Below are 72,089 nucleotides of genomic sequence, written 5' to 3'. Positions count from 1 at the left end.
AAAATATAATATTTAAATGAATAATAACGATTTTTTAGTTATTAGGTAGTAGAGATAAAAAAAAAAAAAATCTAAGAGTTTTGAAACTTTTGCCAATATCATATATATTATTTAAAGATATTAATTTTACGGTATATATTATGAACGGTTGAGACTCGTTTGCGCACATACGAATAGATTTTATAAATTTGCGACAACTCGTTTGCATACAAAATTGTGAAAAATAGAAACTTATTTGTAGGTACAGTTTTGGGTGTATTGGATATTTTAAAGTATAATAATTATTTTCAATCATGGTTTCTCATCAGTTGTCACTTAACAGTAATAATACGTTATAATAATCGCGATTAATGTGCTCGCCAAGTGCATAAGTTGTGTGGGACAAGCTTTAATCTTTATTGCTTTATTTATAATCTAAAAGTTTAAACATTAATGAAAATTCAAGCCGATACTGATTTAAAAACTAATTCAATAAACAAAATAAATAAAATACCCATAGAAACGAAAAAAACAAAATTATGTGAAAAAATATACTCTAATTATAAATCTAAAAAAATTACATTTTAACAAATTTAATGCAAACGCCAACTAATATATAATAAATATGTACTATTTAAACTTATTATTTAATATGTATTATTTTAAGGAATTAATTGTAAAAAAATTACTGTAAATATAATTAAAATTATTTATTTTTTTAATCAAGAAAATTGTAAACAATGATGGTTTATTGACCATTAGGAAGCTATGCTAAATAAAAATCTCATACAGCATTTTTAAACTCACCAGTCTATGATACCAGAATATGATTACATGGTAAGTTTTAAGCTTTATAAAGAGTCAAAGAAAATGTTGTAAAGTATAATAATTTTCCACCATCACTAATGACCAATGTTGTTAATTTAATGTATTTACATGTTTTATTTTTATTTTTTAGTATATATTTTGCCTGTTTTTAGTGCAAAAACACATGCATAGATTTAACACTTTTTAGTGCATTAAATGCACAGTCCTGCTAATGATACATTCGAAAATTTTAGAATAAATTTATTTATTTGAATACTGTCTTGGGTGTATTTGTATATTTAAAAATTTAATACTTATATATAAATACTTTTCAACATTTAAAAGAATTATTCGTCACATTTCAAATTGTTTTTTGGTAATCATTATATTATTTAATTTATAATTAAATCAGATTATTCAAAATTTATTTGAATATGTATTTATTTTATACTCCATTAACAACCGTTTACTGTTTAATTAATATTTAAATATTTCAGAATCAAAATATTATAACATATTACTTTTCATTTTAATATTTCAGTATAACATAAAAAGGGTGGTACAAAATTTTAATCATAGGTACTTAAATGTAACATTATAATTTTTTAATAGTTATTAATCACAACATTTATTTTCATACCTACTTGCACAATTAAAAAATATTAAAAAAACTATTTTATATGTCTTTAAGTACATGCCAAGTATTTGTATTTGTTTTAAATACTTTTTCTTAATAATTATAAAAATAGACATTAAAAAAGTATAGCTTACAAGGGCTTTAAGGTGGTCTAAGGCATTTGTTTATAAAAAAAAACCTATGTACTTATTATATTGTATTATTACAAAGAAAATGAAATAATTGTTCTAATATTTAAAATGATTGCTATGACATGTAACGTGGTAAAAATGTTATTAAATTAATTCGAATGATAATTAGGTATGTGAATAAAGAGTTCAATCAAAATTTAAAACTTAATACTTAATCCTACATACTTATATACTTATATAACATATTAAAAATTGTATTATTTTCATTGTTTAATAAATTTTACGTAAGAAATGCTAATCTTACACTTTTTTAGAAATTAATAGTATAATATTATAATTTACAAGTATCTACTAAGAATGCGTAGAACTAAAAAAATAGCGTAGGCATCTACATAGGCTTAATATATTATTCTTTTGCTGATATTTTAAATTTTGAAATACATTGTAAATGATCAATTAAATATTTAACAATAATTATATAGTAAATATTATTGTACAGCTGCACGCAGGGATAATATTATTAGCCTTCTGCCTTATAATGCTTTATGTATAAAGACATAAAAATAATAATAAATAAACGTTAGGTACCCATTACCCATAATATTTCACATTTGTATAGTAAATTGTTTACGAATACTTTTATAATAACAAGAAATTTAAAATATAGACGTTTTGATTATCTCATTACGATTTCTTAATGTTTTTAAAACACATAAAATATTTTTCACAACTCAATAAATTATTTATAATAATATCAAGACTTTAATTAGGCATGTAAAAGTATTGTCATGCCGAAATAGATATTTTAATATTGAAATTTGAAACAATTAGTATTTTTTTTTTTATTACAATTATTCAAAAACATAACTTGCTCTAACTTGATCAATTTTTATTTAATTTTAAAACATTTTTTTTTTTTTGACTGTTTTAAAAAATATGTTTAACAAAATGGCTATTTTAAAAATTTAAAAATTTTTAAATGCATAAAAAAAATTGAATTTTATGCCATTCAATTAGAATTTCTATACTTAGTACTGTAAAAAAACCGCGTTTAAATATATTGATTTTCCGTAGAGATATTAAGGTGATACGGGACTTTTGGGACATACTATATATTATGTACATTATATAAAGTAACATCATTCTTATATAATTTAATGCACCATGGTTGCATAATACGAGTGTACACCATGTTCTACAAACAAAATATATATTTAAAAAAAATTGTACGATGCGATTTTATGTTTTTTTTTTTTAAACGTTTAGGAGTTAAAACGTTACACAGACATTTGTAGTCTTCGTCTTACAAGAGCATAACATAGCAAATTAATGTTCAGAAGATTAGGTTTAACTACGTTAGTTTAAAAATTAGAGTGAATTGACCTATAATATATCTTGATAGAAAGAACATTATCTGTGTTGGTGTGTATTAGGTTTTTTCGATAGTTCATTTTTTTAGCAAGTTTGCGTATGTAAAATATAGTAAATCAAAAATTTTCATAACTTACTTGAAAAATTGAAGCATCATAAAAACCCACATACAAATACGGAAAATGTTTTTACCATCAAGTTTTATTATAGATAGGTACCAATAATAATTATACCTATATTATTCACCCTAATTTTTAAACTAATGAAGCTAAACCTCTAATTACTTCTGAAATTCTGAGTGTAAATTTGCTTTATTATATACTTGTAAGACTTAGATAACAAATTCCTGTGTAGCGTTCTCTTAAAACGTTTTAAACACATTCCAATCTTGATTGTTAAAAATACATTATAGTAAAGTAATCAAAATACCATTCCCAAAAAATTAAGATACTCATTAAAATAATTAATGATTGATTTAATCTAACCTATATAATTTATAGTATTTAAAAATTAATAAACCGTAAAGTCTGTAAATTATGGTTTTAAAAACATATCAAAAAAATCAAACAGTGAAATTTAAAACACAAATATCATCGATGCAATGTTTTGAAAATATTACATTATTCTAAATTTTGTGATTTAGTTTTATTTACTTATAGTTTAAAAATAATAATAATTTTTAAATTATTATTATTAGTATAACTTAGTAATCACATTTCATAGTTCATAGTATGTACATTTTGTATTGAATTGTCACTTTGTCAGATTAGGTCATATGAATTACCGAGTTCATTAATTTATAAAATTTAAAATAAATCAAACTTTTTGTGAATAATAACTGAAAAAATTGAATTAAAATATTCGTTAAGACCAGTGTCGGTCTGGCATATAAAAGGCCTCAGCCGCAATTTTTTTCTTCATTTACCTATTATAAATAAGGTTGTTAATATGTTAGTGATTAGTGTTATCCTCTTTCCATCTCGCCAGCTGAAATGTTAAAAAAAAAATTTAATAACAAATAACTATAATTGTATGATTGCAGTGAATACCTTATAGGCGACAGCCACAGCGGACCGTTTGAAGCATACCGTTAAACACCAAGTTTTAATACTAACTGTTAACCTTCCCCTTTCATCAATTATAATGATATAATATACAAAATAGTCAACATGTACATATAGTATCTATATATATTATAGTGTAGTTCTTTTATCTTACTTGAAATAAGTTACTTCTTCATTTAGATACAGCGACAGTGTTAATAATTAAATAGAATATTGATCAAACTTATTGTGTAGCCTTTTGGGGTCCCACACATGGATATTGTAGTATTTGTACTCGTTATGATTTGCTTGACGATTTTGTTACACCTATGGCAAACTCTGTTGTACAAAAGATTTAATGCGCGTTCAAATCATCTCATTTTACCTATAATTGTTCTGCATAACACACGTCTACACAATGACAAAATAGATATTATTATATCGCACTTAAATAGTAGAGACATGATTGTAGTGTTTGTACACTCAAGTTCTATAACTTATACATTTCGTTGTCAGTGCTGCACGCAACTAGGCCAATTGTCACTTTTAATGAAAGTGCGAAGGGCTCTATTAACTTTTATTAAAAAAATTTTATGTTATTGTTACGAATAAAAATTTGTGTGGTTGATATTTATTGCAGAACTTATTATCTAAATCTAATACGGAAATAAGATATTTTTAGTTAGGAGTTATAGGCTGTAGTCTGTAGGCCCCAGTGATCATAAATTTAACGTTTTTTCAACTATACCTCGTTGGGGAGGGGAGTCCTAGCCACTGCTTATAAATGAAAAAAAGCTCAGGGCCTCGGCCGTGTTCGCAGCCCTGCGGCCATGGTCAGGTCGACACTGGTCAAGACGCAAAAAATAATTTATATGCGCAAATTAATATTTTCAATTTTCCCTAATGGTGCACTAAAATTCACCCGAATAAAATATAGATTATCTTTAAAAATATCAATTAAAATGCTCTTCTCCTTTTTATCATTACATACATTACCAATACCATTTCACCCAACTCTAAAAATTTATCAATCAAATATTCTTAAAATTTTAATATGTTCCTCATCATTAATTAATTTTCATTACCTAAATATTATTATATTTTAATAAATGGTCACATATTCAATATAAAAAAGTGTGATTTAAAATCGTAAAATTATTTTTAGAATTATATTTATTTAAAATTTAAAAATGACCAGTTAAAGGAGCGTAGTTAACACGAGATGACCCATGTTTTATTTGCGAATGTATTTTATTAAGGTGATACAACCATTATTAAAAAGGAATAAGGCACGCTATATTAAACTAATGCGTTTCAAAATAATCCCATTTAAAGAATAACATAAGTAGTTTTTACTGGAAAGAATTTTCTATTGTCCGATTAAAACCTTTGTACGACTAATAAGAATTCATGTTTATTATACCGATACTTAAATATTGATATGTATGCGTATTTGTTCAGGGCAAATGGATAACAGTATGTGTATTACCATTTATTGCTATTCAGTTTTGTAAAGTACTTGAATAAAAGTATTTAAAAACTTTCTTAAAGTATATGTATTAAAAATCAAATACTAGTTTTCAAATACTTTTTCTTATTGTTGTATACATTTTTTATTTTAATTCAACCATGTTTTATATGAAAAAAAAAGTTCAAAATATATAATAGTCTTGTATATTATAATATATAATAATATCATACTCGTATTAAACTTAAACGTTATGTGAAATGTTTATTTTTATAATTTTTAATTTGTTATAGTTTCATAATCATATTTTTATTTTTAAAAGAGAAGACCTGCAGCGATTATATTTTTAAAGGTTATGTGACCATAAACTAATTTTAATAATTTTTTATTTTATTTGAGTATATTTTTTCTCTAAAATATTTTACAACAAATATTGCATAATTATTAGTTTTATTAATTTAAAAAAATGGTTTATTACCTATGAAAATATATGTTTATGTTTTTTTCATACTTTTATGAAAATACTTAAATAATTGTAAAGAATGATTTATATAAAATACTTCATTTTACTACATTACGGATTTACAGATCTATTTTTTTATGCATACGAGAATTTAATGTATCTATTCAAGTATTTGCTTATGTTTAGTTAGTAGTTCTCCTCTAAATTAACTTCAGTCACAATTTAACTTCAAAAAACTTACATTTACTTATAAACTAAGGTCTATAACTTTAAATTTATCAATGTCAATTTTCCATTTTTAATAATTATTTAAATTAAATAAAAACGATAAAGTATATAAATATAAGCAAATTCAATATGAATTTATTATGTACGAGGTTAATAAAAAAAGTAAGAAGCATTATTGGGTCATAAGTCAAAAAGTATATAATAATAATTATTATAACAATAAAATATATGTGACATATATAACTAATTTTCAAATATTAGAAATTCGTACGATTAACTAGTGAATCGAATTGGAGATGAAAAATAACAATTTCTCAGGGCTCAGTGGCACAACCAGGATTTATTTAAGAGGGGAAGTCCAAAAAATTTTTTTTACCTACTGTTTTTCTGTTTTTTTTTCTTAAATACATTTTATTGCTTATAATAAACAAAATTATATTATTTAATAAATATTTATTTTTTACATTTTTAAATTTATATTTACAATGCACGTCAATTAATTATTATTATTATTCCAATTAAATTATGGTTATTCATTGTCACTAGAAATTAAGTAGTCATAATGTTGATTTTATTTATACAACGAATTCTACGTGTTATTAACAAAATACCAAATCTAATAATCAATCTAATCAATATAATTTTATTAAAAATTCAGGGTAACTTTAAAAAATAAAAATAAACACTATGACATAAGTCAAGGGGGGAATCCGGAAACAAAGTCCACTCTCCTGGGTTCACCATTGTTAGGACTTATATTAATATATGAATAATTAAAAAAATAATTACTACACATTTAAACATTCCGTCTAACATTTTGTATTACCCAACGCACGCTATCATACTTTGCAGCATGTACTGCACATATCCTTCAAATAATAGCGTAATATTTTAAGTTTTAACTTAACAAGCAATGTACATGTAAATTCGTGGGCGTCTCCGGGGAGAGGATAAGACGAGCATTTTACTTACCTAGAATTCTAAATTTGTTACCTAATTGTAATAATTTAATATAAAAATGACGAAATATAATGATGACTATAAATAAAGTGTATGAAAAAATCTTTATTTATTTTTAAATTAATTTTACCCCCTCCCCTACCTGTAAAAATGTCTGGGAACGCTCATATCTATATTCAATTAGTTTGTGATGGGTGCTACCTGTAATCAAATACATACCCTGTACCCTGTGTGGACATGTCTATAATATTAGTCCATAATGATTAATGATATACTAAATGTGATTATTATTTGTTATGTACAATTAATGAACTAAAATATGGTTGTTGGGCTACAATTTTAGATTTTAAGCGGATCGATGAATGTATTGTTTTTATGGTGTGTTTTCTTTCATTTTTACTTAAGAAAAATACTTTGATTACAACTTTGATACTTTTTTAGGTAAGAAATTGATTCTAGTTGGCACCTACTTCAGGAGATAGAAATTCAAGAATTTCCAGTAAGTTTTTTTATAATTGAGAAAAAAAAATACAGAACAGCAATTTTTACGCAAAACTAGTTTACGACAAATTCGATTTTCTCATAGGTAATTAAAATTGAATTACTATAAACACTTTAATTTTTCACGTAATGTTTATGATAGCATTTTTAAGGCATTGTTTCAAAATAGTTAAATTCTTTCTGATCTATTTATAGATATGTGTAATTTTCTATTTTTTTTTTTTTACTAAAAGTTGATAAAAAAAAATTTGTTTTCTTAAAAAACTTGAAAATTTAATACAGGGTTCTTTATAAATTGTGGTTATAATTATATAAAAATACTAAAAATATATTCGGAGAATTATTGTTTTTAAGCATTTACAGTAGACATTTTGAATGAATTGGTCATTATCATGAAAATTAAAAAATATTTTGTAGTTTAAAGTTTATAAAATTTTCATTTTTTATAGCTTAGAATTAAAAATAAAATAGAAGATTTTTTACAAATTTTCAGTAAAAATTTAAAAATTAAAACGTTAATACACATTTTTATATTATATTTTTATGAAATATAACTAAATGATAAAAAACTATTAGTACCACTAAAAACGTTTTAGCATTTAATATTTAATCAGTTACGGGCATTTTAAAAATACGTGTTATGTCATAATTTCACCGCCACTGACTACACTGTACGTGCGTTCGCGTGAATATTACTCTCGCTGTTTAAATGCTTATAATTTAGCTTAATATACTAAATTCATTGATTTACTGTAATAATAATTTAAAGCTTTAGAATTAAATTTTAATTTAATATTATTTTACAGTAGAGTTATTAAACGGTTCATCGAATAATAACCTTTTTTTTTATATTATTATATTCATTTATTTCAACACATACGTACGCTATTCGTGTTCAATACTTAATTTATGTTATTATTTATTATGTTTGTTTATATTTATGTATAAAATAAAATATGTTTAAAATTATTTTTAAATGAATGATATTAATATATATCATAATGCTTTATTACTTACATCAGTTTGCTTGTCAGTCGTCTTTTAACAATAGTACGCATACAACTTATATATTTTTATTATATAGTAGCCAATAGGTAATACTAGTGTTCTGTTAATGATTCCAAACTTATTTATGACAGTAATGTGGCGTTACAACCATATAGTTTTGAGCCAACAATAAATGATGTTGACAGTAATTTTAATCTTATGTTTTTCGTCAACGAATTTTGAAATACAATTGTGTGCGTATAGAAAACAGATCTTTAAAATCAATAAACGAATGGTGTTTATGTGAGAAGTTCATAAATTTAAGTATTGACTGTAAGTGTGTTTATTGTTTTGAATTTGAAAATTTTCAAAAATTTTGTCCAAATAAAAATGCATTACATTAAATAAATCATATATTTATATTGAATAAAGAAATTTTAAATATTACTCGACAGAAAATGGTTGTTTAAACTAAAAACCGAAAGAAACATAATATTTTACTTAATATGCTGAATAACAAAACATGGAAATTCGTCTGTTATATGTCACAGGATTAATAATATAGTGGAAATCAGTTCTAAAATAGTCCAAAATCGTACAAATAAATGTTCATGTTTAATTTTTAATTGAACCATTTCAAAAATAAATTGTAAAATACACGCAATGAAAAATACAATTGTTAACTTTCAATTGTTACAAAAGTATAAATAGATAAATTGAATAACAGCAGAGTTATATAAGGGTTTAAATAGCAAGAGTATAGTTTATACACGTAAAAGCGTATAGAGTATTTGGCAACGATAAAATTATGACGTACACGTATTTTTTAAATAACCGCCACAAGCTAAATAGTAGTAATAAATATTTTTGAATAGAATCTCTGTTTTTATTTTACTTGATACTATATTTTATGATGGACTTATTTTTTGAGTGTTATGGTCGTTTAAAAACTTATTTTCCTCAAAAATGTTCTTCTGCGTTTACAATATTTTGTTTTGTGGAAGGCGGTATACATTTATATTTTATCAAAATATATTAAGTTCAAGTAATAAAAAGATTTTATATTCTTTATTCGATAAATATGGTTTGTTACAGAATGATAATTAATTATTAATGCTAATTTATGATTTTGAATTTTTGTAAAATAAAAAAGAGACTGCGAGCTAACGACAAATTGTTGTCACAGTATTGACTAGGATTCTTCACCATGTGTTACATGAACCTCCTTCTTTCTTAGCCTCACTGAAAAATAAGTATAGTTTAGTAATTTTAAAAACGTCGGAACGTGGGTAGCATAAATATAGCGTATACAATGTACCTATTGTACATATCAATTGGACGACAAAAAGCGACAAAAAAAAATAAATAAATAAATAAATAAAAAAAAAATACAAAATAAAGAATATATTACTGGTTTTTGACAGATTTAGAACAACCCTAAAACCGTATATTTTAATTTAGACAATATGATTATCACGACAGACAAAATGCCGTACATGCAGGTACAAGACGCATTACAATTTGTGACAAAGCTACGCTTATACATTATATAATATTATTATAATGACGTTCCGTATTGTTATGTATTGTACAAATAAGTATCTATACGCTCCCAGATAACGTGTTACATTGTCATCATCAATGCGTTTTGGAAACGAGAAAACAGTCGTCGTCGTGGACGGCGGACCGGGGGTAGTTGCGATAGAAATAAATTTACCCTTCGCACCCCAAAAAGACCTTCACCACGCTAAGGGTCAGAACACGGTCACAATGTAATGCCGCGTGTGGTCCAATGGTCCAATGGTCGAGTGGGGCGCTACGAGCGCGTCCGAGAAGAGTGCCTGAGTGTATAAACATGCGACGGTGTCGAACAGGTTACGCACGCTCACCGCACTGTGAATCCTGATACGTCCACAAAACGTCTTACTGTGCCGTCGTCTGGACACCGATGAAATACCCGTACGAGACCAATCGAAGTATTTTTGTTACGTGGATTTTCAAATAGCGATCGACGACAACGGTAGTGATTGTATATTCACCGGTAATGTATTTTCATTATTATTAATAATCGCTTTGGTGGATAATGTACCAATATTTATTACTATTTTACAATTTCGTATTTTTTGTGTTTTCACCAATGTAGTGATCTGCACTCGCGCATGTTAACTTTGTTAAAAACTGATTATACTATAACAGAAATGTTGAGTAGTATTCACAAATAGGTATAACGTTCGTGGACTAGATGGAACGTTCTAACGAACCATCTTTTTAATTTCATTTCCTCATCACAATTACAATTATGAAATATTTATTCAATATCTAATATAAAAACCACTAACGTCGTCAAAAGAATAAACCGTTTATCTCCACATTGCAAACGTTTATTTTTAATCGATTTTTAGTTGAATTTGTTAAATAAAAATAAATATCGTTCAGATGTTTAGGGTCGAAGCTTTATTTGAATCCATTTATAAATAAATTTTTAAAAATTGTAAAAATGCTTAAGATGATGTATAATACGATATCTAAATATTTTTTCAATTATCTTGGTAGACCCTTCCGCTTCTAATAGATTGTGAATATGTAATGAATTATGATTAAGCAATAATTTTTTTTATACTTTTATCTTTGATCATTTGAATAAAATATATACACACACATACATCACATATATTTTTATTTAAATAATATACATATTATATTAGCAGTGAAGTGTGGCCTTATGTAGTTATAGTGATGGCCAAAGTTTTTATCTTCAACAAGTTCTTATGTATGATGATTTATAAATTAACGGGCAACTATAATTTATGTAGTTGGAAGTCACCATTAGTCGATTTCTTTCGATGTATCGACAAACAAAGATGATAATTTTATTATAAAAAAGGTAAAACGAGAAAGACACTATCCCATACATTTTTAACAAAAATCGGAGAATATAAAGTTAACACGAATAGTGGTATTCAGATTTGTTGAGGTATAAATTAAAAAATGCCGTGTTATTGCTCAAAACAAAGTCTTAAAACTATAACGATTAAATTTACTCGCTTTTGTGTCCGTCAAATTATTTGCATTATTTTAATAGGCACCTATTTAAATGAATTTAAAATGTATACAATTTTAATCTTAAATAACAAAAAGCGTTTTAATATTGCTATTCCCAGCTGGAACTCGATAACATGGTTACCGCACTCTCACTTGTATACAATCCTTAATAATTTAGTCTTATATTTTCATACAGATCTCACAACGTGAATTCCTTACTTTTGAAATTGCACCTGTCTAATCGATAGCCTTCGAAAGAAGCACATTCTTTTCTGTAGTATATAAAATTATATTCTTAATATATCACAAATTAATGCGTTTTTATACATTTATATACTAAACAATTTATTATTAATACAAGCTATATAATATTTTAAAATAAATATGATATTAAAAAGTTTACTATTTTATAAATACTATCATACTTTTACACATGTACATAAATGTACAATATACATAATTTACTATAATAACATATTTATAATATATAGGTATATCCACTAGTATTATTTATAAATTATATTTTTATTTCCTTAATTAAACTAATGCGATTTAGATAGTTTCATTAAAATTACAATATATGTAAAGTAATAAGAAAAACTAAATTCACGTGAAATATAAACAAATATCGAGCCTAAAATTAAATATAACCAATATTATTGTCTATTTTTTACAACGCACATATTGTATACATTCTATAAAACTATCTTGTACTATACTAGAACACGTTAAAATAAATTATTTTTCTACTACTAATTATTTTAAAACGTATAATAATTATTCGACATACATGATTTACATAGTTTTAACATTTAGACACGTGTAAATTTAAGATATACCTATGCAAAAATAATTTTATACTGTAAAATGCATCATAAAAAAAAAATTGAACATTTGAAACTTTAAAACCAAATAAAGGATATATAAGTTTTAAAAATAATATTATTCGTATTATAATTAGATGCATAAGCGATTAATTGTAGTTCTTTTATTGTCATTTGTTATCTGGAAACCACAGTCATGTTTATCGTCATTTTTTAAAAGTTTTAAAGTTGCCTTAAAATTTCATATACACAACTCCATAAAAATTGCCGTAATTCAATCCCCTTAAATAATATTATTTATTATAAGATTTCATAACCGACTATATTTGAATTCAACAAATATTATGCTATACCTACAAGTACTATACAATTGGTACGTGTAAACGAGGTTCATAGTGTCAACTAAATTATAATGTATAAGTATAATAGCGGTATACTTAATACAATTGTATATAGTAATCGAAGACACCCAATTGCGAAGTATTTTCGTTATTACCTATTAGAAGACTACTTGCTATTCTAACAAAACTAATTAAATGACCAACTTAAATTATAAAATAAAAATTTTAAATTCACAGAGAAAAGATTTTTCTTTAGAAAAGTTTGTAAATGGAACTATATACTAATAACTATTAATTAATAATAAAAAAAAACTTATTACTATAATATTATAGTTTAACAGTGTTCTCATACTTTAACAGAAATTGATTGAACTTTCAAGACCTTAAAGTTTGCAGGTCAATAACCATATTTAATATACCAATATATGTGTTTTTCTCTGTTAATTAGTATGTTTTAACGATAAATAAAGACTTAAGATAATATTGAAATTTTAAATATAAATATATTAGGCCAATTCTTATTAATTAATGAATAATATAGATTATTTTTTTTTTTAGTTTAATAAAATTATGTTCTATTGTGTACGTGTGTATAGATAAGAATTTGACAGGTCATACATTCATGTTTATATACCATCTCTGTTATCTCGATTCTTGCTATTCGAAGAAAACTGTTTTTATTATGTTAAAATAAAAACTTAAATGCTTAAATAAAATACAAGATTTTTATGTATGTTATCAATTTTTTTGTTCAACGTTCAAATAGCGTATATCAATACTCAAATTTGAGTGATTATTTTGTCAGGTGCGATCAAATTATTTACTCGATTTGTGTACTTTATCACTTTTATATAAACACATTCTAATAATTATGTACATAAGATTCAATACATTCCTCAGATTTATTTTTTGAGAAATGTTTCATATTTTATTATTAATAAATAATAAATCAGTAATAGATGTAGTGACCGAAATTCCAATTTGATTATCAATTTAAATAACTTTAAATCGTACTGTACAAAGAAAATCACTTGGAAACTTAAGGACAGATATTCTATTATATTTAAAAATTCTTAATTTGTATTACTTAATGACAGAAAATGGAAATGAAAATATAATTATGACCATCAGGTTTATGATTAAAATATTAAATAAAGTAAAATAAATTACTTACTAAGGAAAAACTAGTTAATACGAGCTAGAAGAAACATTGCCTATTCTAAGCCTGGAAAAAATGTGTAGAAAAGTTTAAATATAGAATGTATATTGTAGTATACATATATTAGGTCCTTATCGTTTAGATAAGTATTGACCAGACACTCACTGGAATTTGTTTAAAACCACAAACAAATATAATTATATAAAGTTTCGCAATTATAGATCTAGGAGGCGCACCTCAAGAAGATAAAAAAATCAAAAAAGTGCTTTTTAAATTTTATATTATTCGTCTTTTGAAATAAATAGCTCATATATATTATAATATATTCTAAAAAAAAACCATGATTATTATGTATCTTATATTATATATCTGGTATTTACTCTAATAAATTATATCAATATTACGTAAAATTAAAAAATATCATTTTATTTTGTCGATTTGTATCATTATTGCTTATAAAATAGGCGACTTTAGACAATCCAGCGGCCGTTTGACGTCCCAGCGAGAGGAGAAGGGGCTCCAAATTATGCCACTGCAAATATAGATGAAAAATATATATTATCTTATAGTTTGGTAATAGTAAGAGTAACCTATGTTGTTTAATAATTTTAATATTAAAGTTAACAACGTAAGTTAGGTTTTATATTGGTCCTGCTGAACGCAATTTATTATATATCGCACGGTTTATTAGACCAATACAACATATCTGATATACTTTAGAGGATAAGACGTACAGCAATTTAAAATTTTAATTTTACCGTTGATGTAGTTTAATGGAATTATGATATTACAAAAAAATGATTTTTAAATTTTGAAAAGAAATACTTTTCAAACATAATTTTTGATGAACAAAAAACAAATTTTTTTCAAGACACCTTATTTAATTTTTCCTAAATAATTTCTATACTTAAACAACTTTTAATTTTATAATTAATTTTTTTTTTTTTATATACATATTAGTATACTATATTTACATACCTAAATAAAATGAAAAGTATAAATTAAATTGGAGTATGATAAGCACTGAACAAATTGTCGAAGTATCACATAATTGTGTTGTATCAGATATAAAATTCAAATGTTTTAAATTGTAAATTAATAATATTTATTATCTATTTCTATTAATTCTGAGTTGCTAATTGTTTCATAACAAATTAAAACTCAATTTAATTATCATAGATGTGTTTTATGATGAGTTGTATTTTTATTCATTCAATTATTTAATGCGTATGTTACGACTTACGAGTATATATCCTCGTGTAGGTATATGAAAATACATAGTACGATTATTATATTACAAATTTAAAATTGTTTACAAATATGAAATAATACATAAAGCTCTTATGTAATTATTATTTTTCAAAAATATAAATTAGAAAAAAAGGATCTGCATTGACATAATACATTTATCACTTAATGTGTCCTTAATATATTAAATGTTTTCAAAACAATTTAAAATACACATCAAACATTTTTTTAAATCTACATTGGTGCAAATTTAAAATTTAACTGTACAATATTAAATATGTTTTCTTAAATTATTAATATGTCGTTTTTTGATATTTTTGCTCAGAATATCCAATATCTATACGTACAAGTATAAAAAAATGGAAGCTTTAAAAGGCGCAGCAGTTGAATATACATCAGACGGCGAGATATCTGAACAAATGTCAGGCACAGTTACACATTCATTACGTAAATTAGGAAAACGAAAAGTAAACGTGAGTATTTATCTATATTATCCATAATTATTAATCATTATATGAATTTTGAATTACCATGATCATTACTACAATAGTTTTTACTTTTTATTATGCCTGTATACCTCGGCTAGGAGTTAAATTCTGGGTAGAAGAATTATATATTTATGTTGCTAAATGAGTGTATCAATGGATTTCAACAAGGTTAGTTAACGGAATAGTATTTATGATGTGCATTATATCCAATATCAACGATACGAGTTCGAGTAAAACATGTATTTCTAAAGCATAAAACTAATATGAGTATAATGCTGAAATCAACATACCAAAATTTTTCGAGTAAAAATAATTTCCCATTATAAATATAACACACAACACCACTTCCATAAATTACCATTCTTACCATAAATTATCATGTGATTAGTATTAATTTATAATCACTATTATAACAATATTAAGTATAGTAAAAATAACATTAAGTACTGTAGTACCTACAATAAGTTTTAATTGTATAATAAGCAATACAACCAATTATTATTTCCGTGTTTAACGACAATTTCAACAATAGATATATCAACTCAAAATCAAGGAAATGTCATATATTTAAAAGATAATACAATTAGTTATTATTTATTTATACTAAACTATATTTTATTTGTCTAACTTATATTCATTTTAAACGGCTTAAACGCCAGTAGTTTTTACATTAGTTAATAAAAGTAACTATTTATAAGAAAATGTTTAGTATGTACGCTAATGCATTTTACCAATTAGCATTAATTTAATATACCAATAAGAAATAAAGCTAGCGGAAGAATTTTTTTTTAATTTAAAAAATGAAGCACTAAAACAATTTTTTAGGTTTAATTATTACACAATTTATAATTTTTATTTCTAAAACTCGAAAATTCAGGGTATAATAATATATTATGTTGATTGCACTGAATGTTGGCATATTCATAATTATTGTATCAACATGGCAAGAGTGCAATACTCCATATTCAAGTTATATATTATATTTGAATTGTTTTAAATGCTCAATAGTATGTTATTATTTTGATTTTAATCAGGAATACATTTAGCAATCAAAATTCCAATTTACTCGTTAGTACAACTAACTTTAAATCGTATTATAAGACGAAAATCACTTGGAGACTTAAGAGTTAAGAGCAGATATTAAATGATAGTGATTAATATTCCGGATTTTTATTATTTAATAATACAAAAGATAATACAATTATGGCATATAAGTTTATGTTCATTTAAAAGTTGACAAATTGTTTCTCAAGGAAAAAACTTGTTTAAACTAGACAATAAAAATTATTGCCAGTCCTAAGCCTAAAAAAATATTAAAAAAAGTTTTAAGCATTTAAAAAATATTGCATCTAAATTATAGCATATTATATACCTTAATTCAATGTGTAGGTAGATCAAAGTTAATTGACTGCAAATGGCACGAAAAAGGTCCTGACTGCAAATATACCACAACCTGTTATACGAGTAAACAACGATGGTCGTTTTCCGGTTCACTACCGTTCAATTTTGCCGCTTGGTTTATTTCTAACATTATTTTTTTAATTATTATAATGTTATTTTACGATTATTTTTGTTATTATTGTTATTAGGTTATAGATTATTGGATACATTGATATAATATAATATCACGATGTGCGGTGTATCAAAATATATTACTTACATCTTAGAACAAATGCAATTATTTATGATTTTAAATAACAATAATATTTATTATTTATTTATTATTATTTTTATAGTTATAATATTGTTTTATGTGAAGTACAACGCAATCAATTTTGACAATAGTAATACTTGATATCGCACTGCTAATTAAATATTTTCAAATTTAAATTTATGAAACTGATTTATTAAGTTAAAATGTAATATTGTAACATTGAAATGTAATTTTATTTTGAATTACTTGTATTACTGATTTAGTGATAGGTACTTAATTATACATGCAAATTTTATATTACATTTTGTTACCTGATAACTGTTTAGTGTAATTAAATAATATAATTAGTTTATTAAAAATAAAAAAATAATTAAATGAAATGAGGCAGTAAACATTGAAAGAATGATGAAATAGGAACTAAATTTGACGATGTAATTACATATAAAATACATAATATATGTATATATTACAAATCGTAACTACCAACATTAAATATTTTTGAAGAACATAATAAAAAAAAATAGTGAAAAAGCAAGTCAGTTACAAAAGTATAGTAATGATTAAAATTAGAATTATTTAAAATATCATTAGAAGACATTGAAAAATGTTCGTGTTCCGTCATTTGGTAAGCTTTGACATTTAAACTATACATATAGGCTATTGTTTTTATTAATAATAATTGAATTTTGTATTCATTCACCATTAAGATTTAATAATAAATTTGTTGGTTCTCAAAATTTTGGAAAAATTAATTCCGTCGGAGTTTATAAAAAACATATTTTTTTGGTAAATTTATCATAATGAGTTTGGGAGATTGATTTTAAAATATTGTAATGTACTAATGTGTTTGAGAGACTTTTTACAATTTCCTGTGATGCAATGATTAATATATTATTTTTCGATTTCCCCTACCATTTTTACAAACTAAAGGCTATTTATGAGTTCTACGGTATAATTAATAATGATAATAATTAGTAACTACAAAGCTAATACTCGTATACTATCCAATATAGTTGTAAATCATAATTATATTAGGTATATTTTTATATGCACTATTTATGTGATTTTGTATATTATATAAATTTCTTCAATTAAAATTAAAAATTAAATTAAATAGTTAAATAATAAGCTTAAAAACTTCAAAAACAAAATTCAAGCAGAATTAGGAACTTATTCGGCTCACGAGTAGACTCAATGTGCGAGATATTGTTAGGATAAAAACCCTATAGCTAATATTTTAAGACATTTTTGTATATCCTCCTTCAATAAAAAATTCTTGAGAAAACCGTTCATTGATAGGCTATTTTATTTAAATACGTATACTAATAAGTAATGAATCATGTTTGCGTTGTCATGTCAAAAACGTTTTAAAAAAAATGTACTTTGTTATCTTTAGTTTTTACAGTTATTTACATGTGTAATAGTTGTGTCCAAACTCCAAACACCGTGTGTGGCTGAATTAGATTTAAACAAGGAAATACAAATAATAATTTTTTTTTTTTTATTTAATATTGATTGTTACTTTGATATTTGTATGGTGAAGAATTTATTTAATTTGATTTAACAGATTTTGATAATGGGTCAGGGCAGTTCTGGGAAAACTAGCATGCGGTCCATAATTTTTGACAATTATGATCCCATAGATACCAAAAGATTATGCGCAACAAGTAATATTATTATTGATTAATATTTCAATCGATTTTTAAACATTAAAAATTAAAAATTTTTTAGATGAAGTTGAAACAACACACGTTCCATTTCTCGGACATATGCTGTTCAACATTAAAGATTGTGGCGGGTAAGATTTTTTGCAAACAATATAACCAGTTAAATGTAGTTCTATATTTTAAATTATGTATAGATGATTCTCTGTACGTTTATTTAAATGTGAATAATTAAAAATATTCACAAAAATAACACTGAATTCATTAGAATTGTGTATTGTAACGTTGTGCTGGTAACACTTAACAAATATAACTATAATCGTGTTGTAAAACTGTATACTCGTATTTTATATCGAATAGTGGTTGTCACGACAAAAGATATTGAATTCGTGGAAAATGTATCTACCCATAAACTATAGTTAATAATATAATATAATATAACGATGTTAATATAACAATAAAAATTGGTTTTTGGGGTGTGTAACAAAAAACTACCGAGAATGCGTCGTAGACAACGGAGTTCTCGAATGTGTTCCCAGAATGACCTTTATTTAATGCTTTGAGTGTATCTGAAATAAGTACAATAAGATATTATCGGAATGTGTCCCCAAGAAAAAAGGTCATATTTTCAACGTAGCTCTAAGCATTGGGTTTTTTTAATTTTAGGTGATTGTACCTATTACCTACTAATTTTTTTATATTGCTTTATTAAATTAGAAATTTTTTTTTTAACTTTCTTAATGTGTTGGTTTAACACATAATCTAACAGACTTTTTTTGAAAATTAATTACCTGAATTGTCTATAAAGAAACTATTTTACTTGCACTTTTAGACTGTAAATGAATCGTAGGTAGTTGCGTTTAGTTATATCGATGCTGAATAATAAGATACGGTTTCCCCAATATGTCGCAGTCATTATTTTTAGAATTTAGATTACATTTGTAAAATTATAGTTTTAAATTTTAAATATTTTGGTTAATAATCTTACTTTTATCTTAAAATTACTTAGCTGCCTAGTTTATCTTAATTATACACAGCTGCAGACCGAATACGCAATCGAGCTATTAAATATATTTTTTCAATAAGATTATGGACACACTTCCATTATAAAAAAAAAAAAATAATAAAGAAAGGGATATCTTCGGCATATCTCTGTAAGCAAAACAGACCGATAGGTTGGTGACGCGGTCCGAGCCAGCCGATCCATATCGTTGCATGTCATGCATGTGGGTCTTAACATTCATAATTGTTAATCGGTTATGATGATATTTATTGTAAATCGTAAAACCGACTGAATGGGCAGAGAGTATAATACGTATAATAATAAACGCGCGCCTGGTTATCGATATAAATGTGCACCGCTATTATATTGACCGAAACACGTGTGTAATTATGTGTGTATGTGTGTACTGTGTGGAGGTGCGAGGTTAAGTAACTTGATCACTGGTGATCAGAATTGCCGGAAGTTACGTGAATGAAAAATGTGTTTTTGTTTAATGTGTAGAATATGTAGGTGTTGCGCTAAAAAACTGTATAGTCAATGATAACATTATTTGCTATTAGAGTAAATATTATAGGTAGTGGATAAAATGTATGACAATAAATAATTTGCTATTTGGACCAATAATACAGTAACAAATTAGACTGCTATTAGAGCTGAACGAATAATATATCGTAATGAAACTAATGGTTGAAGCTATTGGATAATGAGATATAAAAATTGGTAGCTATTCGAGCATTAACAAAATAATAAATAAAATTTGACTATGAGCTTATAATTTTACACTATGTGGAGACCCACTAAGACACGATATAAAAATTATTAACTGCAGTAGATTATACTCATAATTCCTGCAATTTCTTATTTTTCTGACTATTATAGTGTTTTGTATTTATCAATTTTTTTTTGGTTTTCAATTATATTTTTCTGTCCCCAACAGCGACATGGCTTATGAATTCGTGAAAAAAATATATATAAATATCGAAAATCATCGTCTCATAAATACCGTCCTATAAAATGTCCCAAGTTCAGATTTTTGATATTGAAAATATTCATTCTAAATTAATTAATATTATATAACATTATTATACTTGCATATTATGGTGTGACGGACGTTTTCGTCGTGACCGATATAATTTATATTGTTAATATTTTATTTTTATTCAAATAACATATTGCTATGTATTGTATTACTAAGAACTTAATGGACTCGAGCGCGATAAGGTTTATCGTTTCACACTCAACTCATCTGACATCTTATCTTCTATTTTCGATGAAGTGACGGACAATAACACCTGTTTGTAATTACGATTCCTCTCCATTCCAAACCACGGTGCATACGACATCGAATCGATAGCTAATCTAATACGTATTCGAAGTATTGGCCAATTAGAATACTTTCTAATTATTATTATATTTATTTTATTATTATTTTAACTATCATCTGTCATTTTTTCCGCCATCTACGGACAAGCAAGCCCGGATCAAGAGCTTCAGGGGCCCAGGGGCCAATACATGGTTGTGGGCTCCCGTCAATAAAAACAATTCTTTAAAATTATAAAATTATACAATAAAACAAATTTAAACATTTTTATTTAAGTATGATAACTAAAGAGCAGATTTTTAGGTTCTTAAAAGCTTAAAATATGATGCTAACATGTTCTAAAAAAACCCTAAAATATTCTCTAAATATTCCTTAAACTTGTAAATATGCAGATAATATGATTTATTTTTTTTCCAAAATAATTCAATTAAAACAATAAATAACTTATGTACCATTCCTTTTTGGTAACATATAAAATATCTAACTATAAAAAATACAAAACAGTTCATAGGTTTATGAATACAATGAAATATATTATATAAAAACAAAATAGTTTAATAAAAACAATACATAACTTGTATGGTCTTTAGTAACAGCTAAGTTATTTAACTATAAAATATAAATCAGTTCATACTTAGTTACCTTTATAAATATAATGAAATATTAATAAAAAAACAAATAAAATTAATAAAAACAAAATTAGTTCATACTTAGTTACCTACTAAACTATATCACCATCAGTCGTAAATACTGTATCATTTGTTTTATTATACGACTCAATCCACTGTTTATGTAAATATTTTAAACTTTTGTTAATTTTCGGTATTTAAAAAAAATAAAAATGAATATTACAAATTTAACTAAATTGTCACACATTAAAGTTAAAATAATAAACAATATAAAAGTAAAAATAGATTTATTATTAGAAATCATTCTTATCACGTTATTATAAGATCGTAAGTACAATCATGAATTAAGAGTAACAGAATGATCATCATTACCAATTTGATTACAAACAAGTAGATAATTGGATGATTTTTAATTTTTATCATTCTTACATAAAATAATTTTTTTTCCTAGACAAAATTGTTGCTGGAAAATATCACAAATCAATAAATTAATAATGTATAATATGATTTTTTATGAACAATAATAGAATATTATATTCTAAAATATGAAAAATAGGCTAAATATTCTCTTAAGTCCAAAATATGCTTTAATATGCTAAATAAATTTTTTTCTACGAACTCTGTGATGGATAAGTCGTTCACATTTTTCACTCTCATAAAGCTGCATATAACCAATAAAAATATGTAAAAACCTAAAAATCCGCTCTCTAATGATAACGATTGATGAGGATAAAAATATTAAAAAAATATTATATTTTTATTAAAATATATATTTACACATAAAATTAAGTTTTGTTTATGTAAATAGGTTTAGTCGGAAGGTATCTAAATTATGAGTATCCATGACCGAGACAGTCACATAAACAAATTTTCCAAATTCTATTTTTAAAAACAGTAATATCAAAATATATGCCTATTCCCAACAAACACAAGCATGGCTATGACGCTATGTTTCCACACTTACCATACTATTGGTGGTAAACACGGTCGACAGACCCATCGACTGTTAGCTCAAACAAAAAAAAAATAAAAATATTTTTGTAGGTACTATAAAAAGTACAAATTATCACTTAATGTAATTTTAAACCGAGAAAACTATGGGCCCTTAACACACGTGGGCCCCGGAGACTTGGCCCCTCCTGTCCCCCCTTAATCCGGGCTTGCGGACAAGCCAATGACATATCTTCATTTCTTGCCGTGTGTTCAACCGTCAACATGCACCTTGGACAAAAACGAACTCGTGCCTGTTGTTGGTAATGTATACATTACAAAATAATTAATTATCGACCGCCATTTTGGCCAGTATTCTCATATTTTCTTATTTAAATATATTTTGGATTCAGGATTGATTACATTGTTTTTGTGATACGATTTATTTAAAACGAATTATCCTACGAAAGCTTATTGCTATTCGTAATTCTACAACCGCGTGTGGTGACATTATAGGTATTACTAACAACAGTAGCAACTAGTTCAATCATGAAGATAAAAACCGAAATTGTAATCAACATATTTACACCTCTAGCCAGAGGCGAAGTGGCTCAATACTTCTTACCGGGCAAACAAGTATTTTCATGCCATTTTTTTCAAATTTAATTTCTTACCTATTCTTATCTTATCGGTAGATGTGTAATAACCATTTTTTTGATTTAAAGAAGTATAAAACTATTTATTTGACCAACATATTAGTAGAAGCTTTTACAAATTTATTATCATACACATTTTACATTTTTTTTAGCTTCAATTAATCTTATAATAATTGTACACAGGTATTATTTTATATTTACACAAATTTATCACTATAGCAATTATTTAAATATATTTTGTAAAACACTTAAGCTTATTGTTTTAGGAAATTTGATGAATAATATTATATAATAACATATTTTTTTAGATTTATTACGTGTTATCCCAAATTATACAAACATAGTCTGTGATATTTAGTAGTAATTACTAAATAAAAATGCATGCCTATGACGTTATTCACAATCGTAGTCATATATTTTGTTAATTACAATATAATATTATAACACGCTTGGATAGCTATTTATAGATTGGGTTTCAAAAATAGTATTTTTTTAAATAATTTTTCAAAAGATTTAACCAAATCTAAAAAATTTTATTTTTAATTTAAAATAAAAAAATAAAAAATTTAAAATGTTTAATAAATAGCTAAAAATTAATATAAATATTTTGAAAATTGTAAGAAGTATAAAAAACCATAATTTACGTAACAATAGAATATTTAAACGATTAATATTTTTTCAACCATAACAAAACCTATAACATGGTAATCATTTTTAAGAAATCGTTATTTTTTAAGGATAATTTTTTAAGAAGGTATCTTAAGTGGATACTGCTCTGATGTATATTATATAATTAGATTTTAGTTATTTAGTAATGGGTCACTTGTATAGGTATGTTCGATTTGAATTCAACGATATGTTCTTAATTATTGTATATGAAAAACGATTGAGAACAGAGAATCTATCAGAATGTCAACCTTTATCACTACGTTTATTTCAAATGGTATATTTTTTAATATAGCTATTAATTCAATTAATTTACTTTAAGTATTACAGAAGGTTTTCAAAATGTTTCTCGAAAATATTACATTTATTATGTTATTTGCTTTTAATTATTATAATAATATGTATTTACGAGTATTAATTTTTACCATTATACATCAGCTTATATAGTTATATAATATAACTTAAAATATAATAAAATCTTTCTGTAAATACTGTAAAACAATAAAAATAGGTTCATGGTATAAACAGCTATAATACTGCTTAAAATAAATCAAATATCATTGCTTATTTGCATATAGTAAAATTCATAGTAATTTAATGCTTGTAATAGTTTCAAGTTCCCACGATTAATGTTTTTGATTTGTAACAAAATAATTAACATCAACAATCAATATTCATCGTTAATGTACGTAATTTCGTAAAAAATTTGAATCACAACTATGTTTAAAAAATAATTGTGTTTGTATATTTTTAAGATTTTTTTAGTTCCAGAATGAAATACCAAGATATGGTAATATTTTATTAAATTTCATACCTTAGCTTAACTATAAAAATTAAAGATTTTATAAATGTTATAGGTAAGTACTACAAAATATTTGTAGTCTGTAAATTTTCATAACCTTCGACGAATTTTATAAAAACTTTAACTCCAAATAAATATACAATAAATTGTACCAGTGTATTTTTAACTTTTCTAACAGATTTAAGATTAACTTACAAGTATGTAGAATCTTAAATTAAACTTTCAAGAATTTTGAAACATTCAAAGAAAAAAACTAAAATAAATTGAAATTTTCTCATGCTTATATATATTTCAAAAAAATCAATATATTATAAAAATTAAACCACGTATAGAAAAGGATAACATAAATATTTGATGAAAATTTCAAGTATCTATATGGTTATTCGTTTTTGAATTACAACGAAAAATAAAAATCGTATGAATAATTTTATATTGGTGATTATTTAATGACACAAAAATTTGAATTTCATATGGCCATAAAAAATTCATTCGACTTTATAGGAGAATTATTTTTTTTAATATTGATTTCAAAATGTACAAAGAATCTTGCGTAAAATTTTCAAATTTTAGATATAAAAACAAAAATTATATTATGAATTTCTTACTATAAATTTTCGATATTTTTAATTGAGAAATAAATAACTTACGTATTAGAGACCTTGTATTGAATTTTTAAACATTTAAATCCATTGGTAAATTTTTTATTGGTATTTATAAAAAAATAATAATAATATTCGAAAATTTACATTACCCATAAATAGTTTAAAAAAATAGTCAAATTACATTATGTATTTAAAATGATTACATAACCATTTGATCATATTATAACCAAATTGTGCCTATATAAGTTAAACTTTGATTTAAATTTTAAGTTTTTCAACAGAGCAAAAACTTTTTTACAATAAATAATTATAGCGAAAATCTAATTTAAAATATTAAATTCATACAGGCTACAAATAACTCAAAAAGAATCGAAATATTTAGATAATTATTATATTTGTATAAAATATGCTAATATAAACAGTTGGCTAAATTTCAAGATTTTTTGGTAATTTGTTTTTGAATTATATACCAAAAAAAAACAAAATTAATTTTGTTAAAAACTGTATTTACGTAAAGATTCCTATTTTCCTTTAATTTTTTGTTTGTTTTCCTGATTGTTTTGAAAAATACTGATAATATTTAATTTTAACTTTTCTAAATTACGAACTAGATTCAATTTGCTATTCGCTTTTTTCGATTGCTTATCGTGTATACTGTATACATCAAAAAACATACCATTATAAAAATAATACATTCAGAATCTAAAAATATTAATATATCACAGTATGATACAACATTAAATGGTACTTATCACTATTTATATAATTATTATAATATATATTACATCAAGTAATCAAGTATACAATATTATAAAATAATTAGTTTTGCATTTTTGCAAAAACAATATTGCTAATCCTGAGTATAATAAGTAAGGACTAATGAGTACCTATGTCACATTAACTACTGTCTACTAATAAATTACCTTTAATTTTAATTAATTAAATGTTTTTTTTTTTTATATATTGTACTTACCAATAATATTTATATTACAGACATGAAAAGTTTGTTAACAGCTATTTTGGTCATAAACGAAAGCATCTATTTCAAAACGTTGATGTTTTTGTTTACTTGTTTGAAGTTAAAAATCAAGACGAGGAATTTGCAAAAGATCTGAAGCACTATCAATCACTTTTAAGTGCTATTCGCAAAGGTTCTCCTTTTGCCAACGTGTTTTGTCTAATGCATAAAATGGATTTGGTAGAACCTGACAAGAGGGAAAAGGTATTTTATACTTGTATTATATTCAAGTTGGTTTGAATTTAAAAAATGTTTGCTAAACAATTTATTACAACAATATTTATTTATCTAATAGTTGTTCAAAGATCGTGAAAATGAACTAATTAACATTTCTAAGCCTGTAAATATTACTTGCTATATGTCATCAATCTGGGATGAATCATTATACGGGGTAATAAATATACATTTAAAATGTATACAACAGTTAATAACGTTTTATTATGCTTTAGGCTTGGTCTTCAATTGTATACAGGCTAATATCAAATGTTCAGGTATTGGAAAATACATTGAAATCATTTGGTGAGGAAATGGAATGCGACGAGGTAATACTATTTGAGCGGACTACTTTGCTCGCAATAGCTAAATATATACGTGTACCTCATCATGACGTAAACAGAACTCAAAAGGTTTCAAAAATTATAAAATCCTTCAAGGCAAAATTGGAGTTAGTATCTTATTTTATCAAACACTTGTAATACAATTTTTATAATAATTTGATGTTACGTTATTTTGATAATTAATTACCTACTCATCTGTCCGTTTTTCAATACCTACTTCGTTTTGCCAATAAATAAAAAAAAATGCATAATATTTTATAATAAAATAAGCTTTTTATTAATGCTGAATCAGCGTATTTATATACCTGATATTAAGTTCATAAATGAGTGTAAATACGTAGTTATATTAAAATCTATATTTTTGCAGCCGGAACAGAATATCACATAATGAGTTTGAAATTCGACATTCGAGGTTAACAATAATTATACATAAATTAACAATTGATACTTTTTTAATGGTTGTGACAAGCAATGCAAGTAAGTCTATAAACTAATACAATAACACTTGTAATAATATATTCACTATTTTAATAGATCATTTAATTTTATGTTTAGTTACAGATTTGATTCGGTTTAACATCAAAAACTTAAAAACACATTTTTCGAAATTATTGCAAGACAGCTGCCAACTGCCAGAAACTAGAAATTTTTGATGATTTATTCTCACTATTTAAAAATTTTTTAACATGATGCGATTTTTGGATGAAAAAATTGGAAAATATTTTGGAAAAACATTGAACTTGGTTATTGAAAAACATCAATTTTGTTTAATAATTTTTTTTAATGTTTATAAACATTTTTTAATTTTTTATTTAATTTGTTCCTTAATATTTAATGTTCCTAGTTTATTTAATGTTAAATATTTTTATTATATTCTCAAAATATCTAGAATATTATACCTAAATATTTAATAGTTTTATAATAATCATATAAAATGTTCTGAAATATTTAATGAAAACCTGTTTTGTTAAATATTATAAACTTAGAAGACTTTAATTATGTTATTTTATTTAATAAATGGCGTATTAAAATATTTTTAATAATTTAATAACAAAGTAAGTTAAGTTTAAAAAAATCATGTATTCCTAAGCAAAAAGTGTGTATGTGCTTATACTGCACGTTTCCTTGGTAAACGACAATACTGATACTCTATTGACTCATTTGACTCCTAAATTAATATTATGCGTATACGTTTTGAAGTACTTAATAGTATCATGGAGTTCTACCGCGAGTTTTATTGGATTATTGGATTAATTTATTAATTCATTTTGATAATGTAATAGGAAAAACAAGACGATTCAGAAAATGTTATTTTGCTTAAAACTACTAAAATGTTGCTTACTCTGCCCTCTGCCTTCTTGGCTTAGTAGGAGTAGTATGGTGTAGTACATTAATCCGTTGGTTGATAGGATCCATCAATTATTATTATTGTGATACATACAACATATTTTTATACTTTTAGATTTTATGCATGAATTAAGTTTATAAAATGTACTGTTATTTTCTTTCTTTCCATCAAATTAACCTTGTTATCATACATATATTCAAAAATTGTAATGGGCTTAAGCCCATTACAATTAACAGTAAACAAATAAGCAAACATCAGAAAATGATGTAACATTGGCATAATTTTATTCTTAGTGAATTAAATATTACACAAGTCATACAATTCAAGTATACAATTTTAATCGCTTTTAAAAAAAATAATTTGAATTATTAATTTAGAAACATAAAATGGTCGACAAGTATTTAATTAAAAATTGTAAAAAAAAAAAAAAACAATAAATAACATAATATATTGAAAAGAAAAACTAAAATCTTGTTATTTTATATATATTTGTAAACGATGATATTTATATTGAAATTTTTTGTATTTAATGTTGTATTTGTCAATAATTATTGTATTGGCAAGAAAATGATATTTATATGTTTTCAATAATTACATAATTCAATACATGAGTTGTTTATAAATGGAATTTACAAAAAACAAACAATACATACAAATAAAAAGAAACTAAAAAATTATGTTAATAGTAAGATTCATATTTGACAAATTTGAGTAGGTATATAATTATGTAAAAATAAAATTGTCTAATTTGTCTAAAAATTCCTATCCTTAAACCATGGATAAGGTTATGATATTAAATGATCAATGATAGTTGGATTCAACCAAGTATCTGATATAGGAATTCCATTGTATTTATAATTCTTAAAACCAGTTATATGATGTTTTCCTAAATACCAATCAACAACACTATTTGTGAATGTATTATTAAATGTTTGCAATGTTTGTACACTTGTCTGATTGTCAAAATCAACAAATACTTCAAAATTTAAACAGTCTTTGTTGCAACATGTTTCATATTTCTTCGCGTTGATCTCATCACGTGGTTGATCAAATCTCAAGACTACTTGCTTACCCCGGAAACTACGAAACTGCTCCTTGGGCACACACCAATTAGTAGCCATTTTTCCACCTTTCTTTACTTTGAACATCACATATAAGTTTGTTTCAACCATTATATTTGATGTTAATATATCATTGAACTTGTCATTATTCAAAATATTCCTGAAACATATGGATAAATATTAAAGACACATTTAGATAGTAAATAATAACAGATCCAAGGAAATCTTTAATTTTTAAATTAATATAAAATAACAAAACTAGGTAACAATAACAACAATTATATACAGATATCAGAGTTTTTATGATGTTTTATTGTTAAATTATTCATATTTAAATATTAGGGAACAAATTTTAATGCAATAAAAAGCAAAAATATATTAATTTATTTTTATTTATATGTGTAAAAAAAATATAAATAGAACTTATTAAAAAAGGATGTATTTATTATTTATCTATTTTTTGAAATATTATAAAACTACATATTCTTTGATTTAAAAATTTTAAGTGATAGTGATTTGGTCGTAACATGTTTTTGTACTAATTAAAAATTAAATGTTCCATATCAACTATTGTGATGGAAACATACTTTTCGATGAAACCCTTTCCCTAATAACAATTGTTCATATCAAGCCAGGATTAAGATTATAGGATAAGATAATCATATATTTTACACAAAAAAATATGGAACAAATACAATTTTAAATTTAGAGAACACTAAACAATACCTACAAATGTTAATAATTTTTACATTTGTGTAGATATTTTGGAATTAGCTGTCAATTGGTTAAAAAAGTGTGACGGTCACGTGAGTTTAGAATTTTACTGTGCTGTACAAAAAGTATCATGCTTATTGCTAAGAATTGTTTATAGGCTCTAGATACTCATTATGTATCAACTTACTTTTGTTTATAAACTTATAGTTTTATAGGTAGATAGATATTAACTTCGGGTTTAATAATTCAATATAAAACTAAAAAAATATTGTTTTGTTTATTTAATTGCACGTACAGCTGTAATTTTTTTCTTTTATGCAATGAATAATATGAAGATAGCAGAAATACAACTGGACTATTTTCTAAAAAATGGAATAAAGAGTCTGTTTGAAATTTGTTGAGACAAGAGGCTAATAATATGACAATCATGGATTGGTATGGCACGGTGATTGGTCTCAGTCACTAATGTGTTCTGAAGTCAAGCATCGGTTGGTGTCACTAGCTCTCAAATGGGTGACCACTCGAGTTCCTAGTGACAAATTCATGGCGTACACACACACACATAAGTGATCCAACTCTACTAATCAAACCTTACACAAAAAATTTACTGTTCCTATCTACAGCTAATGGCCTGTTGCCGAGCTTAAATAAGATCAATAAAAAACAAATATGACACTCATAAATGAGATAATATTTTTTTAAATTAAATATATAGTCATCCTTCTTCTTGGGGTTTGTGGGCCTATACTTGGTTTTGGGCTTCAATCAATGGTAAAAAAAAATACAGTCCTATTTATATATTATATTAATACACACATCATTTTATAATATTAATTACTTTTAAGAAATAATCAAACCATATCAGAATTAATTAAAGGAAGATGAAGGTCTTAGAAATCTAGAAACTTATACGTACTTAAAAAATTTTAAGTCTCTAAAACACATTGCATAACTCCATTTTTTGATTAAATTTAAGAATAAAATATTTAAGAACATAATAATATAATATTGACCAAAAATAACAACAAATAATTTAGATTTAAGTTTAAGAACATATGTTTACAATTATTACGCACCAGATTTTTCAAACCCATGTCGGGAATTAAATAAATAAAGTTGCATAACATTTTTTTTTAAATAAAATTTACTATTATAGTTTATTTATATATATACAGTGAAAACTCTATATAATGTAAATGTTACATAACAATGGTTGGTTTGCTTTATAACCCATTACAAAATTTATTCTCTAGAATGTATTAGTCACTCTCAATAACTAAACAAAATTTTATGTTTCATAATACAATTTACGTGTTATTGTATCATAAATTAAAAATAGAATAATTTGAGAGAGAAGATGATACACCATTAAATGATTAGATTATTCAGTTTAATACTTTACATATTTTTACTCCTGACTCCTGAGAATCTACAAAACTATATAGAAATAGATAAGAACCTATTTATAACAATATCGTTAACTGATGAAGAAATCCTAAATGCAATGACAAAATATTTTTATATATTTTGTTATATATAAATAATTAAAGAATGTAAGTATTTTAAATCTAGTATTATTTATTTATTTTAAATTTAATTTGATGAGCAATTTTTATGAAGGCTTTTAATATACAATTAGTTTAGTTATATCTTAAAATGTTTGTGAATTTTGTTAACATTACATAAAATAATATGATATTATATTATGAATAATAAATACTCACCTAAATACATTATCTATGTGCTGTCTAGAAGAATGTTGTTTCTCACAATGTGAATAACTTAATTCTGGTACATTTATATTAAATACAGTCAAAGGATTAAGTACACTTGATCCAATTAATATTACAACTGATTCTATATGATTTTCTTCATGGCTACGAAATTCATTTTCAATGCACTGAAAAAAACAATATATATTACACAACTTGATAAAGTTTTGCATTAAAACTGTAAGAAGATAAAATAATTGAAATCAAATACACCAAAAGTAGACAATTGTTCAACAAATAGGTGCAGATTGTAAATATATGACAAATTTAACCACCATTGTCTTATTTTATAATTTTATAAAATATGATAGGTAGCAATAATTACCTGGAAAACTGTTTCAAGACTTTGTATCGCATCTGAAACTTTTTTATAGTATTTCTCAGACTCTAGTTTGTATTTATTTTTAAGATTACAGCGACTGTTTTCCTGTTTAAACAAACAAAAATGAGCAACTCAATTATTTAACTCTTAACAAGTTATATCGGACCAGGCATTGAAATTACTAATAACAGTCAATAGCGCTTCAAAATACAGTTATTGTAAACAACTTACCTCAAAGTTCAGCTCTTTGTATTTCTGCACGTATAACTTCAAACGGTCATAAGGATATGGGATTAGTTGCTTTTCATAGACCAAATATTTTATTAGCGTTGTGATTAAGCTGGAAAACGACAGTGGTGTCATGATGTCGGACAAGTGTACGCATACTTCGCAGGTTGTCATTGTAGTAGTAATCCAACGCAGTCGTATCAAATACAATGTCAGTAAGCTGTATACTACTTTAATCGAAAAGCGATTGGACCTATGATAATTTTACTGGCTGGAATTAAAAATCACAAAATCGTATTAAACAAACTGTTACTGTTCGCACTATGATAAAAAGAAAAACGATTGCAACTGAACACGTTTCAGAAATTCACGATCAATGATGATGCGGTAAAACATCAATGACCTAATTCTTTAAACGTTTAGCAAGTACCCTAAAAAAACGAGATTAAACATTAATAAATAATTACCAGCGCTAATATTTTAATTAAACAGCATCTCGTGAAAAATTTTCAAAATTTTAACTCATCAGAAAAAACGTTAGGTTTGACGTTCGAACAATTTGAAGTTTAGTGATAATTATCACGTTAACTATCTACGTTGGCGGTCGAACGTAGTCATGACGTCACGTACGCATCGGGCAGCCATTTTTCTTCCATGAAATGTCATAGCTATCGTATCGTGCTATCACCGTTTAAACATGCTAACTGACATCGTTTGAAATTTTGGCGGGCGTTTTTGACCACGTTTAAAACGTCGGAAGACAAAATGTAGAAAAATTTACCTAAGGCGGTCGTAGTTATACCATTGTGTGCGGTAATGATTATATCGTGAATTATAAAAATTATTTTATTTTTGTAACAAAATGTATAAAAATAAATGAAAGGTATTTACAATAATATGACGGTATAAATAATTTAATCACAAAAATGTACGGACGAAAATAACCGTTTGTCTTGTAAATAATATATCAGTCCCTCCACTACACAAAAATATTTATGTAACCGTAAACATTAAAAATTATGTAGACAATAATTTTTTTTACGTAAAAAAATTTTTGTTTATATAACTATTACACTTGTTCAGTGTTCTAATTTATTGTTTACCTACTAATTTTTCAGAATAAATAAAATATAATTTTAATATCTATTGGCTATTAATTGAATTTATTATCATATATTAGAAATGAGAATATTTCAGAATATTTTAGCTCATGTTACATAGGTTTAGGTATTAAAAAATGTTTCAGCAAATCTCCGATGTACCTATATATTTGATTATAAATTTTATAATATCAGAAAACAGCTTCTGGTTTTCAAGTCAATTTCGGAATATATTGGTATTTGGTGGTCGCTATTACGCTTTAATTTCCTGTGATAATTTATCACTGATAATAAACATTGTTATTTGTTGTTTTCGGCATGAAAATCATCATAGCCATAACATAAACTCTTTATCTCCTTATATACCTATACAATACATATATAAGTATATACCAACCGGCGACCATTAATTAATATTAGAGATAAATATGTGGAGACAATGAAAAACACACTATATTAGTCTTTTACATATTTTTTAGGAGAGGACATTTTCTACTGTGTATAAAACAACTGAAGTATAAATTTTGATTAAATGATTAAAAATAGATAAAAATCTGTTTAACTACATTTTGTTGGTAAAAGTATTTCAAAATTTATTTTTTTGTATTTAGACATAGCTTTTGTTATTTTAAGTTGAATCAAAACATATTATTTCCAGCCAATAATGCATTTAGCTTTATAATATATATGTATATTTAGCAAATACTATACATACATTTTAAAATTAATTCTTTTCGACATAGTTTTAAGAATATTTAATCTCCGATTAAAAGTATAGGTACACAAGTTAACTTAAGAAGAAGCAAGTGCTATAAATATGATCATGATTCGATTTTATTGTTGAGAACTTGTAACACTTAGTGGTCATAATGATTAAAGCGTTAAACACATAAACATTTTTTTTTTTTTTAATTCACGTTGGAAATTTTATAATATGATAAACAAAGATTCTTTAAAATATAACGATTAAAAATGAAGTCTAAGACACAGTAGTTTTTGTAAATAGTACGTTTTGCAATTATACGTTCTCCTTCCTGTTTCCCATTTACATTAGAAATAGTACGTTTTAGAAAAATCTATGCACTAAGTACGTTTTACACCATCTGGTTATTTTAATATTGAATTTCAAATGAAACATAAAAAGTTTTCGCTCAATTTTATGACGTCAACCGAATCACTATAATATTTTAAATGTGTAGATCGATATGCAACTCAATTTTGACAAAATTTCAATAGTACGTTATTTGCGTTGTCATCTCACGTTATCATGTGGTTTCACGTGGGTACCGAATGTTCGTAAACGCGATACGATTGCGATAAGTTAAATTAATTAAACACGATTGATTTCTATGTTCCCTTCGTGTAACGCTATCATAAAACATTCGATCGTGCAATCGCGTCCGATAATCGCGACGGACGCATGTATAATCCCGAAAAGTAATCTCACGGACTGTAGGATTCTGGAATAGAAATAGACGGACTGTATTTTCACGGACAGTAAAAATCCTAACTGTAAAGTCCCGGACCGTATTCTCGCGGAAAGAATAAATACCTATACGTATTTATGTATAGTCCCGGACCGTAGAAATCCTGAAAAAATAAACTCACAACCCGTATTGTTACGGACCGTATGTTGCGGAGAAACGTTCTCGAAAAACGGATCGTTTCAAAAAAGTCTTTGGTACCGGCAACATCGCCCTCTCGTTGCCACTCGCTGTGCGACGTTGTTGCGAGTCACAGTCGAAAATGCAGATCGTGCTACGTTTACCATTTTGTGAGACGTCGCGCAACAATCATTACGAGTTGCAACTGATGCGTTTCCAGCTCGCGCAGTAGTGCGAGTCATAGTTTTAATGAATTATAATACGAAATACGTATTTTACCTATTCGCGATGAAAACAGAGGTAATTAAACATTCAAATAAATAGATGATCAAAAATAAATTGCTTATGCTCGTATAGTTATGAATTAATTTTAAAACATTCTAAGAATAAAGGCTATAGAAATGAAAGACACACACACACACACCTCAGAATCGTTTTTCGTATACAATGAATTCAAGCTGATATTACAATGACATAATATTCAACAACGAGGTACACCGTTCACGTCTTGAAGACTACTGGCTGTAGTGAGTAGATAAAAGCTAAACGTATATACTGGCTACAGCAAAAAGATTTCGCGAGATTTTTAAATTAAAATTAATTAATTAATAATGTGTGTGCGCTGCGCAATTGATTAGGAAATCGATGCGCAATCCACACGATTTTAACTTTAATTCATACACCGAAGCAAAAGTAAACAAAAAAATAAATAACATGCATGGTTAATAATATTAATGATTTAAATATTATTCTATAGGCATTTAAAACATTTAAACTAATGATAGGTCGATTCCTGATTTTTGAAATCGAATCGAACTTAAAAATATTTTTTTGAACTTTAACGGAACTGAACTTAGAAATATTTTAAATCTACAACTTCAAAATAAGTTTAGATAATTTCTGATTATATATATATATATATAATTTTTTTTAGATAAGTACACAACAAATAATAATTAATAATTAATAAGAAAAAAAAATTTAAAATATTATTTTCAATTAATAATAAATTACATATATATTATTAGTTATCACGTAGAAACACCAATTTTCCAATTAAATATTACTCAAATTACTAGTACAATTTTTAATTTTAAGACATAATTTAAGCTTTTATAGAAAAAAAAGCAAGACACAAACAAACGAAATCATTTTTAATGTTATAATTCAATAAGGAAATAATTTATTAATTTATTAATTGTGTAATACAAACTATGATTTCTTATTTTTTTTTTATACCTGTAAAGTTTTATTTGATCATCAATTTATGTTGTTATAGACTTGTAGTTGTTTTAATTGGTAGAGCAAATTTATTCAAAAATATTGTAATAGATCATATTTTAATAAATATTAAATTGGTATACTATTTTCTCGATTAGAACTTAAGTCATAAACTCATAAGTCATAACAATAGAGCTCGGAAGTTGTAGGAATTGCATTATGTTCTGTATGTTCTCAGTTTATAGCAGGCCGAGCTAGAAATCTGAACTGTATAATGGAGAGTTAAAATATTGAAAATGCATATTTTGCATATTTAGTCAATTTTAGCTAAAAAAGTGCATATTTCATTGATTTTATACGTATATTTACATATTTCATATTTTTCTATAAAAATTGATATTTTTCTTTCTTAGCCTGTAAATTTCAATTAATATTGAATATAAAACTCAAAACTTTTAATAAAAGTATTTATCGTAATTTTAAAAATACTAATAAGATATTTTTAATATTATTTTCAATTCAATAAGATGTCAAAATGCCAATCATTTATAATCTTTTTTCAGTTTTTATGTATATTATAATTTTATTAATTTATTTACAACATCTGATGTAATTTTTTTTTTTTGGAATTTAGAGTAATTTTTTTGAATATTTTGTAATTTTTTCGTGCATATTTTGCCTTTTTTAGCTTCTAAAACTTCCGAGCCCTATAATCATAATCAATTTCTGATTCGTATTAGACTATATGATTTTTTTTTCTTAGTAATTACTCCAAATAAGTACTTAAAAATACGCTTTACTCATAGATAAGTTTAGTGGGGCGACAAAATTAAATCTGCCCTTAGGCGAAAATTGTATAAATCTGTCTCTACTTCAAACTATCGTAGCCAGAAAGTTTGGTTCGACAAATATTGTCAAGTTCGATTTTCGAACAGTTGACCCATCACTAATTTAAATATTTAAATATTCCACGTAACAATTCACATCGATCATTCCCGACTCACGTCATCAATACGTAATAGATTTGAACTATATTTTGTATATTTTGTTATGTTACCAACTTAGTTGTTTTCCGTCCATGACTACCAGGATTCCATACCATTATGTAGTCATTGCCATAATTCGTCAAAGTTATAACAATTTACAAATTATAAGTATTTTGTTGTAAAAATTGTATAACATTTATTTATTTATTATCATAATTATTTTTTTGTACATATTTTTTGTTTATGTTTGAAAAAAATTACGTATCTTAATGAAATAATTAGTCAAGAATAACAAACGATAATTTGAACATTTGTTAGGACTTAAAACTTTTACGTATATTATGAATTTAATACACATTATCGAAATATGTATAATAGTTATCTATATAATATTCTATATTATATTATTATTATTATTTATGATTGGAGCGCGAATTTCTATGCAATTGCTTATTATTTTCTTTTTCACTTTTTTGGATTTTTGTCAGTTATCTTCACGAATCATAATAATTTGAATCCAATGATGAAATTTATTTGTATATTTCTGCACATTTTTATAAAATTCGAAATGTATTGAATATTAAAACGAAATTTTTTTATATACTTAGTATATTTAAGTAATTAATTATTATAAGTTGTTTAATTTGTGAATTTTATATTAATAAAAAAAAAATGTTCTTGCATATTTGTTGCATATTTTTATGATTTTTTACTGCATATTATATGGCATATTTCGATACTTTTTAGTGCATAAAAATCCGTGCTTTATTATTGCTATGAATCTATTCATATTAATTTATGATAAGGTGGCCTAGGAGACTGGCCGTTTCTTCTTAGAATTGTTTTTCGTTTACAAATTACAATCATTGAACTCAAATTAATCACATCCATTACCATGAGTCAACACCTATAATGCACCCACTTATCAAACTTTTTTTTAATTCACATTTTAAATATAATTTACAACCAAACTAATCCAACTACACTCCTAGCTAATTCTGCGTTTGGTGTAAAATATTAAATTACGTTTAAAATATAAAAATAAAAATAAAAAAATTGAAAAATCTAACAACCCATGATAGATTATTGAAAGTTAGTAAGAAAATTACTGTTTGTAATTTATTTAATAAATGCCTATTAGTAATACGATAGCCGATAGGTAGCATGTACCAATTACGTTAATGTCGTTAATACAAAATACAAACAACATAATATGATAATAAATTGCGATATTATTGAATTATTTCATATTTACTGTTAATAACAATTAACAACATTAAATAGAATGGTATGAAAAATAAAACAGTTCAAGTAACTACGATAAATATTTTTTGAATAATAAAAAAATGGTTACTGAAAAAAGTTAATTTCAATTACATATAAAAAATATAATTGGCGTATTAAACTAATATAAATATTTTTTAAAACCAATGAAAAAAGATAAATCAAATCTAATTATGATAAATTTATATTTTCAAAACTTAACTCTTAAAGTTGAAAAATATACATTTTAACTAAGTACTAAATACGTAATTTACAACATTTTGATAAAATTCAAACGCTTTTCAAAAGCTGTGATTGTATTCATTTATTGCACTAATAATAATTATGACAAACTTTGTATAAAATTTATAAGATTTACTCACAAACAAAATTGTATCATTCAAAAAAATAAAATAAAAACTGAAAAAAAAATCAAAAATTTCAAATTACTATAAATAGCTATAAAAAAATTTTTTAATTATTTTGTAAACACTTATAGTCTACGGTTATTTATTTTGAAATTATTATAACAATGCAACCATATATTTTGGATTTTGTTGAAAAATGGCATTTTTAAATTTTTATTTTTTCGTAACTTTTTTGTTTTATTGGTAAATTCTACTTTTGATCGTATAAAATACAAATTAGATCCAACTACCAGATACTTCTCTCAATGTTAAACAACGAAGAATTTTTTTTTACTTTTAAAATTAAAATTTTCCTACTAAAAAATAACACGCATCAATGCATAAAACCGCGGTCCCATTTAAAATATACGATTATACGATTATTATAATTAAAAATATTACATCACACCATTGATAATTGATATTATTATTTATTTCTCCGGTTTCTCAACTAATACTGTTACTGTCACTATTATTTGATATCAAATACATATACATACATGTATATTATTTCTGATTTATTCATTAATATTTTGTCATAATGATTTCGATTGATTTTTTATACTTTTTTGAATCACGAGACTTGACCTAGTCCGTTCAAAATTTAAAAATACGAGCGTGTTAGAATGTTAGAGAAATAAAGACGCAATATTATGAACTGTACGTCATGCAAAAAATGGCTTTTTCGGTCCGTGGTCAAACTTTGGCTGATTAAAGTTGCGGAGTCCGCGGTATTAGGATTGCATAGACTATAATAGTCGATACTATTTTGGTTCAGCGACGGTGCGCGTCGGTGTGTAGTTAGTCGTTCAACGTCTATCGCGATCACAGCATACGTTCCTGTTACAAGTATTCTAATATGTCGCGGTTAGTGCACAACGTTTTTTCTACGTTTCTACAATGTTTCCTCAACGTTACTTATACGTTGTTTCTAGAAGGTTTTCTGTTAAAAGAAATGACAATAATCACCGTTGATATTTGTGTTGAACTTATATGAATACATATTATACATAATATGTTCTTAGTAATATTGCTAAATATTTTGAGCCACACTATGACATTTTTTTTTTTTTTTTTTTATTCGTTTTAAGTTGTTAGACACTTAAACCACATTAGAAAAACTTAGATTATGACGTGAAAATAAATATTTTAAATTACATTTTTGAAATCGTCTAGACAAGAGCAGACATTAGAACCGGCACATATGAAACTGGTAACTCGGAATCTGTATTTTTTAAATCTACGAAATTAAAATCATCATAAGAATTGAGATTGGTATTAGTTAAACCCAATAAAATAAGAATCTACATAAAAAAAATAAAATTAAGTTAATACAATAGTTAGAAAATAGGTTTAAGGTAGGTATAACGAAGATTTTATTAATAAAGTATCAAGAAAAAAACTCAACTGCAGTAGAAGCTGCTAATTAGGAACACGAATAATCGATACAATCGCGTTATCGAAACAAAAAGTTCCGGGATAGACCAGCTATACATTAGAATATTGAAAATAAAACGGATTATTGAAACATCATATCGATAATTTATAACAATTAGGCAAAGGTTAACATATACACCGGTTTTCCGGTAATAACCAATATACTTTAATCTTATCTTTGCTGTCGTTACGTTTACTTTTACTGTACTTTTTCGTAAGTACAGTAACGTTAATACCTATTTAATAATGCTCTTTCCTGTAGGTACGTATCGTTTTCAGTTTTGGCGTGCGTACGCAAAGGTGATTAGTGTTTCGTTTTTTTTTTTTTAAATCTGTAAACGTTAAGCTTTAAGTTCGAAACAGAAGTGCGAGTTATTAAAGTCATACGATGTATTGAAACAAATTAATTGTTGAAGCTTTTAGTTTCCTTAGGAGAGCAGTCCAACACCGTGCGGATGAAAAAGGCTTTAAAAGATATTATACTCGTATGAAAATATGGTCATGGAGTATTCAACGTAAAAAAACAAAGATACATATTTTAAATAATATAGTAATATATAGATATATATACTTTTTTTAAATAATACATACATACATACCCAAAAATAAATTTTATATTTTTTTAGTTCATATTAAGTATGAAATATACATTTTTAATTTTTTTCATAGTACAAATCAAACTAATTACTTATTAGAAGTAATTGGTTAATTGACACATTTCACTTTGGTCCCAATGTGTTCCAAATAAACGGCTTTTGCTGTATGTTCTTAGAAACTTTTATGATTATAAATAGGGATAAGAAGTTGTAGAAATTACATATTTTTTTTTTATGTCTTCTATTTATAGCTATGTAGGTAAGTTAAAAATGTGTTCTATAACCTAGTAAGTTTATATTTACTGTTTTTTTTTTTGCATATTTTGGTATTTTTTACAAAAATAGTATATTTGTATTAATGATTTCTTGAGCATATAAATGCATTTTCAGTAAATTTGTATTTATTTTTAATAAAATATATCCCATAAAATAATAATTGAACACGAAACCTGTAGTTCCAATAATATAATTTTCAAACCTAAAAAAATGTAAAATGTGTATATTTTATTATTATTTAGTATTTACTAACGAATCGTTTTATTCGTTTATTAAAATATAATAGAACATAAATATTTATCAAGAAATTGGTGTTTTTATCTTATCTATAATGTGATTATCTTAACGTTATTTTCCTTTTCACGACTGTCAAAAATAAAATTTAGTTTAGTCCACCATCGTCGGTTATAATTTGCTCTTATTATTATTCGTGTGTTTGTTGTGTCATTTAGTATTTAATTTATTAAAAATGCCGAAAGTTCCTAGTGTAAAGCAATACGTTCCAGAATTTGGTGAAAATGTTTTTTCCACAGATGGTGATATTTTATTTTGTAGAATATGGGAGACCAAAGTTAATGGTAGTAACGCCTGTATAACATCAACAGATGTAGAAAGGTTTTTCCCGTTATAAAAATATTTTATCGGACAATCGTCGTCGGTTAGATGTTGACAATTTAAAAAAAGCTTTGGTAGTCCAGTGCAACAAATTTAAATTATAGATTTAATTTAATTTAATAAATGCTTTTATTTTTTTTTTGGTTTTAAAATTATTTAATAATAGAATAGTTAAGTAAAAAATAGTAAATATTTAATAGTAATTAATATAAAAACTATTTTTGTTGTTTTTGTGTGCATATTTTGCCAATTTTACCTCCTAAACTTCTCATCCCTAATTATACATTTTAAATAAAAACTATTACAAGGATTTTTCATAGGAAATATTTAGACAATTCTTAGAAAAAATCTATGAATATGAGATGAATAGTTTTAAGTATTTTGTCTAAGAAAATTCTAAGATATTTCTGAGAACGATCTATACATTTTGCGTAAATGGCTTAAAATTAGTTTAAATTTTTGGAAATTTCAATATGTATTGATAATAATAATATTACATAAAATGAAAAAAAAACTCCACGATTAATATTTTTAACTATGAACATGATATGAGCATTTTCAAATATTAATATTTTACGCATATTCACAACTCGCTTAAAAATTAAAATACCGTAAAAAAACTAACGAGAGAACACAGATAATATTCTTACTGTTAAGTTTAATAATAGGTCATTTCACTCTAATGTTTAAGCTAAATGTACAAAATTAGTTTATCTGAACGAAAATCTGTCATGTTGTACGTTTGTAAGACAGAGAAAACACGTCATGTGGGTTTACGTGGGGTTTTCGTAATAACTAGAACGTTGGAACACACATTTTGGTCGAGTATTTATTTACGTCGATGTTTGAACATCGGTTTATGGCTATAAAGAATTTGTACCTAATACATTTTTAACTTACTATAAGAACCACCTTTGAAGAACATAGTATTTCATTTGTAAGCTATTGAACAACAAATAAATCCTAACTCTTCACAAATCTAAAATCCTGGTCACATCACTGAAATGTTAACAATGTATTTCCCAAACGTATGTGCAGTTGACGCTTAAAGTAAATACTACTCTACTACAGTCTACATAGTACTACATCTTTACCATTCTATTCTAGCCATAGGCGATCGATACTGCCGAAGATTATCAGTTGGCGGCGATATATTTTAAAACGAAAAAAAAACCCATATTAGTTTTACTACAATTTTTCATATAATAAACCTTTTCTTTATTCGACATTTTTTCAGTAATATTGAATTTACTACACTATTAATTATTATGTATTCGTTTTTTCGTGCGTTAATGTTGTATAAAATTAGTCAACGGTTTTGAAGGTAGAGTCATCAGCTGTACATACGTTTGACAAACATTAATGTAGAGAAGTGAGAGTAATATTATAAAATAACTTAGTGATTATATAAATATAAAAATTAATAAAGGCCAGGCCGATGAATCAAAAGAGTTGAGACTATGAAATTGTACGGGAAACGAGAATGTCCTTTTCAGCTGAATTATCTGCAGGAGTAATTTAAGTGACATTGTAATAAAACAATAATATTGTCGTACACAGTTAAACGCGTACAATCAAGCACGGATAAGTGTAATTAATTTTGTGTTTGTTTTTATTAATAAAAGTATTACCGACCATATTTTGTTTAACTCTTCTGTAGTTTTTTCCACGAAACCGATCCACTTGCTATATAAATATACCATATTATGTTCCAATACTATTTAGAAACATTTTACACACTACTGTAAACATTATTATTTTGTTAAAAAGTATGTACCTTAAAGTACGTTTCAATTTATCATTTGCCTTCAGTATTAAAAATATAAATAACAATAAATCTAAAAAAAAAAACAATATGTCTCCGTAAATAAATAAATAAATAAATAATACATACCATTATGAATTATGATATACCTAGGGAATGTATTTAATTATTTTAATTGTTCTGGATCACGAGCAAAGGGTGCGCATATATTGTTCTATATTCAGTTTAAGGTGCTGCAGCTGCACCTGACCACAATTTCGGCTACACTTTAAAGAGCTGGTCGATGAAATGCATTTTAGTATAATGCCTACAAGGCCTGTTCGTGATAGGGTTAACGATTGCGTTAAAAGACGCAAAAGCGCATATTATTAAAACAGACATTTACACCAATGCACTGATGGTTAAAATTATATGTATACTATACGCGATACGCCGTAAAAACATCTATTATAATATTATGTACTGTAGTCTGTAATATACGTCATATTATGGTAATTTAAATGGCATATATCAACAAAGCGACAAAATTTGCGCGAGACTCTAGAACGAATTGCCAAATCCACTTTTTTCATGACATGTACAATAAAATACTACTATAATTCAATAAGTAGATGTCGCATGTAAGCCATATCAATTGCAACTGGAGCAGAAAAAAACTTCCACTAGCTGTACCTAACTTTGTGGAGAACACGAACACATATATAGACGATAATATTAAATAAGACATAATAAGTTGTAACCCAGATAATAATATTAATATCATTTATATACTGTTTGACGCCAAAATATAGAGTTTCAGTGATTTAGTGGGTCATTACAATATTTGGCAACCCGGTGAACAAGCAGTACATAATTGATGTAAATTTCCCATGTATAAAAATTGTAAATAAAATATTCATTTGTTTTCAAGATTTTACAAGAAAAACTATTTTTAATTTGAACTAAATACGTTAATTTTTGTAAGTTCCTACGTAAGTAGTTCAAAAAAAAAAAATATATGCACAAATCTAGAAGCGTTCTGCATAATTGAATTTTATTTTATTTTTATAAAGTCATATATTAACAGTGTTTATCAAATTTAAAAACCATTTATCAATGCTATTATTTATTTAAGTTTGTTTATTGCACACATCACGTATGTTACAGATGGTACTAACATGATCGTTAGATAATGAAACAGATCATTTAGGAAACTTTGTTTTCCAGCTATCAGTTTTTACTTTTTAATGGATATTTTAATTGTAAATAATTTAATATAAATATGCATAATATGTCATATTATATCATTTATAAAATACTTCCGTATTAAATTTTTTTATTATTATAATATATATTAACATAGAGGTACTTAAAGTAGACATACTAAAATAACTAAACCAAATATCTTAATTTTGATTTTATCGTGGGTGGAACTTTACGCTGAAAGCGTGGTTGGGTACTAGTTCAATGAATTAATAAAACAGTCAATTAAAAAATATGTGAATACAAACTACATTATTAACGAGAATTTAAATAGTTAATCATAGTATACAAACTATTTTACCAAACAAAAAATAAACGCTGCTCAGAATTCGGATGATGGAAAGTGTTGATCATTATTTTGAAAAATAACTAATTAGTAATTAATTATATTTCATATTACTTATGAATATACTAATATATAATTAAATACATATAAATATATACTCGTATATAATGAACAAAATTGATTATCTGAAGAATTATTTTCATGAATAAAAAATGTATTATCTAAAATAATTTACCTAGATTAATCTATATGAGCTAAATATATTATTTTGAATAGAATGTGAAAATTGAAAACTTATAAGTTTAAAAAATCACCTATATGAGTTATAGAAATAGGTTTAAATTCAATATATAAAGTAACAATAATTTTCTGTATCATTTATTTATGTAATTTCTAATAATATAATCTATACACAATTTCTAGGGTCGGGGTCATTTTTAGCATTGCGTAGAGTGTAAACCGTATTATCATATACGTATTTTATATTATTTCATTATACTTATTCATACACAACAATGATATTTTTTTTATGTCGCATAATATAGATACTAACATTGTCTATACATTTCTGAATAATAAAAATTATATATTACTTTATACAGTAAATAAAAATGTCTATAAATGTACTAGAAATATCCAGAAACGGTACATATATTATACATTAAGAACAGTATAGCTAGGAGTGGCTAGGTCCCATATAATAATAGATACTGCATGTTCTAAGATAGTTTGTATAATATCTATATATAATATGCAATATACAGTAAATACCTCATAACTCTGTACTCTAAATAAATAAACTAATTTTGAATTTTAAGTAAACCAACCTTTAAAAATAAACACCAAGCAATACTATCGTTTTTATAAGATATAATTTATAAATAAAAGTAACGAGGTACCCATTGCCTATACATTAATTTTATTAAAATAATGATTAATTTTAAAATTTTAGTCATAAGTAACGAAACAATAACTCTAAAAATATAATTCTAAATAAATAGTTATTGTTATTAAATAATGCATATAGTTATTAAATAACAATTGAGTAAATTTTTTTAATTTTATTTTTTAATTATAAGCTATATGTAGGCAGTAAAAACTATTAAAAAGTATATGTAAATTATTAAAATGTTCCTATAACCTTGATTGATTATAAAATATATTTTTTTATTTAATTATGTACGTATGTACATATTATACTTATTAACAAATTTTTTTTGCACATTTTGTATTTATAAAATCTTTTTTAAGCGCAAACAGCTGGCTACAGGATATCAAATATTTCCGATATTAAATAAATATTTTCGAGTTATCAACGATGATTGAAAAGAAAAAAGTAATATAAAGTTGACAATTTCCATCTGGCAAATTATAATTAAAAAATATTTATAAAAACAATCCTACTAAACTAAGAAAGAGTCATTTTTATGATTTTTACGCTACATTTGACATTTCAAATTATATTATACAACGCTTACATGGTTTTATTATTATAATACCTCGATTACCGAAATTCGACAGTTAAATATCATAAAATGGTTAATTTTAAAATATTTGTGTGTATGCTTTCACCATACATTTTCAGCTATTTACACTTTTGCACAATGTGCATAATATAGTATTGCACATCACCTATCAGTATTTACTGCTGTGCATTTTTGTTTGCATAGTATTCCAAATTAAAATTCATTCTGTCAAGTTTTCACACTATTCTTTAACATGACAAATTTTTCAGGATTGATTGGAATTTTGAAATTACGGTGGTAAACAGAACTGTTATAATATAATACACTTAATTAAATATACATATTTAGTTGATGAGTTGATTGATCCAATATATTTTTTACGGAAACAAACTAGTAAAAGTATTATTAGGCTTGCTATTATTTAAAATACATCGTTTAACTTTTAACTCTAAATCATGCAGGTACGATTTGATATAATAAAAGTGAAACACTTCAATAGTGCATTACATTTACACATCAACAAGTAGTTATTTTGTAAATTCAAAAATAAATAATTAAAAATCGTTTACATAAAATATTTATAATAGAGTTTAGTATTTTTTAAATGATACATATGAACGATATATTTTATAAGCATTTGGCGTTTAAACACTTTGATAAAATTCATTAGTGGGCTGGTTTCGGTGGTTGGCCTCAATCACTAATGTGATCTGAAGCATCGGCAGGCGTCACGAGCTCTCAGACGTTCAAACCCGAGTTCTTAGTAACAAATCTATGGCGCACACACATACACACATGTGTTCCAACCATACTAACCAAACTTTACAAACAAACCTTACACAATAAACCTACTGTTCCTATCCACAGCTAATGTTCTTAGTAGCTGAACTTAAAAAAGATCAAAAAAAAAAAATAAAAAAAAAATTCGTTAAAGTTATCACAAAATATTAAAAATTGTTTTATAGTTAAAAATGTATAGAACTTTCAATTTTTATAGCTAGCGCTTGAAAATTTAATATAAGGTTCAACATAAGTAGTTTGTACTGGAATCAAAAAATTTGAATAATATAAAAACAAAAAATGTTTTGCAATATTTTTCATGAAATTAATTCAATCTACCGTATTTACTGCGAATTTTAAAATCAATTAAATTTCTATAATAGCAATGTAAATATATCATAATATTGATATAATTATACTTAGTGATAAAGGCTGACTTGTACCCTACATCGTCTTCGTTCAATATCTTTTTTGTTTATAATGATTTATCACTAAATTAAAATGTAATGCATACATTAAAGTGATTTACTTAATAACAACAAAAAATTAACACTTACTATACGTATACTTACAATAGAGTGTTTACCTACTTTAGCCTTTATTTTAATGTTTTTATTGTATATTTTAAGCTTTTTTGTTCATACTATAGTATGCATTTCAGTACTTTAAATTTCTATAAAATCCGAATCTTTTTAATTAAAGTAAATCAATAATTATAAATATCTATGAATAGCTTTAAAAAAGTTAAAACATTTTAAAAACTGTAATATATGTAAATTTAAGGTAAGATGTTAACTCCAAAAGTATGCCTACTCCATAATAAAGTTCATATATTATGGCAATCAATAATCAGTATTAACAAACACTGATAATAAAATTGCTATTTACTTCAATTTTCGATTTATACACTTGTATTGCTATTATACCAAACAACAAATAAACAATCATTATAATAATTAAAACAAATGTATTTTAGTTTTACCATGTTATTTTTAAAAAAACAGAAAGTTTTCAATTTTTCCGCTCAAAAGTACTTACTAAACCTAAATTTTTATTAGAAGTATTCATCGAAGTTGATAATCAGAGTATTTTTCTGATACAAAAAGAAAAAAACAAATAACTATTGTAAAATTAATACATTATGTTGTTCTGCGGTCAGAACTAAAAATTAAAAATTTGCAACTGCTTTTTTCTTATAGAAATTCAATTTAAACATTCATAAACTATTTAAATATTTTATTACTAAAAATCTATATATAGTTTATAACTAGATATTTTATAACTAAAAATCTTTTATACTTACAGCAGAGGGTTTACCAAGTTTTTCAGATAATATTTTTAAATGATATAATGTACCTATTTTGCCTATACATTACGCCGTGTAATATATTCACAAATAAAGATTGTTTCTTCAGTGACAGTTTTATTCTTACAATTCAAAAATAATACTAAATCCTTACATTTTAAAATAGCTCTGAAAAGTTAAGACTTTTCTAATTAATTTCTTTAACTGTTTACAGGAAATAGAAAATTAATTTAAAATAAATGGATAAATATATTCTGATTTTTTTTTTATTAACTCGTAGTACATATAAATATTTCTAAAAGTTATTGTTTTATTTTTATTTTTTATATGTTTTTCGATATTTTTAAACAGTGTAAAGCTTACTATAGTACGGAAAATTTTTTTCATGCATGATGATTTGTAATCAATAAAAATTGATGAAGATTGTTCAACAAAACTAATGATTACTAAAATTTCAAGTATTACTAGATTAGTAGACTAAAAGAAATAGTAAGACAGCAGATTAGATCACTTAGATCCAAATTACAAATCCAACATGGGCATCCCCAGGAAGGTAAAACGGGGTAATTCCTCCCTAGAATTTTAAATTTGTTACCTAATGGCTAATTGTAATAATTTAATATAATAATGACGAAAAATAATAATATTCTATAAATAAAATGAATAAAAAATCTTCATTTACTTTTTAAATTAATCCCCCCCCCCAGTAAAATTTCTGAGGACGCCCATGTAAACCAATGATATATTCTTGCGTTTTTAATAAATAATTGTTATATGATAAATAAATAAAATTCATTACTCTAATTATTTAAAAAAAAAAAAACATATTATGACAATGATAAAAAGTTCATAAAAATCTATTTTTAATTTTAAAAAAAGTATCTGAAAATAAATTATAAAATTCATATCGTAATCAAATAATTTCTTAATATGTCAATTAATGTCATCATAACGTTTAGAACAATCTCAAAAAAATTATAGATACTCAAATGAGTCAAACCACACGAAAATAGGATAAACCAAAAAGTTACAATGTGTTATTTTCATATAATTTTTTTTTTAATCGTAATTCCATTTTAATTTTATCCTTAAACAAATTAAAAAGAGTATATTCCAATTTTTTTTAGATTTTTTAAATGTTACTTTAAAATCAATACATTTGTTACACTGTTAAGAATCTGTAATAGAATAAAAATAATACAAATCCATTTTCCTTAGATCTGTTTTAAGTACAAATTTTTTTTTCATAGAAAAGCTCCATTGTAACCTAACACACCTCTTACATATATCAGACATACGTGTGATTAAAATATAGAAAGACGTACAAATCTAAAAAACAGATAGTTCGCATGGTGATTCGATTGGACAACAAATTTCACATTGATGATTTTGGCAATAACAATGTTATAACTCATAATATACATTCCAGATGTAAGCAAAGGCGTTGAGTCTTCGTGATTTAATTGAAATAGTAATTAATAAGAACTGAGCATACTCTATACAGGACGAGTTAATATTGGAATTCTAGACAGTATAATTAAAAATATGTTCATTATCATCTTCTATTTCACCAAATAACTTTTCGAAAATTAATACATACATATTTTAATAAATACTTATTTTCATTTTTTTTTTTTTAGTTAAACTTTTAAACAACAATACAACTTTTTTTTCTAAAATTAATTTTCAGAAATTATATACATTTTATAATATGTTATTTATTATAAGTAAAAAATCTTATGAAAATTTTTTTTAATTTTACACCTTATATATAAAGAGAAAAATCTAAGTGGATTTTTAACTAAAAAATAATATAGAAAATTTCAAAAAAAAATTTATTGACATATAATAATAATAACATAATAATTGAATATTAAAAATGTCTAAAAATAAAATAGATTATATTGACATTAAAATCTGAAAAAAATTCGTTTTTGAGTTATGCCAAAAAAACCTGTTTTTCTACGAGTACCTACCTACTAATTTTGTACAAGAACAATTCTCGTTTTTCCTTAATGTTTTTTTCTTTTTCACAGTTATTTTGAAAAGAACTATACATTTTCTATTTTTATCCTCCAAAGTACCAAATATTAAATTAAACTAATTAACCACCAGAAAACTTCCTTTTAGTTCGATAAAGCCAATAGTCATTGATGACCTAGGTAAAAAAGAAGGCAATGCACTCCATTTTCTCTAGCACAGAAGCCGACCTAATACTTAATTCTAGATATACAAAACGTGTATCGTTCAAAGTGCATGAATATATTATACAAACGAATATAATCTTAGCTGTACGTTTATTATCTAAATAAGATATAGCGTCAATTTTTTTTATTATACAATAATATTTTATCGTAATTACTTAGTAAGCATTCGCGTAAGAAGCTATAGGTAACCTAATCTACTTTAATAGCAATTAATTATACAAAGTTGATTAGGTACAAATAAAAGAGTTTTTAAATTATTATTTTTTTTCATTTTTAACTAAGCTATAGATTTTTACGATTATATACGTACATCATATGTTATAAATCATTGATGATTTAATTTAAAATATTTTGATGTATAAAATATTGATAATCCTACAAATAATATACTTTTGTTTTTTTTTTTTTTATCATTGATACTTATAGCGCATGTGTTAGGTGTAAACATATAATTTTATATTGGGGCTTTTGTCCCATTAGTTTTGATGCGAATACTGCAAACGATAAATATTTTTTATATCTTTGGCGTTTATTATACCGTCATAAAGCTAAAAAATATGGAAGTATTCACTTATAGCATTCTAAATCACTGAACATTACCAGTAAGCCGTGGGTATCCGGTATAGTAATGACGAATACATTTTAGTTTTTTTTTTTTTTTTAATACAAATTTAGGAGTTGATGATATTATTATGGTTTAATTAGTTTAAAAAATTAAAATATCTAGTTTTATTATTGTTACTCAATCTAAAGCCGGGATAGGATATTACATAAAATATCGGATGTTATATTATATATAATATTGATATATTAAACAAAAAAAAAAATGAATTTTTTATGAAATTCGTATGTAAAAAGCCCACGTTATATAAGTTGTATTAACTAGAAATCGGTTCGAACCGTATAGCATATAGTCAGTGACGTTTAGAAAATTCTCCGAGAAATGTCATTTTGTCAATGTGTTATCCATCGATAATGCACACTATACACGTACATTACACTTACTCGTGTAATATTATGCACATTGCACATAGTCGGGCGTGTCTGTCCGATAAACGGCGAACCGTGCGGCTGATATAGTGATATGATTATTAATATAATAATAATAATAATAATTATTATTATTATTATTATTATTACATTAGGTTTATAAAATAATATCATATTATTAAGTGCGCTCGGCGTTCCAGCACATTCGTTGACAAGAATCATTAGGCATTTCAGGTATTTGAATAATTTAAATGTGTCGTATATTTTATATCATATATTTATGCAATATGCATAATATTATAATAATGTTATACGCGTATGTATATATATATATATTATATATACACACACGATGAGATTAACGCAACGGCGGCGCTGTAGCGAATACCGCACTGGTTGGTCGGTTGGTCGTCGGGGACATAGCCGCAGATGAAGAGAAGCTTTATTGGGTGTGCGCTGGTTTCAAAATATCAACCAATGATTGTATGACGTGGTTACATTATAATAATATATTATACACGTATGCATATTATATAATATATAACCGTAATATTTTGTAAATACATATTTATGTAAGTAAAGTGTACGTACATAATTTTTATATTTTTATAAGTATACTGTTATAACTAAAGCGCGAATTTCTATGCAATCGCATATTTATTTTCTTTTACTTTTTTGGATTTTTATCAATTATCTTCACGAATCATAACAATTTGAATTTAATGGTAAAATTTTATTTGTACATTTCTGTATATTTTTAAAAAATTCGAAATATATTGCATATTAAAGCAAAAATTAAAAAAAAAAAAAATTGTGATGTAAAATAACATTTTGTCAAGTAGAAATGTTAAAAATAATTTTGCTGTTATTAAATTATAATCATAGCGCGGATTTATATGCAATCGCTTATTATTTTTCTAGATTTTTTTCAGTTATCTTCACGAATCATAACAATTTGAATTTAATTGTAAAATTTTATTTGTACCTACATATTTGTATATTTTTAAAAAATTCGAAATATATTGCATATTAAAACCAAACATTTTTAAATACTTATTTTATTTAAGTAATTAATTATTGTAAGCTGTTTAATTTGTAAATCTTATATAAATAAAAAAATTTTCTTGCATATTTTTATGATTTTTACTGCATATTATATGGCAATTTCGATACTTTTGAGTGCATTAAAATCCGTACTCTAGTTATAACACACTGCTGTGCAGCGAAAACGGAGAGTTTTCAATGCATTAAAAATGTCTGTGTACTCGTCGAGCATTTTTATTCCTAATTCCGTATAAACAGGTGTTAAAGCACTACAACCGTACCGTTCCGTCGAACCGATTACCTGATCAGGATTAATTAACAGCAATCCGGCGTATAAACTAACAAAAATGTCGTTTTATTAACAATTGATATTGTATTTACAGAGAAAAAAATAATAAATAAATAAATATATATATTTATAGGTATACATTATACATAATATAATAATAATATTAAATAATAATGTAATAAAATATATTGTACACAAACATGAGTGAGTTATGGTAATCCTAACCTTAATGGTATAAACAGTAATTATAAATAAAGATACAAATGCTTAAGAATATATTAAAAGTAGATCATTTAGCTAATCAAACGCAGGCACATAACAGTCATACTATAGTATGAGTAGCATGCCTGTGTAATTTTGGTTTAGCTAAAAAACCTACAAATATATATTAAGAAATAAAAGGACAGTGCTTATAACTGTCGGGCTATAATATATTTTATATTTAACAGAGGCTATTCAAAAAATAAGAAATAAAAGACAATATAAAATTAATGTTGACGATCTTAGCGATTTTCAGTCAACCACAATGTCATACATGTTATGTACATACGGTGAGAGTTTGGGTACAATAGTATCATGTAAGCAGACTTTTTAAATCATATTACATTCGTTAGGTAGGTAATTATATCCCATTCGCCATATTAAATCACTCATGAATCATAATGTAAAGTATGTTCACGCTTTTACTGTGACTCGATAAATAAACCTTAATATCTAAATCTTGACTTCCAATCAAGAACGAGAACCAATATTGGCACCGAAATTTATACATGTATTAAAAACGTGATAGGTGAGTAGGTAGGTAACGTTATTTAAATTCCTACAGAATATACTATTGCGCATTTTCAGCAGGAAAAAAAATCATAATATACAACATGTCCGTATTATTACTGTGACTAATCAAATAATCCTTAACATCTAAATCTTAATTTCCGATCAAGAACGAGAATCAGTACATTGTGGCACCGAAACAACATAATATTATGTATCTATACTAAAAGCGTGATAGGTATTACGTAAATCTCCTATGCGATATACTTTTGATGGTTCTAGGAAGAAAAATGCAATGAGATATTGCAATGATTAAGTACGTTCATGCCTTTGTCTATATTCGGCGCCACTGTCGAGTACGAATAACTTTTGCAACGAAAAATTTCTTTTTTCTGATTACACTATTGAGATATGGGTAAGAAAGTCCTGTCTAAAGTCCATTATTGTATACAAGCAAATTGCATATATGTAATATATCTACGTATTGATTTTGTGACTCTGGTAAGTCGCATGTATAATATAAACTTGTAAATAATGTATACAAACAAGAGATCATGAGTAGTACTGGAAACTTTCTGGTCGTACGTTCAAGTCTGAAGAAAACATTGTGGCGAAAAATATCGACACGCGTCATTAGTTGATGGAAAATATAGGATTTAAAAAAAAATGTATGACTTCAATGGTCTTACGAAAACAAACTACACTTTGTGGTGTTCCCACCGGATACATTACAATAGGATTCAAAACAATGCACATCTTGCCAGTGATCTACCCTGCGACCCGCAAACGAGTTTCGTTTTCATAATATATTGCAGTAATAAGAAATATCAAATTTGAAAAATAGTAACAGATTAGCTTTCGTACATTCGTATACGGGTGGCTCTCGATCTTACGATGACATACCCATGAATTAGCCACTGTACTTCGAAACAAATATAATAATTATAGTGACGTTTAGCAATAATGCTAAACATAGGATTCGAGGAGTATGTTATATATATATATATGAGTATATATATATTTATATAGACTCCGCATTTTTACTGAGGCTTTTATTATGAATGATGCTAAAAATGAAATTGTTGATAAGTGGTTCGGTTAAGACAATGTGTGTACAATAATATTATAATCTTTACAATATCGGCAATTTAGTTAAAAAAACAAAAAAGGAATACAAATAACAACAATAACAATGTAGTAATAATTGATATAGTCTATAGAAATTAATTATATGAAAAAAAAAAAAAAAGATTATTATAATAATAAATAAATGTCTATATTTGTATGGTTCGTATTAAACGTCTATAGAATAATATGTTAAAAATGATTTACACCGTTTTTATTAATACGAACGTATCAAATATAGACTTACATGTATAAATACTATAAATAGTCCTTACAATTAGGTACATACACATAAATAATATTTATGTATAAAAACAAAACGAAAACTGTCTTAGTCATTTAAAAAAAAAAAAATCAAAAAGTCTACATTTTTAAATATTATGACGTTAATATATAAAATATATATATATATCAAATATATACATATATTATATATTAGATTGAACTTGTTCGGAAATTAATGAATTGCATTAAATAGGGTTTTATAATTTTAAAAATTTGAGAGGTTGATTCTAAGAGAAGCAGATAGGTCAATTTGTCGTCCTTTTTCGTTTTTTTCTTCTGTTCTTTGAAAAATATGTGGGCGACAAGTAATTTTAGGTTTTTTCTTTTTGGTTTACAATGGCCACAATGGGTTCCTGGGATTAATGCCTAAAAATAAAAATAAAAATACATTATTCATCATTTCCAATATTTTTTCTTTTTAAAATGTGGATTTATTATGCGTAATATATATAATACATATTATCAAATTTATATATTTTATTGTATTACTATATAGTATGGACAATACGATTCGAGGGTATAAGAAGCTTGTAACCGTTATGTTATGTTAAGATATTAAGTGTTTGTTGAAGTCACGGGGGGACGAAATGCGTTCTTGCTATTATCGTTACATTATAAACTTTATATTATGAAAAAAAAGAAGAAAACTACAGTAGGCCGGAATTAAATCTTCGATAAATATCCCACAGGGTAGGTAAGTTACGCGTCCAACAGAAATCGAAATTAATGGGTTTTTGTATTTTGTTTGAAATTATTATTATTATTATTATCATCGGATATATGTGCACGTCCAAGCGATAACTCTAAAATTCTACCACGCGTTTCGTTTAATTTTTTCTATCCCTAAAATCGAGAACAACGAATCAGCGTTTTCTTTTTTTTTTGAAATTTATAAATTGGTGAAATAATACATATATATATATATATATTTTAAAAATCCGCAACCACTCAGAAAGAGATCGTTTGTCATAGTACCGCGTGTACAGTTTTTCGTGCCAAGCATTCGAGCATTTCGAGACGTTCTTTTAATTTTAAGTATCACCACACAACACACACGCACACTACCCAAAGATTAGTTTTGGAGTACAGTGTATTTATATATTATGATATAGTTATTGTGTTATTATGGTCAATACAGGCACGATTTTAGGATAAATCAGTTTTTCCACTAACCGTCTCTAATAAAAACAACATAATTATTGTTATTATTGTAAATATATGTATATATACGAAAAAATAGAAAACCGGACATGATGGTAAAAAGACACAAGCAGCGGCATCGGCAAAAGAGAAGATTAACACACCAACTCGAACGCGGCTTTTATTTATTTATTTTTTTTTCTGTTTGCACAGCTATAATAACTGTTACGGAAATTTACTGATGCCCAGCCATAAAAACTACCACGCTCGCAAGCACGCCCCGGCATCCCTTTTTCTGCAGGCCGCGGTGTCTTTGCACGATGTGTGCCGTACCGCCACCGCCAAAGGACAAACGACGCCGCGCCCTGTCTGCACACACACTCAAAATCCAGAAAATTTATGGAGTAATAAAACTGGGGTGAAAAATAAACGTATTCCCGAGTCCATTAAAAGAACCGCGGTAAACGCGGAGAACAAGCGACCACCGCACTGGACACCGTGTAGGCAGAGGGTAGAGAGACATGGGTATCATTATTATTATTATGCGGCATGGGACACGAGCGTTATTATTTTTAGACGAATTGCGTCTGACGGTTTTCACAGAACACGTTTTTGAAACATTATCGAATTAAATGACGATGATCACAGTATCACGAAAAACGATTCGACCTTTTTAGAAAAAAAAAAAAAAGAAAAAAAAACGAGAAACTTGCGGAAAAGGTCGTAGCAAACGGAAATTTTTTTTCCCCTCTTTAAAACCCTACGGCGACACTTCACCACCGTCGACGACGCGATCGTCGTGTTTGTGTGCGAGATGTGTTTACTCAACGGCGACGAGGTAGTATATAGTAATATTTTATATTGTTATTATTATCATGAAGTGTGTCGCGGAGATGGGAAAAAGTCGACGAAATCACGTATGTTCGACGAGTAGCACGCACGGGCCCGGCCTTTTATAGACCGATAATAATAATAATAGACGGTTGGTAAACATTGCGGTGGCTGATCGGAAACGGGCGGAGAAGAATAAAAATTGCGATAATAATACTGCACGTAAACGTGGGATATTTTTTTCGCGAGCGTTTATCAAATGCCGTTCAAGAGAGTGAGTCTTTTAATGTATACGATGATCGATGTGCGTGTGGTATGTGCGGTACACAGCACCTTTATATATATACACACAATCGATCGTGCTTGCGGGGGTGAAAAAAGCGACAAAACGTAAGCCCTAAAAAAAAACGTACGCCACACCAACATATATATATATATACGATACGTAATGGACGTATATTATGGCGAAAAACGTCGCTATTGCTGTGCCGCTGTTAGGAATGTGATTTATCGGAATATCGACGTCGTAAAACTAAACACGTCGCCGGCGAGCGCGTGTGGGTCGTTGGGTTATCGCGGGTATCGTGAGGTGTATTTATTGTTATTAGAACGTTATTATTATTATTGTCTAGAGAGGATTTCTCGCGGTACTGAGCAAAGTCTCTCGCCTTGTCTAGTATGTTCGATGTCGTCGGTGCACCTGCTATTATACGGCTTGTACAGGTTTCTGTACGAATTGTGCCTCAGTATTTTCGGGCTCGTTTTTGTGGTAGTAGTGTTTGTGACCGTGGATGTGGTTAATGACGGTTTGAAATCCTTACACTTATTCCTGGAGTGAGTGGACAAGTCCAATGCCTGCGGCTCCATGAGTGTGGCTGTCACCATAGTGTTGATGAAACTGCTGTAACACACAAAACATAAAACATGAAAATCACCGTCCAGCAAAACGACCGCAGAAGCAACTGCACGCAATGATATTTTACGGCAGCTATGTCATACGCTAAACCTAATCGCTGCTAACGGAGGACGATCGCGACTACTGACCGTCGACACGTTCGCTCGAGTACCTATAATACGTTGTATTACGTAGGCGCGCAAAACGTGCCGAACGTAAAAAAATAGCGTTTCCCAAGAATTTTCCGTGATTTTTTTGCCGCCCGCCATCTTGTTATACCGCGTTATTATAATACATTTATTATACGTCGATATCATGGTATCGTATCGTGAGTGTACGGCGACGATACACGGGACAGTGCGCGCGAACGAACAGATAGCACGTCGCCCCGTCGTCCTCGTTATCGGGCGATTATAGTAATAATGTAATTTAATATATTATTATTACTATTATTATTATGGTGTTTCGCGCGTGTCCCCCACTCGGTCCGCCGACGACGCCTGACCTCGCAGACCGAAAAAAAAAAAAATTTACGATAACGATACCGTCGCGTCGCGTCGCGTCGTCGTCGTCGAGTCTCTCGACAAAGAAAAGAAATCCGATGGCGAAAAAAAAAAGAAAAAAGTACGTATAATAATAATAAAAACCCGATCGCCGTGTAACCCGTTGCGGCCGCCGTCTGCTTAATAATAATAATAATAATACGTCGTGTTATTTAACCGAGTGCGACTGGGTATTATCGGACCGCGTCAAATAATAAAACGGCGGCGACGGTACAACGAGACCGTACCTCAGAGATACGCGTTGCACACTGTACATATTATATATATATATATATATATATATATATAATAATGTAATGTATATAATGCACCGGTGTACGACGTGTATAAAAATAATAATATTATTTTACACAATAGATAATCGCCGTCGTCGTCGTCGCCGATCGACCCGAAAACGAAAATCTCGATCGCCGATCTCGTGTGTCGGCGACGGCGGCGGCGGCGGTCGGTCGGTCGGTCATTGATTTTATTATTGTGTGTTTATTATTATCCTATGTTATGCGCCGGCCAGGCACGACGACCGCGACGGCGAGCATGCCTCCGGGCACTCTCTTCCGCCCGCCCGCCCATCCGCCGCGCGCGGGGTACTCCCGCGCCAGATCGAGCAACTGCGGCGCGACGAGACGGCGCCACCGCCGCCGCCACTCCGCAAACTCGTCGTCGTCGGACGCGACGTCACGCAATTATCGCACGAGTCGCGCGGCGGTTCGTCATCGGTCGTATTCGTTTTCCGTTTCATTTTATTTTTCGTCGTATTATTTATTGTATTTGTTTATTTTATACATTTTTATCTCGTTCCTTCTCGTTATTTTGCCAATATTATATATATATATATATTTTATCTCGACCGTTACTCATTCTATATACGCGACGGCAGCGGCGGCGCGCGATACTGCGACAAACGCGCTGAGCGAAATTACCTCGACTTGTTGTTGTAGGAATTTTCCGCGGAGAAATTCGGAGAGAGATAGTTGACTGAACCTGGTAGCGAAGTGGCCGCCTGCACAGAAACAAAACAAAACAAAAATACGTATTACTACTACGTCCAATAATGTGAATAATGTATTGTGTGCAATGACAATTAAAACCAGCGGCATAGGTGTGGGTGAGGAGGGGCGGGGGAGGGCGAGTGGACGAGACCGAAAAAAGTAGTCGTCGTCGTCGTCTTCGTCGTAGGTTAGGTTGGGTGCTGTCACTCGTGCGTGTATTATAATTTATAATAGTAATAATAATATTATTATTATTATTACTATTATAACGAGGACTCGCGGGGCCGCGTTTTTTCAGCCGGCGATAAATATTTGTTTTGCGCGGCGACACGCGGCGGCGGCATCGCGCGCGCGCACGCATAGGTATGCAACGCACGGCGCGATCGTTCTCGTCGTTAAATAAAAACCTCGCGATAATAATTATTATACACGCGGCGGCCCCGAGACCGTATTATAATAATATATTATATTATGGCCGTCGTCGTCGTCGTCGTCGTTATGGCACACGTGTGCGTATATTATATGGGTGTGCTGTGTGCGTGCGTATATGAAATAATGGTTTCGAGATAATACGGTTTAACCTACGGTGCTGCTGTTGCTGCTGCTGCTGCTGCACAGGTCGAGTGCAGAGTAATGTTTTGCTTCTTTCTCCGTTTTTTTTTTTTTCTCTCCTCCGGGTTATAAAACGAAATAAAGGCCGGCAGAGAGAAATGAACACAAAAAAAAAAAAAAAATGGAGGAAAACTTCGAAATGGTATATATTGTGCACGTGTGTTTTGTGCGTTGTGCGAGAGAGGCGTGCGAGTAATAATAACGTTGACCGTCGTCGTCGTGTGCGGTGCGTTCGCGAGTGTTTACACGTGTGTGTGTGTGTATGTCCCTCGCACACGCCGTAATAACCTAAACGCGCACACACACACACATACACACACACACACATATATATATATATATATATATATATTATATATTGTATACATATGACACGGCGGCAACGACGGCGTCAAAGCGTACACAATATATATATATATATAAGTGTGAGTGTATGTGCTATACACACCCGAAAGAGTGTGTGTGTGTGGGTGTGAGTGTGTACGCGATCGCATGTACACGACAACAGTATATATATATATAATGTGCACACGGTGTGCGGGTACGGGATGGAAAAAAGGCGCGTACGAGCGTATTATTATACGGAAAAGTAAAAAGGTTTTTTCTCTCTCTAGCCACGCGTGGAGGGTTGTTATATATATATAAACTGCATATAAATCTCGTGAAACCGACGACAACGACGATGTGCGCGTCGGTTGTAAAATTTACCGAAAAAAAAAAAAAGAAATCGTATAATATATTATCGGTCATTATAATGGTATAATATAATATATAATACACCGAACACTCAAAAGAAGACGACGGTACGCGTATAATATTATGATGCGTCGTGTGTGTGTGACCACCGCCGTCGAAGACGCGGCGAGTGGGGGTATCCGCAGTCAAAGGACCCACACACCGACCCGCCGGAACCGTGACGAGGATGATGCGAGCTAGTACCGACGACGATCATAAACCGTATACACAATACACATGTCACACACACACAAACACTATATACCTACGACAAATTATTATACTGTGGCATTGTGTATTAAATTATTGTGCTGATTTATATTAAAAGCAATGGATTGTAATATCGTTATTAATATTAAAACGTATAGGCGACTCACCATCATTGGGCCTGGACCAAAGTAATTGTTGATCTTGGATTGGATTTCAGCTGGGCTGAGACGGAGATTCGCGCGATCGACGGCTGCTGCGGCTGTGGCTGCGGCGGCGGCGGCCACTGCTGCTGCGGCGGCGGCGTTGCCGCCCTTGAGGCCTCCGAGTGGAGACATGTTGTGGTGCAATGGATGATGAGCGAGCTGAGATAGTTGATGCTGGAGTTGTTGCGATTGTTGATTGAGGCTGAGACCAGCGTTAAGGCCGGCGGCACCGTGGCCGCCGTTGAGTGCAGCTGCACCGAGACCAGCATTGAGACTTGCGTTGAGACTCGCGTTAAGAGTTGCGCTGAGACTTGCGTTAAAGCCAGCGGTGAGACTTGCGTTGAGTCCGGCATTGAGGCTGGCGTTGAGACTGGCGTTGAGGCTAGCGTTGAGGCCGGCGTTAAGACCGCCGCCGATCAAGCCACCGCCGAGCAAGCCGCCACTGCCACCGATGATGTTGTTGTTGTTGCACAAGCTCAACGCGTTGTTGAGTTGTTGTTTCTTGATCTTGAGCTTGTTATGGTGATGAAGTCTCTCGGGACTGCGACGAATCGGATTGGTTGTGCACGGGTCGGGACTGCTGAATCGGGACAAGCTGCCCTCACGCTCATCTGTGTATGTCGACGAGTTATTGTCTGATCCGTCGACCGAGAACGATTTGGAATTTTCGTCCGACTTGTAGCCGTCCGAAGACGCGGACGAAGACCTGCTCTTCATCTCGTTATATTTGGCTTCTGCTTTCATCACAATGTCCTTGTTTTTAAACCATCCGCGGAATGTGGACTCGGCCACGTGCAAGCTCCTGGCCACTTCGGCCTTTGAGCATCCAGTCATCTTGATGCGGACCAACGCGTCCACCTTCTGGTCAATGGTGAACAAGCGCTTTCCGTTGCTGTAAGTAATTGGGGAGTCTTTCTTTAGACCCACCTCCATGACGCGTTTTTATTTATTAAAAACTACAAAGAATCCGTTCGGCGTTAAACCGGCCGCAACTTCTTCCGCTTCTCGTACTCCTCGGGTACGACGACTATTAATACCGTCTGGAAAACGAAAAACAGAAATCGACGCACGACCGTATAGTGTTATTTGTCCACAGTATGTGTACACATAAATACATAAACATAGTAATAATATGGGAAAAATAAATATCAAACCGCGTCGCGTTCCACCCCTTACCGCCGGATATCCCTGAAGCGCGGGGGTCTGGAAAAAAAGAGATGCCTTTCCCGAGAAACCCGGGTGGTAAGCGGACTAGTGGATGGGTTAGCGAGCGGGCGTGATGTTTGCAAGGGGCGCGCGGTGGTCGAAATGACCGATGATGGGGTGAGGTGTGTAGAGGGAGGGTGTATGGTGCGAGTTATCCCCTACGGATAAGAGGATATAGGATGCGACGGCGGTGAAGGGTAACGCGAGCGCGTGTGTGGGGTGTACCCGGTCGACAACGAAGGAGGACAGGTATATAACGTGCGTGTGACGTGATGGCGGATGGGTAGAAATATAACGACCCGGCGACGGCGTAGGCGAGGGAGAAGATTCACCGCCGCTGCAGTATGCGTGTATGTGTGCGTGTACGGGTTTTACGGCGCACGTAGAGTGCCCTTCGAAACGAGTTTCGGTTTAACCGCTATACACACGGACGCCATACCACCAGCAATAACAAATGCGCGTGCGCACCGAACAGAGATGTCACATAACAATAATTACGGGTTTTTGCATTTTTTGCATTCCGAGAGTTTCAAAAAAAAAAGCCCATAATATGACGCGAGAGACTGTAGAAAATTATCCGTATCATTAAACCTATTCATAATATTATATAAGAATATGCGGTAAAACATTGACGTCGGCGAAATACGATTTTACCGACGCTTCGGCCACATTGCCAACAACGTTATATAAAACCGATAACGAAAAAAAAAAAAAAAATGAAAAAGAAAGAAAAACCGTGGACACGTAATGTGTGTAGCATTTATATATATGACACTTCGTCGTCCGTAACGAGGAGGACGACGACCACGATGATGATGTTGATGTTTATCATCATTATAATGATGATGATGATAATGATGACGATGATGGTCGTCGTCGTTATTAAACGGTTTGAAAAAGCTGTCACCCGAACGATATTACGACGACGAACGGTGGGCGGAATGAAGGTGTGGGTGACGGTTGGGTGCGCAGTTCTGAGCGGAGGGATGAATGAAATTAAGTGGTTAAACAATTTAAACGTCGTTTACGTTAACGGGCCTCCACCGCCGCGATCATTGTGCGTATAGTACTCTCAACGCTAACCGAATAATAATAAATGAAACGATGGATAACAATAATCCCGAATTCGCCCCGCCAATGTCTTTTAATGTACACCAACGGTTCGATCAGACGGTAAAGTGTCGTTGGCGTTGCCTATTTTCGGTTCTGGGACGGCGACAGTTGTTGATGTTGTTTTCGACAGTTGAATGTTTGCAGAAATTCTTACGCACGCGCGTTTTCTCGCAATCGGGGGTTTCGGTACAAAGAAAATACCGGGAAATTGCGTTAGCGCGAAATCTTACGGAGGTGAGAGGTGGTAAGGGATGGGCGAGCAAACGTAGGTGTGTTTCGTCGTCAAATTGGTTAAGTAATCTGAAGTGACTGTTTTTAAAATGTTCTTATTATATTATGAAGATATTGTTAAATCGTTAAATAATAATAATAATAATAATAACGGCGCGCCACTCGTAACGGAATACGTGTTACGGAGAAGGTGCATACACAAAACAAACCCGTCATCTACGACGTCGTATTCACGCCCGAGAAACGACGTCTCTATATTTCATCGACGTGTGCTATTAAAATATCATTAATATTATTACGTAGCAGACGGTTTGTTCTCGGCCGTCGCGCCGCATAAAAAATAATCGTAATAACTATTGCTTTTCACTGAAATAAAGGTGGGCCACTTGACAATAAAATAACACCGTCCAGAAATATAATTAATAATAATATGATGTGGAGCCAGCGTTCAAATAAATAGTACGTAGGTATACGTCGGACTCCACCGAGCAAAAGGCCGGATCATAAAAAACGACCATTTTAAATATATACTGTAATAATACTGTAATAACATTAATATTAAGCGATTGTTGTTTTTCGTCCGTGTGTTATAATAATGCGCATACACTTATATTAATAATAACACAATATAAAACACTATAACATAATAAAATACGCCGACTACGGCCACGCACATAGCGTATGATAATGCGATACGTTTCGTTTTCATTTCAAAAAGGGTTTTTATACACACGGTTATGACACACGGACGTCTAGAATCGACGAGTCGGTTAGGGAAGCGATAAAAAAGTGTTAATAACCCCGGCTGTCATGTTTTCCGTAGCTAAAAATGTCACGATTATCGTTATTATTACAACAATTATTATTATTATTATTATTATTATTATTATTATCATTACCGTTATCACATTAAACCATTTTACACATAAACATGTGAACGCTCGATTTGACATTTTATACATATAATATTATTCACATCGTCCGGGCGTTATTACGTTCGAATTTTTATATTGGGATACGTAAAACCACGAACGGACGACGCGATTCGCGATTATCTCTCGCCGACCGTCATTATCGCGCGTTTGGTATTTTAACGACGAAATGCGTTCCAACAGAGGAAACGGGAAAAATAAAACGGTATTACAACGGAGAAAAATATTTAAAATGCACAAAGAAGACGGGATAGTCGTAAACGCGCACGAACAACGTTTTTACACGTATATATACAGTCTCTTCGGAGGAGACATTGTGTTGGCGTTCTGTTATTGTTATGCCGCGCCGCGTTTTCATGACGTAAACTTTCAATCGGATATAATCGACGAGTCTCGAAACTTTGAAAACAAAAATACTTTTAAAACGCTCGCGACAAACAATGGCGGGGGGAGGAAGTATTATTTTTCGGCGAAAACAAACGAAACCGAGTATCTCGATTCTCTCACACGTATATATATATCTGAATGAAGAGAGAAACGAGTGGGCGGACGAGACGGACAGAGTTATCTCGGGAAGTGGTGCGCGGAGGAGGGGGGGGAGACTAGAGAGTTATTGGTCTTTCGCGCGAAAAACCGCTTGGAAAACGGACCGTACAATAATATTAGATATATATATATATATATATACACACGAGACACTCCCGAGGCGGGAAGAACAAAAACCCGTCGAAAAGGGGATAAAAAAAAAAAAAAACAACGGCGTAATATAAATCCGGCAAAAGTCCATGACCAGAGGCCGTAAACACGGTATCACACACACACACACACATACATATATATATATATATGCATATCTGTATATGAATACACGTCGACTTAACGTACGCGCGCGTTTACATATACGTATAGTGATCATTTTGCCGCGCAATTTTTCACGGTCGACAGACCACACGGCGGCCGTACCGACAACGACGAGTCGCGTATTTTTAGAACGCGTTTTCTTTTTCGTATATATATATATATATAATAACGACGACGACGACGGCGACGACGACGTCGGTAATTACGAGATTGCGTGCGCGCGGAAAGAAAGGACGGCGGCGACGCGTGGGGACACCGCACATAATATATATATATATGTAACGTAAGTACACACACGCACACGCTCTTGCTCACGTATATAATAATAATAATAATACGCCGTAGCCCGAGCGTGTGTGTTATACGATCTCTCGTCGAGTCGATTATATATTATTATTATTATTATTATTATTATTATTTCGTACTCGCACCACGTCGCCGTCACCGCTGCTAATCCGTTCGGCGTAATAAATTATTAAATCGTCGTCGTCGTAGCCGTCGCGGCCGACGAAGACGACGACGACGATACAACAATAACAATTTATAATAATAATAATAATATAATACGTCTTCTCCTCTCCCGTGCATATCAATCGAATGACACCGCGTCGCCGAGACGCGGTCGAACAGATGGTCGTGATAGAGACGGTCGCGATTGTACGCGTCGCCGTCCGCGGCGAACGACGTATGCGAAAATATAAAAATAATAACAAATTTCCATGTACGATACGAGGATTTCGTATTATTATTATTATTAGTAGTAGTAGTAGTAGTAATAGTAGTAGTATTCGTAATAGTAATATACGACGCGGGACGTTTACGAATGTCTTCCGGTTTTAGAGAAATAATCGTAATCATAATAATAATATTATGCGCAAACCCAAACAAAGTAAAGCAATAATAACAATAATAATAATAATAATAATAATGATAATAACAATAATAATTTCGATAATAATAATAATAAAAATAAAAATAAAAGCGTATTTGTTTGGCAAAACGAAACAGACGGCGCCTGTCGCCGTAACGGCGTGCGGAGAGATCTGTCTAAAGTTGGCGCGCTTTTTCAAAAACGATCGTCTCCGCCGTGGCCGCGTTGCCCGCCAACTCGGGCGAATTATGGTAATAATTTATTTTTTTTGATTACAATTCTTAACTAATACAACTAACAGTATACGAATAATAATACGAAAGACAAATCTTAATTAGTAAAATATAATATCAGAATGAATAGTAATATAATGAAACTAATGTATAGTATTATATATTAATAATGTGGCTATTATATTATATAGTGATGAAATTAAATTCGACATACCAGGTGAATATTCGCAGAGGACTCGGGGCTGATCAAACGCTCGTTGTATCTGTCACCATGTCAGCGAACGGAACCTCGACGTTGATGATTGGCGCGAAGAGACTTGGTACCGTAAATACGAAACGAATTAACACAAAACGCGTAAAAATAAAAATAATTCAAAGTACACACAAAAAAAAAAAATAATAATAATAATAATAATCTCAAAACGTACGTAAAATTGTTAATAAAAATGACGGTCAAAAGACCCACAAAAATATAAAATCACAAAAAAAAAAAAAAATTCAAAGTTTTATTCCGCAACGCGGAAGTCAACGACAAAATTAAAACAAAAAAATAAAAATATTAATTTATTTGATCCGTATGAAAACCGTCGGGACGGACGACAGATAAAATATAAAGCGCGCGACGCGACGTGAGAAGTGTTGTGCGGAGCGCGTGTGATCGTGGTATGAGGTTAGACGACGACTACGAAAACGGACGACCGGCGTCCGCGAAACGTGTGGCGGTAATGAGCAGCAACCGCCGACACTGCCGTCGCTACTCGCTACCACCACCAACGCCGCCGCCGCCACCGCCGCCACCGCCACCGTCGTCGTGCGCGTCGTAAACACACACACACACACAGACATATATCATATGGACGTGCACAAACTGCGCGCGCACTCACACACTCTCACGCGAATACATTCACGCCACACGCGCAACATATGTAGTGTGTGTGTGTGTTTAAACGACGTGTGTGCGAGTGAGAAGAATTGTAAAATGTCATATGTCCAGCGGCGGCGGCGGCGTCGGCGGCGGTGGACGACGACCGCGGGAGGCCACGTTATCGCGTTCCCGCGTCGCCGCCGCTGCCGCCGACCCACCAACCGTACGACGACGACGACGACGACGACCACGACGGCGGCGGCGGCAGCGGACCGGACACCCCCAAAACCCGATACGCACGCACGTACCTCTCCGCCGCCGCCGCTGCCGCCGTCCACTATTATAATATTATATTTATGTGGCGACGCTGCTTTGGCGCGGCGGCGGCGGGTGGCTGTCGTTTGCCGTGCGACGTATATATACACACACACACATAATATTATACCGGAGATGACGCTATATATATATATATATATATTATAATATATGTAATAACATATAATTCCCCTCCGACACTGCACACGCACGCATCGAACCCCCTCACACCGATTGTACCCGTCCCCGCGGGGGAGGGGGCAATTCCACATACACACACACACGTGTGTGTGTGTGAACGCGCGCGGGTGTTTACGGCCCGAACCGCCGATAACCCGCGTGACCGTCGTCGTCGCGTTTAGTAGTTTTGGAGATTATTGTTATTATTATTATTATTATTATTATTATTATTGTTGTTGTTATTATTTGAAGGGTACGCGTTACTCCTCTCCGCCGGCAGTGCGTGGGCGGAACACGTATTTTTCGCCGTTTGACGATTTGTATTTGATAGAAATTCGAGAAAAATATTTTTATTCGCCTCGGAATCGCGTTTTTTTTTTTTGCGTCACTTGGCGGGTGTAAAACGAAATTCGTTTTGCCGTCCCGCGTAATTGCATATCGCCACGCATGTATGTAATGATATGATATTATATTATATCGGTCGGCCGAAGAGGGAAAAAACGAAATGGTGGACGACGAGAGAGAGAAGAAAAAAAACGATTATAATGATATTATATTCGTCGTCGTCGTCGTCGTCGTCGTCGTCGCCGTCGTCCTCGTCGTCATCGCCGACGGTTGCCGCAACCGCAACCGACGCACCACACACGCGGCCCCGGCACCGCCGCCGCCGCATTTTTTTTTATTATATACGCGAGAAATATTACGTCAGATAAAAAGCGTATATTATTATTATTATTATTATTATTATACAGAACGTCGGCCGCCGCAGCCGCCGCAGACACACATGCAAGTGGGTCGAAAAGCATATTTTCTTTTTACGCGTATAAATAATAATATTTCGGTATAGGAAGGTACCTCTTAGCTATAGGTATAGGTAATAACGTGCATATACGTATATACGATATAATACACTTATATATTATTTTGATTATTATTATACGTTATTATATATTATATAAGTGCGATTTTTGTGGATGATTGGTTGTGAGAGGGAGGTGGCGGCTAATAGAGTCGGAGGCGCGGTGTGCGTGCGTAATATATAACACCACGGACGAGGCAAAAAGAAAATATATAATATAATAGCTTGTTGAATTTTTTTTGATTTTAATTTGATTTTTTTGCTCTTCCGTCTATGTACATTATATTCATATATTATTACATGATGATTTACACTTCATACATGAGTACTTACCACGATATATATCTGTCCGTTTCCTTTTACAGGCGAATCTAAAAACGAAATTCGTTTCTTTTCGTACAACGTACCATAATCGAATTAAACGACGACGACGACGACTCAATCATACTACCCAATCATAACGTTCTTATACCGTATCTGTATTTATTATACCTGTATGTATTATGTACAAGTACATAACTATGCCATACATTTTATTATAATACGTATTACTTAGACACGATATTGCTGTACATATTGGTATTATTAGTATATTATACTTTATTATGCGTAAAACCGTGTAGACGTATAATGGTTGAAAAAAGAAACCATTTTATTAATGGTTAAGCCAATTCCGATATTATTGGTACATATTTAATTTTTATTCCCACTGAACGGCAGACGGGGTTAAACATTATTTTATATCGTCAATGTTAAAAATTATTTACATTGAATAATATTACGATATACATTCATTAAAAAGATATCATAAAAAAAAATAATTTCTTAAAACTATATCCTTATTAACATTGTTGGTCGTAAAATTTTCGCGGAAAAACTTTTCCGAATGATTTGTCAAAAAGCAAAGTTTATTATTGTTGAAAAAAAAACCTAATAAAAATACATCAGTATAATGAATAATTGAAAATATTTTATTTTTACAACAAATCAAAAATACATTTCGCCGTAATTTTTGTTTTTAAAACGTACAGTATGGTTAGCGTACACTTTTTTTTATCTATTCGTTTCATTATTTACTTTTGAAAAAACAATACCCATGTTTATTTATAGAATAATTTTTGGACATCGACGAAATATTGATGATCTAAATTGTTCGCCTACCGTCTGTTATGAAAAACAATGGAAATAAACACATCTTCACCGCATTGGTTGCTTATGTCCGCCATACCGTGCTGCGTAAATTCAATAGCTCTCGTAGCCAGAAAGTTGAGAAACACGAATTATTATAAGACGTTTGTCTATTTATTTCTATTTAAACTTTTTATTCTGTATCAGGGTCGTATTTCGCAATAAAATTAAGTATTATTTAACGTTCGTATACATGGCTTTTCTTATAAAGTTAACAGACACCATTATGCAAATATTGTTGTAATGCGGTTTATTTTGTTAGCGATTTGTTTGATTCTATTACGTTATAAAAAAAGTTTTCTCTAATATTTAGGCTTTGTATCGTATCACTAAATCTATGTACAAAATTGATTCTTATTTTTTAACGATATAGAATCCGCGTAAATTTGCCTCAACTCATCGCTTGTTTTACTGCACAGACAATTTTATAGTTTTCCTCAATGTGATTATTGGAAAACACTTACCGCTTTTTCTATTATTATGTTAAGGTAAACATTTTTATGAAAAAAAAACCATAATTTAAAAACATTCTCAAACGAATAATTTGATGACAATATATTGGTGATGAGGGTTCGCATATTTTTTCTCCCGTAGAGTACATTATAATATAGTATCTGCTCTTACTAGTCGACTGAAAAATGTTGAAATTTGAATATCGTGTGATAACGATTGGAATTTTCATAATGCGTTTTCACAAACCCTACCGGTGGGGATTAATATTATAAATGATTTCGGTTCTGGGAGCTCGTTACACGGTTTATGCGTTTCGTATAAAATCGCCGCCGATGCCGACGACGACGACACCAAGAAATGCGCCCGCGTAAAAAACGTATAAATTGGATTTCCATATTATATACGCAGGAGGTGGTTTATCGGGAAGCTAACAGCGGTCGATCGTATATATACTAACACTACAGGTATCTCATCCTACTTCCAGACCGAAGTGAAAGGATGCGGCAGCGGTAATTTAAGGAACGAAAACTGTATTCGAAAAACGGTTGCTATAATAATATACATATACATCGTAAACCGGTTGACATTTTTTTTATTTATTTATTTTTTTATTCTAGTCGTCGAATTTATTATTATTATATTATATACATATATATTTTAATATATGTATAAATAATGAACAGTTATAATATCACTGAAAACTCGCAATCATTGTGTGAATCATTGCGTGTGTGCGTGAGTGTTTCTGACGTCTGTGTGAGTGTGTTGGAAGACTGAGGGGGAAAAGGAGACGACCGAGAATAATAAAAGATGATGTCTATACTGCCGTCAATAATGTCGAAAAGATATACGATGCCCTAATCACCGTCCATCGAACACCGCAATATTATTATTATTAATATTACAGTCTGCATATATT

At 28.6% G+C, this 72,089-nt stretch overlaps 3 protein-coding genes across 6 annotated transcripts; 1 reads left to right on the top strand and 2 right to left on the bottom strand.

Moving 5' to 3' along the window:
- Nucleotides 1–18,907: 18,907 nt before the first annotated feature.
- LOC112603174 (ras-related GTP-binding protein A-like) lies at nucleotides 18,908–28,546 on the top strand. The gene is made up of 6 exons (XM_025351632.1): nucleotides 18,908–18,998; nucleotides 19,063–19,129; nucleotides 26,598–26,826; nucleotides 26,918–27,013; nucleotides 27,072–27,164; nucleotides 28,463–28,546. The coding sequence occupies exons 1-6, from the start codon at nucleotides 18,908–18,910 to the stop codon at nucleotides 28,544–28,546; spliced, it is 660 nt and encodes a 219-aa protein (XP_025207417.1).
- Nucleotides 28,547–29,064: 518 nt separating this feature from the next.
- On the bottom strand, nucleotides 29,065–33,183 carry LOC112603230 (MAD2L1-binding protein-like). The gene is made up of 5 exons (XM_025351720.1): nucleotides 33,092–33,183; nucleotides 32,628–32,895; nucleotides 32,400–32,501; nucleotides 32,027–32,202; nucleotides 29,065–29,748 (listed from the first exon to the last, which is right to left on the bottom strand). Exons 2-5 carry the CDS (start codon nucleotides 32,796–32,798, stop codon nucleotides 29,313–29,315), a joined length of 885 nt encoding a protein of 294 aa, XP_025207505.1. The 5' UTR covers nucleotides 32,799–32,895; nucleotides 33,092–33,183; the 3' UTR covers nucleotides 29,065–29,312.
- A 22,586-nt stretch (nucleotides 33,184–55,769) lies between these two features.
- On the bottom strand, nucleotides 55,770–67,713 carry LOC112603240 (circumsporozoite protein-like). 4 transcript variants are annotated; one of them, XM_025351730.1, is made up of 5 exons: nucleotides 67,525–67,713; nucleotides 61,828–62,903; nucleotides 60,035–60,114; nucleotides 58,325–58,557; nucleotides 55,770–56,051 (listed from the first exon to the last, which is right to left on the bottom strand). In XM_025351730.1, exons 2-5 carry the CDS (start codon nucleotides 62,794–62,796, stop codon nucleotides 56,017–56,019), a joined length of 1,317 nt encoding a protein of 438 aa, XP_025207515.1. In that variant the 5' UTR covers nucleotides 62,797–62,903; nucleotides 67,525–67,713; the 3' UTR covers nucleotides 55,770–56,016. The 4 variants fall into 4 exon arrangements, with proteins under 4 accessions (XP_025207515.1, XP_025207517.1, XP_025207518.1 ...); XM_025351732.1 differs by having other exon boundaries at nucleotides 58,357–58,557; XM_025351733.1 differs by having other exon boundaries at nucleotides 58,478–58,557.
- Nucleotides 67,714–72,089: the final 4,376 nt, after the last annotated feature.

The sequence above is a fragment of the Melanaphis sacchari genome, unplaced genomic scaffold (genome assembly GCF_002803265.2).
Source record: "Melanaphis sacchari strain LSU unplaced genomic scaffold, SCAv2.0 Contig9_pilon_pilon, whole genome shotgun sequence".
NCBI classification, from domain to species: Eukaryota; Metazoa; Arthropoda; class Insecta; order Hemiptera; family Aphididae; genus Melanaphis; species Melanaphis sacchari.
The sequence above is the reverse complement of the archived record's forward strand: the minus strand, read 5'-3'. Positions and strand labels throughout refer to the sequence as shown.

Coding starts and splice junctions, on each gene's coding strand:
- LOC112603174 (XM_025351632.1), top strand. CDS start 18,908: ATGGGTCAGGGCAGTTCTGGGAAAACTAGCATGCGGTCCATAATTTTT. Junction 18,999..19,062: donor CAAAAGATTATGCGCAACAA/GTAATATTATTA, acceptor AAAATTTTTTAG/ATGAAGTTGAAACAACACAC. Junction 26,827..26,917: donor AACCTGACAAGAGGGAAAAG/GTATTTTATACT, acceptor TTTATCTAATAG/TTGTTCAAAGATCGTGAAAA.
- LOC112603230 (XM_025351720.1), bottom strand. CDS start 32,798: ATGACAACCTGCGAAGTATGCGTACACTTGTCCGACATCATGACACCA. Junction 32,502..32,627: donor ACAAAGAGCTGAACTTTGAG/GTAAGTTGTTTA, acceptor TTGTTTAAACAG/GAAAACAGTCGCTGTAATCT. Junction 29,749..32,026: donor CACATAGATAATGTATTTAG/GTGAGTATTTAT, acceptor CATATGTTTCAG/GAATATTTTGAATAATGACA.
- LOC112603240 (XM_025351730.1), bottom strand. CDS start 62,796: ATGGAGGTGGGTCTAAAGAAAGACTCCCCAATTACTTACAGCAACGGA. Junction 60,115..61,827: donor TTGGTCCAGGCCCAATGATG/GTGAGTCGCCTA, acceptor GTTTCTGTGCAG/GCGGCCACTTCGCTACCAGG. Junction 56,052..58,324: donor CATCGAACATACTAGACAAG/GCGAGAGACTTT, acceptor TTTTATTTTTAG/GCATTAATCCCAGGAACCCA.